The sequence below is a fragment of the Chaetodon trifascialis genome, chromosome 8 (genome assembly GCF_039877785.1).
Source record: "Chaetodon trifascialis isolate fChaTrf1 chromosome 8, fChaTrf1.hap1, whole genome shotgun sequence".
NCBI classification, from domain to species: domain Eukaryota; kingdom Metazoa; phylum Chordata; class Actinopteri; order Chaetodontiformes; family Chaetodontidae; genus Chaetodon; species Chaetodon trifascialis.
Window position 1 is genome coordinate 25,378,166 of NC_092063.1, and position 72,089 is coordinate 25,450,254.

Here is a 72,089-nt window from a genome sequence, read left to right on the forward strand (position 1 = left end):
CTCATCATCAAATGATTGCTGATTATTTATTAAATGTCTAATCCTTAAGATTTCACTTCAGACTTCACAGTAAAACAGCAACAGTAGGAAAAGTGCTGTTTGTATTAAAGGACCAGTGTGTCACATTGAGTGGCATCTAGTGGTGAAGTTGGAGATTGCAACCAAGCGTGTTAGATTAGTATTTTTGTACTCCGTCGACATTCTGCATTCTGTGTGTCATTTGCAGTGGGATGTTCTGTTGTATCACCAAGATATTTAAGGAGGAAGGATTTGCTGGATTCTACGTGTGAGTCATCCATAATTTTCACTGTTTGTTAGTGAAAGTCTTACAACATTTTGATGTTGACCTTTGACCTCCAGCGGTGTGAGCAGTGTTCTGTGTGTTTACAGGGGTCTCGTACCGCATGTGGTGGGAGAGGTTCTCTTCCTGTGGTGTTGTAACCTCCTGGCTCACTTTATTAACACCTACGCTGTCGACGAAAGTGTAAGTCCATTACTCTTTTGGCTAGTAGAGGAGAGAGTGGAAGGAAGAAATTCATTTTATATTAAAATAAATAGCTGCTATAGAATCGGTCACATTTAAAACACAATAGTTCTTCCTCTGGGTCATATCATCATTAGCAGTGTTCAGAGAATAAAGCTGAATAAATCTGTACTTTACAACTTGAATACAGTGATTTGATGGAGTGTGTACATTCATTTACATGCAGTTTTTCCTTTTCTCTAATGCATTACTTTGAACAGTCATCAGGCGAGCAAACTGTAACAGAGAGCTCTGCCTGTTTGATTTATGGTTCATGTAAACTCCACACGTGCTCCATCTTAACCTGCTGGCTTGATAAATTCAGTATAATGTACATTTCTGGTGCATTAAGTCACTCTTCTGCTGCCTCAGTCTGAAGTACAGTAAAAGCCATTTACAACTGATGGAACCGATCTCTGGTGCTTCATGTAGCCAATGAAATTCTGAAAACGAGGGTCTGCTGCTTCAGTGAGTGATTTACAGCCAAATTAAGGAATTCAGTCTGAAATGCAAAATATAGTAAATGGCCTGAATATAAAGATATATAGCCTACATACAGTATACCCAAAATATAAATATAGATTGCCTGAATATAAATATATTTATCTAGAAGTAGTCAGCTGACGCCCAGGCATGCTTTTAGAAAAGCATATGTATATAAATGACATGTGCCTTGACATCAGTTAAAATGTCCTTAACAGGTGGTTTGATCTCCCATTGTCATGGATGGGTAGAATAAGTTTAAGATGAATATACTTCCCAGGATTTTATAGCCCATGCAAATGCTACCACTTAAGATCAATAGGAGAGTCATTTTAGAAATTGAAGGTTTAATGTCAAAATTTATATGGTACAAAAAGAAATCTAGGTTAAAGATGAAGACTTTACAACTGCCAACAGATTGGGGGGGGGGGCATGCTCTTCCTAACTTTCTGTATTACAATTGGGCTCATCATGCCCAGATAAATCAAGCTGGCTTAAATATCTTCTGCATGGAGGGGAGCCCTCTACAGATGCATGGTGTGCTGCTCCTCTCTCTTTTCAGCCTCATTTCAACTGACACAAGGGAACTCCCAGCAGAGGTTAAAAACACTGTCATGCTAAGCATACTTAGGAGGCGTGATATCACTGAACACACTGGTCAGAGAGATTTTTCATCTGCATTGCAACCTTTCATTAATAATAAAGCTTTCCCTCCAGGCATAGAAAAGAGTATTTTCGATGCCTGTACTCAAAGGAATTAAGATTTGTTTCTGATTTATTTGAAAATGTTACCTTCATGTCATTCAAACAAATTCAAAATCAGTACAAAATTTGACGTAATCAGTTTTTTGGTTTTCTCCAAGTGAAACATTTCCATCCATCCATTATCTATACCGCCTATCCCTTTCGGGGTTGCGGGGGGCTGGAGCCTATCCCAGCTACAATGGGCGAGAGGCGGGGTACACCCTGAACCGGTCGCCAGCCGATTGCAGGGCCACATGCAAAGACAGACAAACATTCACACTCACACTCACACCTACGGACAATTTAGAGTCATCAATTAACCTAATGAGCATGTTTTTGGTCTGTGGGAGGAAGCCGGAGTACCCGGAGAGAACCCACGCATGCACGGGAAGAACATGCAAACTTCACACAGAAAGGCCCCGCCTGACCTGGGGATCGAACCGGCAACCTCCTTGCTGTGAGGCACGCGCACTACCTGCTGCGCCACCGTGCAGCCCCGTGAAACATTTCATTATATCATATTTTACATTCGCAAATAAGAAACCAATTTTAAGTTCTATTGAAAACTTCCTTCTTAATTTTAATATAATCCTTTAATGACAAGAAGTTTATTTCTCTTTTTTACGAAAAATGTATCTATTTCAATTCTGCTAATGCTGACAGGACTAGGGAGCTCTGGGAAAAGTGTTTGGAGGTTAAACTTATCACAGAGTATTGTTGTACCTACGAGGCAGCTCTCCTCATCCACTGGAAAGCCACTTTAATGTGGAAACTCCTGCTCTTAGCAAGGCAATGTGTTCTGTCCCAGTGGATTCAGGAGAAGCCTCCCTCAGTCTCACTGTGGTACAGAGAAACATCGAAGGTTTTTCCTCTGGAACATCTTAGTGCTACTTTAAAAGGTAACAACAATACCTCCTCAAACTTTTGGCAACCCCTTGTTGATTATCTTGGCAGTGATCTGGTTCAGTAATTGCAGAGAGGGCGTCCGCCCCTCGTCTTTACAAATAAAACAAGGACTGTTAAATCTCATCCTTTGACATGATCCAAATCAAATCGAATGTGTTTTGATGTAACCCATGTACATTATTACTTTTCTTTTTTAAATTTGCAAGAGCTGTGTTGTCTGCTTCTTTGTTTGTTTATTCATGAAAAATCAATAAAATATTATTTAATCTGTGGTATTGTTATCAGTTTTTATTGAACTTGGACGAAGGTAAGATGTCATGATGTGGTCCCTTTGTGCTTTCCAGCTAATAAGTCCCAGATATACTCATCTGCAGGCATCTGTCTACAGAAATAATCAGGCAGAAATAGAAAACATACTCCACGGTGTTCAAACATATTGACTCAATGCCAGTAGTACTTAGCGCGAGGTTAGTCATCTAGGCTAATTATACAGGAACTTACAGGGATGCTAAGGGGTTAATTGAACTAAAATGATCCGTTTTCTGTTCCATGCAAGCACACTTTCACCTCTGTCCTTGTATTTCTGTTGCAGTTCAGTCAGGCGTCAGCAGTAAGAAGCTACACTAAGTTTGTGATGTGGGTGAGTTCAACACTCAAACTGTTAAATGTGTCTGATATGTGACATTAGTGCATGTTAATGGAGTGTGGTCTTCTCTAGATTGCAGTGAGTGTTCTAACATATCCGTTCAGGCTGGTGACCGATCTTATGGCAGTCAACAACTGTGGGTGAGTCATTCTTTCAAACATTAGTACATTCACTGATTCATAATTGGCAGAGATGGACATTTTACTGTTGAAATACATGTTTGATTAAACCTGTAGTCACCATTCAGACTGGTAGCTCGTGCCTAAGAAGCATTTGTGAAATCCCAGCTACAGTCCTGGCGCTTCGGTCTGATTGCTTGTGCTTTGCTTGTCAGCCTGGCTGCAGGTCTTCCTCCTCACTCTCCCATCTTTAAGTCTTGGCTGCACTGCTGGAGTCACCTGAGCCACAAGGTACAGTCACTCTTTCACTTTCGTTCTGTTCATTCAACACCTAAAGGACACAAAGGGAAGAGCATTGTCCATTCATTCCCTCACTAAACCAGCTGCACGCTAGATCTACACATCTGATCCGGTGCATCGCACTGGGACTCCAGAAAAGCTTGGTATTTCACCCAGATGAGAGTGGTTTTGCAAAGCGTTTAAAGTGCGTATGTGTCCCCTCGTCTCAGGGCCACCTCTTCAGAGGATCCAGCTTCTTTTTCCGCCGGGTGCCTGTGATGTCCCCGCCCTCCACCGAGGACTGATATCATTGTTACCTGCTGGGATGATCTTCCTCCTCTGCCTCATAAACATTCTCCAAAGACATGGCCTCCACCCCACCCCCCCGCCTGTCGGACTTGGCTGCTGTCATCCAGGTGTAGCAGGAGCAGCAGACGCACAGTTCATGGAGGGCCAGTGAACTTTTCTTTACAGGAGCTTTAGTTCAGTTCAGTGAATGAGGACAGAGGTGATTCTGTTCACCACCGGCTGGATAAATCCAGCAGCTGGAGTCAGTTCAGAAACTATGGTGCAGTGTTTGTCCTTGACCGCGGTGCCCAAACGTGAATACGCCACAACTCTGACTTCACTGCTTCGTCTCGTGTGTGCTGAGACAAATATCCCAAACCAACTGATGGTCTTAACTTATATTCCCATAGAGTCATCCATTTTTCTGTGTGGAGGGACAACCAATTGAGCATTAAGTCTGACACTGGTGTTTGTCAGCGGGATGTTCCTGCTGGATCACACAGTGCAGTTTTTAAATTCATCTGCACTTTAACTGCATGACCGTGAAATAATGTCCAATGACAAAAGTGAAGCTTGAAATTCGCTTGGTTGGACACGGGAAGCAAGTCCCACTGAGTCTGTTACATTCACACTGTTACAGAAATGAATGGCTGCCTGAAATGGTAGAAAAACACATCAAAAACTCTTAAAATTTGATAGAATTTGCAGTTAAGGAGCAAAAATTTGTGTTTAACATAACCTTGTATTGTCCTTTTAAAGCCATGTAACTTGCTGAGTTGTGGCTGCTGTTGCCACAGATGCTAATTAAACATTGACAAAACACTGAAATTTGGTTACTATTTCAAGATCACGCTGCGTCAATTGCTGCAAGGACATCAGCACTAGACAGGCTGACCGAGAGCGAGGAGAATGAGGAAGTGTCCGACAGCAGACCCCAGGTCTGCGAGTCACGGCAAGAGTGTATGTTTGAAACTTACTGGTCCCGAGTCATTGGCTGCATCACTTCCTTTGCTTCCCAGCTCTATGAAGGAAAATAGGTTTACTTTATTGGCCTCTCGTGTATTAATGTCACTGAGATCTTACTGATCTTCCTAAACCCACAGTGCCATCGAAGCTCAAAACAAAATACAAACACTGAATATATGTGGAACTCCTTCCTGAGGACAAGAAGCTCACAGCACTGGAACATCTATGTAAAAAAAAAAACAACTGGAATGAAGTTTAATCCACACAGAGTTAAATGTTCAAGTCCTGTTAGAACTTCCTCCTCATTATTTTATGAAGACCTTAAGCATTTTAACATTAGCAAGGTAAGAAAAACTAAACTCAAATAAAACGCTGATTAGCTAATGTGCTGTTAAAGATTAGCATGTTGTATTTGGTGACTGTCTTTGGCCAACAGCCTTTCCCTGCTGTCACTCAGGCTCTCTGTTTAGCTCATCAGTATTTCTTTCACACAGACATTTCACTAACATTACTTTAAGTCCTGAATGCAGGAAAAAAAAAAAAAAAAAGATTTCCGGCAGAAATGGCGCACCTCACATCTGCCCACTGAACCCTCCTGGGACTGAGACCACAAAGCAGGAAACAATAAGCGTGTGTCTTATGAGGCACAGTGCGTTGACTTCCTGTTTTACATAACACAGATTGTCTGTGATATGCCAACACTAAAATGTAGTGTAACAGTAGCGCAGTCATTAAGTCACTGCACTCACTGTCATCAGATAACACTGGCAACCATAAACCACTGGTCGTAGCAGCTCCGGTCTATAGCAGCACAGCTGAGCATGGGTGTGTTTTCTTCCTGCCAAATTAAATGTAACATTTTGAAGTTGACAGTTGAAGAATATCTTCTTACAAAAGTCACATAGTCTGGCTCTAAACTGTCCTTTAAAGTACTGACTGGGCTCCAGTAGCTCACTGGTAGACTGCAGATCATGTATTGAGTCCTTACAGCAGCTTGGGCTCCATTTCTCTGCTGAGACCTCTGCTGCATGTCGTCCCCTATCTGTCTCTCTCCACCTGTCACTGTCTGAATAATGAAGCAGAAATACAGCAATAATAGTAATCATCTCAGGCAGTGATGACTGTCATTCACACTGCTGACTGTCCTCCATCAATAAGTGTCATTCATATGAAGCCAGTTTTGAAGCTGTATGACTACAGGACACACTGCACCTGAAGTTTCTTTGCTATTGAAAATCCTGTCTGTGTTTCTGTTTCTGGAAACGTATCCATAGACGTGGGTTTGCCGAGACTAACAAACAGTTGTTGTTTTTTTTTTTAAGAAAAATTATTTGAAGACATTTGAAAAAACTACATATAGACCATAGAAATGCATACAGAAATGCATGCAAAAACTCAATGTAAAATCTTACATATAGTAAATATGTAGATGTAGGAATTAAGTAGTAGTAGTAGTATGTGTCTTGAATTTTCATTTTATACTCCAAAGTTTTAAGAGTTTTGATTCTGCTTGTGTTTTTTAAACACATTTGTGCTGAAACTTTTTTCATTCCATTGTAGTGTGTACTACCTTAATTTGATGTTGCATTCGTTGATAAAATGTCGGGGCACCACCTTCCTCAGCTAAGAAGGACTGCAGAAATTAACTGCTATAACGCTGATAAATACTAACGAATGAACTAACGGTAAACCAGTCTGATAACCTGAAGTGTAAATTCTGGATACAGGGATCGTAAATATTCAGTTCAAAAGGACACCGTCTAACCAGGACTTAAATCAAAATATCATTTATTAAGCAGAATTGTGGATAATGGGTAATGTACCATGAACAATAAGACAGAAGATGGGAGGTGATATGACAGAACAAACAAGAAACTTATGGCAACACAAGGGTAAATAAATTGGCGATAGTGAGAGGCAGTCTAAAAGGAGTAATGGGGACGCGAACGCGGAGTTAAGGGAAAGAACGATTAATGGAGAGAATTTGGACGAATTGACCTAATCTTAACCTCACGGACCAACTCTTATTCAAACCCACTTAGCGTGCCTACTTGGTTGCTGGCGTCCCGTTGTGCTCTGCTCCGAACTGGCTCGAAGACGTTCCAGATGTTCGTCCGCGGCTCGATCTACTTGGTGGTCTAGTGGAAGGCCCAGACCTCCAAGATGACAAACTGGTGCGGAACGGGGCGTCTCTGGAACTGGTTCGGCGGTCGGTTACAGATGATGGACTGCTCCGGATGGTTGTGAACCGGACCAAGGATCAACAGCTGGCCGCAGGGTTTGGTTCGGTTGAGTCCGTGACGGATTATTTTAGACTGATAGTACAAATTAAGAGTCTCTTCGATGGCCGGTCGAAGAAGGCTACAAAATTAGTATTACTTGCCTAATTTCACTAATGAAAACAAAACAAAACGTTTGGCTAAAGAAGAAGTTAACTTTGAGGTTTACGGCAAATTATAAGAATACGTCTTCTGAAGATTATTTACGCTACTCGGAATGGCTTGGAGTAGCTCGAAGACGAAAACTTAAGGAGCAAAACGACTGTGCAAACTTAAGACAAAAGCAAAGAAAATAACTCAGCTGAGAGTAACTAGACGTGAAAAGAGAACAAAAGAACAGGACTAAAACCAACTAACAGAAACAAAAATCTACTGAAAATCTAAAAATCTACTACAAATCTACTCTACTATAAAATCTACTATAACTCTTACTCCACTGAAACGCGCACTACACGCAGTTTTTAAAGGTCGCTCCGGGGCGTGTCGAAAGGCAGGCCATCGAATCACGGGAGACTCTTTGTGACGCGCGGTGTAATCTCGCCTCATGGAGCTGAACTAATCAAAGAATCATACGAGGGGCTCATCTGCTTCTCACTATGGTCAATCACATATAATTTCAATGACCAATTTTCAATGGCACTTCAACATTGTTTACAGCATGCATTAGACACTTTCTATGGTTGGGTGAAAACATTAAATGATAATCATGGTACAGTTTTATCCCAACAGGTATAATAACTCAATGAATAACTAATACAAAAATAAAGGTAGGAATAAAGAGAGGCAGATTATATTTGTCAAAAATTGATTATCACGATAACGGTTACTTATCGATAAATGTACAAAGTCAAGCATATTCAATCTGACGGTTAGGAAACTCTGGATGGTAGTATAGTTTGTGGTGACAGTTCATACAACTTTTATAAAACCGTTAAAATCACAACTTAGTCATACTTTGGGTCAGAGATACGGGAAAAACATCAATGTTATGCGTACCCCGAGTCCTGTAGGTTGAAAACATGAAAAGTTAAGTTTGACATAAGATCTGGTTATCTTGGAGTGTTGAGGAAAACACACAAACGTGAGTCACTAGTTGCTTCAAGGGATGTCCGGTTTACGACCATCAGCATTTGCTGATGTCTGTGGATTCTTCTGAGGCCTGCTATTTGTCTCTTCAGGCAGTCTTGTTGTATGGAGTCCTCGGGCTATTGGGGAAGTAATTAGCATAGCGTGGGACATCCTGATTTAGAGATAGGCGTTGACCTTTTGGCTTTCTTTCTTCAGTGTGTGAGTAAAGTAGTTTACTGAACCAGACTTCCTGTCTCTCTTCGAAATCAGATTGCATTATAGGTAAACCAGGCGGTCTATAATTCAATCGGTTGGCGGGTTTACACCTCCATTTCCTTTGAGTATCACCAGAAAAGGAGGGAAAGAAGGGGTCAGTTAAAGGCCGGTTCTGCTACATATCCCCCACTCGATTCGATGGTCGCTGTCCAGGGAACTTCGGATCGCTGAAAGATCAAGCAGAACAGGTGGCACACAGCAGCATTTGAACAGAGTTTGGGTCCGTTTGAGGTATCCTAAGAGCCAATTACTCGTTATAGCGACTTGGAAGAATAACAAAATAAAAGGGAAACATGCAATAAAGGGGAGACTAAGGTTAGTATGCAAGCTCGAGGATTGCAGGGGCTATGTTGTCTCCTTTACATTATGAGCTTAGGATACACTTGAAGAAAAACGCGATTCTAAAAGTTTACAGGTGACCTAGGGATATGGGGGAATCCTACTTACAGCTAAACTGTTCACTGAGGATCCAATGTCACACAACACACCCAACATTAATACGTCAACTAATTGTGCGTGAGCGTCGTCAACCTGCACTACAGAAAAGGAAGAAAAGAAGAACAAAAATATATAGCTTTTTACAGATTGAGGTACATCTACAGATCAATTGACCATATTCAACCGACTGTGTTATCTGACGAGAGTCTGATGCTGAGAAGAGTGTCGAAGGCAACCAACTGCTGTTAACAAACCACCAATAAATTGTTTGTATCTCTTATTGTGTCCACTTGATTGTGACTGAGTGATAGTGAACTTTTGTAACTGCTGCAACGTGTGGATTGTATCTACTGTCGTACCTTTTAATTAGGATCACTGAAATCGTTATGGCATAAACTGTCCCCCACTTGATTCCTAGTCAAATGGTTGGATTGCAAGAATGGAGCAAGTATCACCGATAATTCAAATTTTTAGAGGTGTTCAGACCGGGATGTCTAATTCAGATTTCTTCTATACTACTGGTACCTTAAAATTGTTAATCCTCCTTCACAGTAGTTAACGTTATATAATGTAATTTAACTCTTAACTGAGACTCTGGCGTCCCCGTTCGTTCCCATGGGGGTTTTGTGAGGTTTTATCTGGTTCTGGTACATTACTGGAGGGAGTTTGTCAGTGATCAGATAAGGACCTGCCCAGTGGGGAAGGAGCTTACGGGTTAGCCTTCCGAGACCTTGATTGGTGGCTCCAGTAGCTGGAGCAAAGATGTAGTACCACACTTTGTCCCCCACTTGGAGCTCTACATGTGATACTTTTTGGTCATAACAGGTTTTGCATCTTTCAATACTTTCACTCAGGTTTTCCTGAGCAAAGGAAAACGTAGTTTCCAAGTGTTCATTCCAATCAGCCATGTACTGATGCGTAGTGTAGGCTGTTGAAATGTTAGCTCCACCTGGTTGATAGAGCAGGTGCATTGGCAAGGTCATTTGTTGACCTGTCGTCATCTCAACAGGAGAGAAGCCTATGGTGGTATGTGGCATTGCTCTAATAGCCATCAGAATCAAAGTCAGTTGCCAATCCCAGACTTTGTGTTTAGCGCGTGGAGAGTCATGGGCGTGCCTTAGCATCACCCCCCTGTGGCTCTGGTACACCGCGAGGGCAACAGAAGCGAGTGCATCAGAGACATAAACAAGAAAGCCCAGGACGGCGAAGAAGAACAGAAGGGCCCGAGAAAGAAGGCCATGAAGCACAGGATATGGCGTCTGGATGGATCCGAGGTCGTCAGAGAAAGCAGGTGTGTCACAAGCACTGGGACGTGGTCGAGCGAGAGCAGCAGAGAGAGGTGGAGTAACGATGTGGACATTAGGGGCGGGTGGGTGGGGAAAAAGGTTTGGTTTAAGGTTTTCAGTGTCAGGGGGAGTTTCTTCCTCAACCCCTGGCAGTGACCGAAGGACGTTGTGAACTGTATCTACCTGAGTGTTTAATCTGACCAGTACATCACTGCCGATATCATGTGGCAGATTTGGGGTAACCACAAAGGCATGAGTCAGCTTTCTATGACGCCGTTCCACCTTCCCTGAGTAGATACCATCGGCTGCCAAAATTGGTTGAGGCAGAGGATCTATAGGAAGGCAGGAGGTGGTTTTCACAAGCTGGCTGCTGGAGTGGTCTTGTACTACTGTCTCAGAGAATTGCCAGCTGATAGCTGACTTGTCAGCACAGAGGGCCAAGACCGTGTCATCAGCATGAACACCACTTATATCAGTGTTGTTGACCACTTTTGGACAGTGTTTACTGTCAGTGGCAGTGTCATCGAACTTACACAGAGAAGTGTTTTGTTCGGTCAACAGTTCTTGTTGTGGCCAAGGTGATGTTGGGGTGACATCTGGAGTCACGCCTGATGTCTCATCATCCCCAGTGGCCTCTGGCGGTTCTGGGAGAATGTTCTGACTCTCAGGTTCAGCGTCAAGGGCATAGCATTGAGCCGTGTCTTGCTGGAGAAGAGAAAGGGGCAAAGGTTCGCGGACCTGTGCCCAGAGCTTCAAGTGTTTAAGATCAATTAGAGGTTTGAAACGATCAAGGAGGTCATTACCGACAAGGAGCGGAATGGTGTCCAGCGGAGACACGTACACAGGGTGAACGCAGGTCATTGGGCCGATTGTTAGTTGTATCAAAGCCCGATTTGTCAAAGTGGTACTGGTAGGACCGTATGGTTGGACTCTCAGGGAGCAGGCTTGTAATTTCAAGTCCCTGTTCGATCGACGGGCAGCAGCCTGCAGTGTGTTGAACAGTGCTGCTGACATTACGGTGATGTCAGCCGCTGTGTCGAGGAGAGCTTCTTGCCTTAGTTCACCTTCAAGTATAGTTGACAGACACAATTTTCGTGCCGCCCCTTTTCGGGTCAAATTACACAAGAACTGGAGACAGGGTGATTCACCTTCGAGGACTGAAGGGTTTTCGTTGGTAGAGCTTTCTGTGGAATCGAGTTGAACCACCAGAACTGCGCTCGGGGGCGTAGTCTCTTCCTTGTCTGACCCTGCAATCTGCCTTGTAGGGAGAGTGGGTTCAAGTTCATCAGGACTCAGGTACAGCTCTGTAGCTACCTCAGCTTGATGGGTCTGATCCACTGAAGGAGGAGGTTTAGCGTTAGGGACGGAAATTGTGAACAAGTCAGCTTTTGCTTTTTCTTTTACTCGTTCGTTTTGAATCAACCGTTTGATGACCTCAAGATCTTCCTTGCTAAGGCTCTCTAAGTGAGGGTTGCTTTCAGTATTGTCATCTTTCTTTTCCCCTCTGGACGAGTTGTGTCCTGGGGGTCGGTTTTCCTGTTGTTCAGGATTTCGAAACTCGCGTCGGCCATTTTGCCGGTAGCCATGGGCTTGGTAATTTCCATGCCAGGTGGGTGGAAATTTGTTTTGCCCGAAACTGGACTGGTGGCGATTTGCCCCAAACACTGAACGGTTGGGTCTGAAACCGGATTGTGGTGGTTGAGAATAACCATATTCAGACTCCGTTCGTCGAGGTGGAGGTTCCTTGTGACCTCGCACATATCGGCTATTTTGGGGAGAGAACGTGTTGGATTTTTGTGTTTCACCAACAGAAGTTCCTTCAAGTTCCAGGGCTTCAATTCCCAGACTCAAGATAGTGCTGGGTTCTGGGTGTTTAAGGGTGCTTTGTCTCTGCTTTGCAAACCCCATTGCAGCTAGTTCGCGTAGGTGGCGACTAGTGCAGGTGCGCGGACAAGCTGCGACACCAAGATGATGGCTAGTGGTGGGATGGAGGTTTTGGACAAAGAGTGTTTTGAAGTTAAGATCTTCCTCCATCCCTGGCTCGTTTCTGGAGCCGAAGTAAGCCTGACGTAGGCGGTTGTAATACTGTTGAGGTGACTCTTGTCTTCCTTGTTTGACTGAGAGAGCAGCCGTTAAGCCCGTTTGGGAAAGAGGATCAGAGAACTCTTCCAGCAATGTTTCACAGAGCAAGTCATAATCATTTCGGACATAATCAGGCTGTCTCTCAATGAATCTGCTGACCTCTCGGTTAGAAGTCACCTTGATTAAATAGATTTTATCATCGACAGTAGCACCGGGAAACTTACGAAGATAGAACTCGATATCTTTGAGATACTGGCTGGTCTGATCGGAACCACCAAGATTTGGTTCAAACCGAGCTATGTTGCGAGCGATCTTATCTAAGTCTCTATCTGTAGGCCCTTGCGCCGTATAGTTAGAGGTGGCTGGATTAAGACGCTGACTGGGGCTCCCCCTTTCATGGTTAGGTGAGAGCCTCCTTGGAACATAGACTGGTTCCAGTGGAACTCGTGGGGAGGAAACATCCCGTCGGGTGTTTCCAAGGACCTTAGTATCTCCCTTCTCTTCTGGAAGGAAATCATCAAGAGATATTCGGCGTCTTCCCTTTTGTTCAAGGGGAAGCTCTCTTCTGGCGTTTGCCAGTTTTGCTTCCATCAGTTGTCGCTGATGGTGGGATTCACTAGCCTGCTCCTCAGCCTGCACCAGACGTGCATGCATGTCTTGGAGGTGCCTTTGGTCAGATTCGGCAGACTCAGCTTGGAGTTGAATCTGGTGCTCCAAGTGATCCACCTTATTCTCAGCTCCTTGGAGAAGTATTTTATTCAAGTCTCTTTCTTTACTCGTTTCACCCAAACATTCTTTCACTTGGGCTAATTCTGACTCCAGACGTTTAGTCTCCCTTTCTTGTGACTCTTCATTAGAGATCAACCTCTGAATTTGTCCCTCTGCCTCAAGCAGGGACTGTCTCTGGGTTTCATTCTTTTCGTGCAGGCCCTTGACCTCACGCTTGTAGGCCTTTATCCTCTCTTCTGCTTGTCTTAGCAGTTTGTATGAATGCCTAAGCTGAGCAGCCATCACTACTGCTATGCTTCCAAGCGCTTTAGGCTTTTCTTTGCTTTTAACTTCATCATTTACTACAGGAGTGGTCAACTGTAACATGATAGTGTCTAAATCCTTTGGATCAGTGTTATACATCTGATCCAAATAACCAGGCAGCAAATCTCCGGTCAGATCCATTAATGCTAGCTCCAGCCTATCAGGGCGGTCCCTCTCAATGGAGGGTCCAGACTGGTCTTTGTCTGTCATGTTTGAATCTAGCTTTATTTAGGTTACAGAGCAACTCGGTTAAAAGGGTTTAAACTTGTGTGTGTCTTCACGAAAACAAGATTAAAATTTGAACACAATAGCATGCAAGTAGATTAACAAATGGTTAAATTCAAGAAGCAAGTGTAAAATGATTTTAAATCTTTAAGTTCTTATTTATTTTATTTATTTTTTTGTTTTTATTTAAGCCTTAACCCAAATTTCAAATGTTTGTTAGCATACATACAAAACTATTGAAGTCGGTAAATACGCGAGCGTGTAGATTTAAAAGTTTATTTATTGTTAATATATTCATTTAGGGTGTTCCTTATAAGCATACAGCTGTACTTCTGACTTTATTTGAGAAATTGCCAATCCAGTTTACCATTCCAATTTAGAAAATTAATTTGATTCTTTGATCCAATCAATTAAACCAATGGAATGATGCTTTATTTGTTTTAAATTTAGGAGTAATTTAGAGTATTAGCAATTACTTAAATGTAAATGGGGAGTTAATCTGCAATGAAACTAGGATAATCGGTTCTGGTTGACAAGTACAGACTTGGTTAATCACACTGCTAGAATGACAATTCCAAAATTTTTGAGTTTAATGAAATGGTCAGACTATAAATGCCAATTAACCTGACAGGAATAAGAGAGTAAAGGATTAAATGAGTAACTGGATTTTTAGAGTAGGTTAAATAAGAAGGAAATAATACTTTGGGTAATACAGTTTAGCCTCTCACGAGTTGCACACACAAGTTGGAAGACACACGTCAAACCCAGTTAACCGAAGTGTCCACCAGAGGGAGGTATTATGTTTCTGTCTCTCCTAAAGGGTTAACCTCACATCGCCAGCAGGGGCGCTGTGGTTATTTTACGCACAGTAGAAGAAGATAGAGGGTTCAATACAATGGCATTACCAAGGGTGGCGCTAGAGAGTTGACAAAGGGGTCACTGCTCTTAAAAAGCAGCAAGCGAAGGAGGTGGGCGCGTTTGGCTCCACCCCCCTGAAAGGAGCTAGCTGTTCTGGCTAACCAGCGTCAGTCAAGCTCCAGCGATCACAAGCTTCGTATCGGCAGATACAACAAGCAGCAGCAGTCTCAAACACACAGTTTCACTATCAGAGACTTCAGACAGGACGTTGAATTCAATCGTCTATTCTCCAATTTCCACACACTCTCAAGTTAACTTTAGCTTCTTAGCTACGGGTTAACACCGAAGGAAGATCCGCTCCGACGGATTGTCTGGATAACGGACCTACGGCCGCCCGACAGGCGTCGTACAAGTTAAAATTCAACAAGACAAAATAAGCACGGTGGCTTTTCCTTCAATTCTCTTTTCAGCACAGGTTCTCTTCGAACACTCAGATCAGCACTTCGGCTCAGCCAGATTCACTGGACTGTAATCAGATCGCTACTACGATCAACCAATAAGATTCCACTCTCGTATCAGTGGTTCACTGAATTCACCAAACCAACAATCGTTTCTTTTAAAACGTTCACAAATGACCGGCGTGGGTCACAACTTTTATCAGCGGTTCACCGCATAAACGACTAGCAATCGCTTCTTTTAATTCTCACAAGGGACCTGCGTTGGTCACAACTTATTAAAGCAAATCAAGAGTCTGCGCTCTTTGTCACGGCGGATATCCGCTCTACTCCCCCACTGTCAAGCAGTTGTCCCTTATCAGGTAGCTAGTCTGATACAGAGACGCGAGGGTTCTGTACCGATCAAGTTTGCTGGAAACTCGCAGCCAAACTGACCTAATACAGGACACAATCATAACCCTGGAACATCGCAGCAGTTATAACGTGCCAACAGGCCTTTCAACATTAATAGCGTACGGCGACGCGGCATGCACAACGTAATTCAAACAGTTCAATATTCAATCAGAGCTCAAAATAAACAAATCATCAGGATCCAGTTAATTCACACTTAAAACAAGAACACATATATAGTTTGCACAGGTTGAAATGCTCACACACAAAGCCACAGTTTATCAAAACAGCGCACAAACGTAGTTGAGTCAAGCAGCGCGCATAAGCTCCTCAGTGGAAAGTCAGCACAGATGTGATGCGATGAAGCCTTAATTACTGAATAAAACAATTTGAATCCGCCTCACGCGGAGGGCACCATTATATAATGTAGTGTGTACTACCTTAATTTGATGTTGCATTCGTTGATAAAATGTCGGGGCACCACCTTCCTCAGCTAAGAAGGACTGCAGAAATTAACTGCTATAACGCTGATAAATACTAACGAATGAACTAACGGTAAACCAGTCTGATAACCTGAAGTGTAAATTCTGGATACAGGGATCGTAAATATTCAGTTCAAAAGGACACCGTCTAACCAGGACTTAAATCAAAATATCATTTATTAAGCAGAATTGTGGATAATGGGTAATGTACCATGAACAATAAGACAGAAGATGGGAGGTGATATGACAGAACAAACAAGAAACTTATGGCAACACAAGGGTAAATAAATTGGCGATAGTGAGAGGCAGTCTAAAAGGAGTAATGGGGACGCGAACGCGGAGTTAAGGGAAAGAACGATTAATGGAGAGAATTTGGACGAATTGACCTAATCTTAACCTCACGGACCAACTCTTATTCAAACCCACTTAGCGTGCCTACTTGGTTGCTGGCGTCCCGTTGTGCTCTGCTCCGAACTGGCTCGAAGACGTTCCAGATGTTCGTCCGCGGCTCGATCTACTTGGTGGTCTAGTGGAAGGCCCAGACCTCCAAGATGACAAACTGGTGCGGAACGGGGCGTCTCTGGAACTGGTTCGGCGGTCGGTTACAGATGATGGACTGCTCCGGATGGTTGTGAACCGGACCAAGGATCAACAGCTGGCCGCAGGGTTTGGTTCGGTTGAGTCCGTGACGGATTATTTTAGACTGATAGTACAAATTAAGAGTCTCTTCGATGGCCGGTCGAAGAAGGCTACAAAATTAGTATTACTTGCCTAATTTCACTAATGAAAACAAAACAAAACGTTTGGCTAAAGAAGAAGTTAACTTTGAGGTTTACGGCAAATTATAAGAATACGTCTTCTGAAGATTATTTACGCTACTCGGAATGGCTTGGAGTAGCTCGAAGACGAAAACTTAAGGAGCAAAACGACTGTGCAAACTTAAGACAAAAGCAAAGAAAATAACTCAGCTGAGAGTAACTAGACGTGAAAAGAGAACAAAAGAACAGGACTAAAACCAACTAACAGAAACAAAAATCTACTGAAAATCTAAAAATCTACTACAAATCTACTCTACTATAAAATCTACTATAACTCTTACTCCACTGAAACGCGCACTACACGCAGTTTTTAAAGGTCGCTCCGGGGCGTGTCGAAAGGCAGGCCATCGAATCACGGGAGACTCTTTGTGACGCGCGGTGTAATCTCGCCTCATGGAGCTGAACTAATCAAAGAATCATACGAGGGGCTCATCTGCTTCTCACTATGGTCAATCACATATAATTTCAATGACCAATTTTCAATGGCACTTCAACATTGTTTACAGCATGCATTAGACACTTTCTATGGTTGGGTGAAAACATTAAATGATAATCATGGTACAGTTTTATCCCAACAGGTATAATAACTCAATGAATAACTAATACAAAAATAAAGGTAGGAATAAAGAGAGGCAGATTATATTTGTCAAAAATTGATTATCACGATAACGGTTACTTATCGATAAATGTACAAAGTCAAGCATATTCAATCTGACGGTTAGGAAACTCTGGATGGTAGTATAGTTTGTGGTGACAGTTCATACAACTTTTATAAAACCGTTAAAATCACAACTTAGTCATACTTTGGGTCAGAGATACGGGAAAAACATCAATGTTATGCGTACCCCGAGTCCTGTAGGTTGAAAACATGAAAAGTTAAGTTTGACATAAGATCTGGTTATCTTGGAGTGTTGAGGAAAACACACAAACGTGAGTCACTAGTTGCTTCAAGGGATGTCCGGTTTACGACCATCAGCATTTGCTGATGTCTGTGGATTCTTCTGAGGCCTGCTATTTGTCTCTTCAGGCAGTCTTGTTGTATGGAGTCCTCGGGCTATTGGGGAAGTAATTAGCATAGCGTGGGACATCCTGATTTAGAGATAGGCGTTGACCTTTTGGCTTTCTTTCTTCAGTGTGTGAGTAAAGTAGTTTACTGAACCAGACTTCCTGTCTCTCTTCGAAATCAGATTGCATTATAGGTAAACCAGGCGGTCTATAATTCAATCGGTTGGCGGGTTTACACCTCCATTTCCTTTGAGTATCACCAGAAAAGGAGGGAAAGAAGGGGTCAGTTAAAGGCCGGTTCTGCTACACCATCATTTACAATCTGTGTTACAGTTAAATCTGTCCCCAGATCACTGATTAAAAGCCATACATGCGTCGTTGCTGGGTGATGTGTCACCTGAACCGAATGCCAACCGCACTCACTCATGTGTATGACGAATGACTGATATTCATATTTTGACTCCAGTGAAGTCCCATCTGCCACGTTTGTGTTTTGATTCATGTAAGTGTGTTGTGATGTTTCACTTGTTTGCTCTGCTCAGTGTTCAGTTCATGTCCAAAATCCGGGCACCACTTTCCAGTAAGGTACCATTTCTAAGGGCTTTCTATACTTTATTTATGTATTTATGTAAATAAATAATTTACTAATCAAACTCAAGGTTTTTATTTGTCATATGCACAACAATTACAGTGAAGCAGTTACAGGCAATGAAATTCTTAGTCCTCCCATTAACAATGCTCCAAAAATAAAAGTATATGCAAAAATAGTAAAAAAGTAAAATACTGAGAATGTATGACAATATATAGTGCATAAATAAGAACATAAAGTATATATATAGTTACATGAAGTAAAAGTAGTATACAGGTAAAGTGTAGCAGGGCTGTGCGGTAAAGTAAACGGCCTGCAGGACGAGGCTGCCTCTGAGCCTGGCGGTGCCAAACCGGACGCTGCTGTACCATCTGCAAGACAGCAGCATGCAACAGTTTGTGGCTGAGGTCCTTGTTGATCCTGTTGGCCTTCTTCCTGCACTGCTGGGTGTAGAAGTCCTCCATGGGTGGCAGCTCCATCCTGGTGATGTGCTGTGCAGTTTCCACCACCCTCTGTAAAGCCTTATGGTTGAAGACGGTGCAACTGCCATACCAGGCACTGATGCAGCCAGTCTGGATACTCTTAGTGGTGCACTTGAAGTTGCAGAGTGTCCTGAAGTCAATGTTGAGCCTCCTCACCCTGCGAAGGAAGAAGAGCCATGGTGTTGGTGCTGGTGTGGTGAATCCAGGTCAGGTCCTCCCTGGTGCGAACCCAGAGTAACCTGAAGCTGCTGACTGACTCAAGCGTACTTCCAGTGATGGTGATGGGGGTGTGTCCTTCTCTCTGTCACTTCCTGTGGTCCACAATCATCCTTTGTTTTGATGATGTTGAGATGGAAGTTGTCCTGGCACCAACATGTCAGGGTTCTGACCTCCTCTCTGTGGGCCATCTCATCATGCTGATGACTTTTGTGTGTCAGCAATCTTGATGGTGTTGAAGCTGTGGGTGGCTGGTGGGCGACCCAATCACACAGAGCAGTGTTGAGCCCTAAATCTCTGAGCTTGGTCACAGACAGACAGTCACTGAACAGCATTCTCACATGTTCCTCTGGTCCAGGTGGGAGAGGACAGCGTGGAGGGCCATCGTCTGTTGATCTGTTTGGTCTGCACACAGACTGAAGTGGGTCCAGTGACTCATGGAGAGAGGACGCGGTGAAAGTTTTGACTAACCGCTCAAAGCACTTCAATGGTGGACTTTTTGAAACACGTTTGGACTACAGACTGTGGCAGCGACGGGTTGAGTACGTCTGTGAAGACAGTTAGACACATCCCTCTTCTGCGCAGCAGTGTGCTGGGCAGGCAGCATCAGGAAGAGGGACGCTTCACATCTGGACGAACTGGTGAGGAAGGCGGGCTCTGTTGTGGGCTGGACAGTCTGACATCTGTGGCAGGCTCCTGTCAATCATGGACAATCCACTGCAACCGCTGCACAGCGTCATCTCCAGGCAGAGGAACAGCAGTGACTGGCTGCTGTCACTGTCCTGCTCCACTGACAGACTGAGGAAGTCGTTCCTCCCCACGCCATGCAGCTCTTAACTCCACTCAGGGGGAAATGTTAAACATTAATGTCAATATTCCTTTAAGTCCTGAATGGAATCTGTACAACACTCTGTTCAACGTGCACCTTAACTTGCATTCTGTTCGCACTGGACATTTAAACTTTTAACTTTTAATTCTTTGCTTGCTGTGCTTTTGGATTATTTATTGCATGTCTTCTACTTTAAATTTGTGGAATATGCTGGAATTTGTGAATTTCCCTTGGGGATGAATAAAGTATCTATCTATCTATAAGCCAGTTAATGTGCACACACCATGGCCAGGGATGTCGTCACATCCAGCTGCCTTGTGTGGATGAATCTGAAGGATCCAGCTTGGAGCCTTGCAAGTCTTGTTTGGGAGATTTTGGCGAAACAGCAGATGTTTTACTACCAAATGTTCTCATTATGGGTATGAACAGTGCTGGTCAGCACTACCAGTGAATGTCAATCATATGTCAGTGTTACTTTGTAGCTGATGGCTTTAATAACAGTTAATGAATAATTTACTAATGGTGGTCAGACCACTGAAGAACAGCTTTTGAGCTGCTCTGTCACTGTGTATTTTACAGCAGCCTGACACTGAATTACCATTCTGCTTTGAAGAAATCTGGGACGATCTCAACTCAAGTGTTTGACAAACTGCAGTTTACAGTTAGGTTTTTCAAGTGTAGGAATTTTAACCATGACTCAGAGTTTATTACACCTTTTTTACTATTAAAAGGCCATGTAGGGCCTGCCTGTCACTTTCATTTTTTTCTTGTCCCAGAAATTTAACAGGTGGTCAAAACTTGAGAATATTTTTGCTTGTAAGTTTCAAATCAAGTCAAGTTTGTCTAAGTCCTCATTGTGACCCAAGTCCGAGTTAAGATCAAGTCACAAGTAGACAGTTCTACCTTGGACCGCTACTGTCTACCATCTTAAGACACCAACGTGCTGCAGGCCAAGCACCTTTCTCTAAGGGACAACCCCTAAACACTGAAGACACTCAGCTCCCACTCATTCAAATGTGAAGGAGGACACAAGGCAGGAAGTGCAGAGTAATTCATTGTCAAATAGCAGAAAACAATACAACAGCCACACGCGACAAAGAGAACAGTGGTTTAAATATTGTACACCCACCTTCCCCGTACCCCTCACTCCTGACTGTCAGGTCACATGTGGGACATGATGACATGAGCAGAGCATACACACACATCTGAGCCTCCCTTGTGGAAAACAACATACAGGTCTCCAAGCATTCCAGCACTGCATCATGTTTACTGATGCCTGTCTTAACTCTCTCTCACACACACACACACACACACACACACACACACACACACACACACACACACACACACACACACACACACACACACACACACACAGTGGCATCATCAGCAAGTCATTCCATGTGCTCTATTGCTTTAGGCTGACTGGTAAAAGCATGCGGAGCAGAAGCATTTCAATAACAGACTGTTTACAATAGTGACCCCTGCAATAGAGAAAAAGCTCCACTGCGTGCTTTTCTAAAATGCTTTACTTCATCTACACACTACCTGAATGCACTAAGTCTTATGTTACACACAATAAGAAAAACCTTAAGACTGAACTGTTTTATATATATATATATGTGGAAGCCCATTTCTGCTAGGAAAAGGGAAAAAAAGATGAAATGTTGGGAATGACAAAAAGTTAGAATTATGAGATAAGAGATCGGATTTTTGTAAAATACCAAGTCAGATTTTGACCTTGAAAATCTCAACATAGTCATAAAGTTTGAGTTGGCTAGTCAAAATAAATGACATCATACCATACATTTGACACAAACAGAATTTTAAGTCAAAATTATGAGATGCATTCAACGTCAACGTTATGACATACTGAATTCAATTGACTGATAGATCCAAATTCTGAGCCAAGACTAGAACGAAAACTGACACACTTTGACACAGGATGTCAATTCTGACTCAGTCAACTAATGAGGTCATAATTTGAGTAAAAAAACAATGTTTTCACTCAAACAAACAGTACGTAACGTCTGCCACGAGGGCCCTCTTAATTTAAAACCATGAAAAACAGTAGTTTGATGACACTGAAGAGTAAGGGATCATGGGAGTTGAAAGCAGACATGTCCACAGAGCAGGTTCTGTATTAAAGTTTAACTCTCACTGCGGACTTCCTCCTCGCTCTCTGAAGTTTCATCTGGTGTTTACTGCGTTGTCACTGGAGGTAACCAAATGAAACGCACCGTTACCGTGAATAAAATGACTGATTTCTCTGGGTTTCAACACTGCTGGAAACAACTGAGAGTCTTTAAGCATGAAACTCAACAACATATACAACATAGATGGAGTCAGTTTTAGACCATTTAAGGCAGAAATGTTACATACTGTGAGTTTAAGAACTCTGAAAAATATATATTTTCACCATTCCTAACTTTCCTTTCTAACTTTTGGGGAATATGGGCTTCCATAGTTACACCTCATGTGCCAGAACAACCATTAAAAAAAAATGACAGGAAAAAACAACCAAAAAAAAAAAAAACCTGTATGGTCCAGCTACATTCACACAAACAGCATTTTGGAATTACTGTGGCAAAAAATTATTTTCTCCATGATGCCATAAAACATTTACATTCATTTTAAATGACAGCATTTTGGATATTGTGTTCAGTGGAAAATATTTAGCCCTGTGCTTCTAAACTGAAAACGTAACACTGGATCAGCTTCAGAGGACAAGCACTGCTGCACTGTGGATTTACTCTTTAGAATGTTGAGTGTCTCTTAAACACACACGCACGCACGCACGCACGCACGCACGCACGCACGCACGCACGCACGCACACACGCACACACACACACACACACACACACTCTCTTGTTAGGACATTGCATTGGCTTCCATGAACAGAAAATCACTTGTCACTAGTTCATCAACCGACCCAATCCAATGTGTTGTGAATGCCATACCTGAAACAGAGGTGGGGATCGGATCTACACATGAAACATTACTTATTTCCACAAGGCTGTATGTGTCTGAGTCTCAGTCAACTGCAACAGATCTGTCCAGAAACGGTGTCCCTGTTACTGTTGAGATTTCATGGGTTTTAATGGGAACAGCAATATATAGAGTGGGCACTGTCTACCCTGCTTTTGGCCACTGCTCTCTCTACAAGAACTACATTGGTTTTACTTTGAGTGGGAAGATCTTTCGTTCCATGACGATCACAGGGCGGCTGTAGCTCAGGAGGTGGAGCGGGTCGTCCACTCATCACAGGACTAGTGGTCCGCATGTCAAAGTGTCTTTGGCCAAGACATTGAATGCCAAATTACTCCCAATGGCCAGGCCAGCACCCTGCATGTTAGCTTGGAGCCACTGGTGTGTATGTGTGTGTGTGTGTGTGTGCGTGTGCGTGAATGAGCAGCAAACATCTTAAAGCGCTTTGGATAAAAGCACTATATAAATGCAGTGATTTCCCATTTGTATCTAGGCTTTCCCATGCTGGTGACACTAAAACCTAAGTCTGCAACAGGTTCATGGCATTAAAATAGTAAAATGTAGACATTTGTAGGGTACCGGATAATTTCATTTTGGAGACACCGCCTTCAGTCCCTGTCAAACTCATGTGTGGCCAAAAGGATACTTTTCCAGTCCAGTAAAAACAACCAATCTAAACACAAAACCAATGAGCTGTAGGCCTGACAGCACTGGAGTTGGATAAAACATCATATAAGGTGCTGAAGGTATTTGAACATAAGTGGGTCATTGTGAAAATGTAACAAGACTCAACAAAATGCACCATTCTCATATATTCACTCTTTGCAACATGCAATCTTGCAAATATCAATCTATAAAACTACAATTTTAAGTTCCAAGAAGTGACATGAGAGAGATCAGGCAGAAACATCATTCAGCTCAGTCTTTGGTTGGGTAATCTTAAGAAGCCAGCAGCACTTTAGAGAAGCCTCAAAGTGAGCTCTTGTAGAAAACAACAAGAAACATTAGAACAGAATCCCTGAAGAGCACCTGATTCACATCAAGTGGTGACTTAATGCAATGTTTCAGCTGGCAAGTCAACATAAACGGGTAAGTGGAGTGGATGTCCTGTTTGGAAGGAGAAGAGCCCTTGGTATGTCCAACAGACTGATGCTGGTTTACAGAGGGAATGTAAATGATGCTGGTGTCAGGTGTAAAGACATCCCACTGCATCCACTGGTGCAAAAGGCAAGTGGAAAGAATCACAATCACTTTAATCCCAATTCGGAAGCGTCAGAGAATGTAAAAACCTGCAGAAATGAAGGCAGCAGTTCCTATGGTGGAAAGCAACAGACAAAATTTAGCCCCTTTATTATTTGCAGGGTCCTGTGTGACGAGAATCCTCATCACTCAGGCACCAGTGAACGAACAGAGTTCGTCTTTCAGGGCTGAAGTTCCTCAGACAAAGGGTTTGGACGACTCATTCAGGTTTCATGGTGGTGTTGGTTAAGCCTGTCTGAAAGGGTTCATCTCTTGCCTGACTTCATGTAGGACGGTATGGCTCCTCGAGCAGTCAAGCCTTCGAAGCGTTTGTAGGTGTAGTTGATGAAGACCCAGTCCTTGTTCTTCAGGTCGGCCTCGGTCTGATTAGATACTGGGGTGACTGGAGAGGGAGGAGGAGGAGATGGAGAAGAAAAGCAATGGGGAAAAAGAACAAACATTTAGATATGACGACGACACTGGCACAAAATGTGAAACATGTCACACAGACACAGACAGCATACCTGTTGGTGTGAGGATATCTGAATCAGGGAATTCATCAAAGTTCGAGGTGTCGTCGATGCTTTTGATCTCTATGGGAATGGCAGCAGGTCTCTCTCTGGACAACAGAAGTCAGAGAAAAGAGTTGGACAATTCACCAAAGCTGCCAATGGCTTCCCTTATCCAGATCTTCACATTTCTATGATGAATTCATCACTCATGACAAACAGTTAGGATATCTCTGAGGTGACTTGATGAATACTTGTCTCATCACCAAAACAATCACACAATCCTCACCAATGTACATCAGAGGGGTTTTCCATGAAGTTGGTCTTACTGCGAAGAGTCTGCAACAGCTCCTTTACTACTCTGCACTGCATCTCATCTTGAATGACTATATTTTCAGGTGATTACACTCTAATGAAAACATAATAATAAATATTATATTCCATTTCTGCCATATTCTGCCACTCGAGCCCCCCTCCCCTCTCTCTGGAGCAGCAGAGAATTGAGGGCATGGCTCGAGGGCACTTGAGTGGTGGTTACATTTACACACTATGACTAAATGTATTATTGCACTCTGAGCACATTCACTAATAGATGACAGAACCACAAAACTATGGAGATTTCTCATTCTATAATGTTAATCCTTTTCAATGGATTTAGAACACACATTTGGACATTCACCACCCTAAGGACACTGTGCCCAGTTACAGCTCAGTCCTGGCTCAAAGCGAAAAAAACAAACAAAAAAAATCTGTTCATAGTTGTTTACATAGTCTACAGTATCAATCATCTAAGACCAGGGAAAGATTTCAAATGTCTCACTGTAATACCTGTCCTGTAACATGAACGTGTGATAATGGAGCCCACCTGATATGGTCGTAGTCCACCCCCTCAAAGAACGGATTGGACTTAATCTCCTCCACACCTGCAGCACCAATCCTGTGTTCCTCCTCACAGCAGAACCTGCTCACAACATGTGTTCACTTAATATCACACACATTTAACAAACTCAAAAAACATTTTAGGTGTTATTAGATATTAGATACAGAGGACATGCTCAAAATAAAACAATGCACTCTATATGGAAAACAAGTACAATCACAGATGTTGGTGACTGACAAGTTGTTGCATCTATCATCATTGTAGAAGTGAGAGTGGTGAGAGATGAACGGAGGTGTATTCCTGCCTGAGGATGAGGTCTTTGGCCTTCTCTGATATAGGCACTTCTGGAGGAAAGGTCAGTGTCTCACGCCAGTTCATCACTTTCCTGTATGTCTCCTGAGGTGTCTCTGAGCAGAATGGAGGGTAGCCTGCAGACAGTGAGGACAGCAAAAAGACCAACCATCATTTCCATCACATCTGGTCTTGCCTGGACTGAAAGCCCTGAATATAAATAAGGTGGACACTGATCCTTCATGAGTGAGTCATTACCTATCAGCATCTCATACATGATGACACCCAGGCTCCACCAATCGCAGAGCTTGTTGTATCCATTTTGCATGAAGACCTCTGGAGCAATGTAGTCTGGGGTTCCTACTGTGGAGAAAGCCTGGCATGGGCGAGGAAGAGTAATGAAGAACAGAAAGCAAGTTAGAGGCTATTTTCAATGTCACTGTCAATATGATGAGCAGTGGCAATGAAACCAAAACTGTACTTTTTAGATTGAGAAATAATCATGTGCATTTACAGGCCTCTTTTCCTCTGAAAAAACGTGAACTTGCCAAATGTTAAAGGTTGTCAAAACACAGTAAGATCTAAATACAGTTCAACACTGGCAAAATTTGGATTTAAGTCAGCAACTATCTGATCGGAGAAAAAGTAAACAAGATTAAGAATCTGACCAGACATCCAATGCCAAGTTTGTGTGATATCCAGTCAGGATAATTAGCTGATTTATTGCATAAGAAAAACATGCAATATTGACTCATTTTCCTTTTAACTGTGCTGCACACACCCATATGTTACCTTCATAATCTCTGCAATCGTGGATGAAAAGCCAACCTGAGTAATCACATCTCTTTTCAGACCTACCAGCTGCCTCCTGTTCCTCTTCCAGGTCTCTGCTTTCCTCTTGGAGTTCATGTTCTGGAAGGCTGTGGAGACAAGACAACTCAGTATCCAAAGAAAGCTGAAAGATTGGTGTTTCAATGAAATGAGCCATAAAAAAATGAACAAATTCAAGTGGCTGATGTTGCATGCAAGCTATAATTGAAAGAAATAGAGGGGGTTGCCTGACTTTGCTTGCTGAGGTCACTGGGCAGACTGTGGTTCAGGTTCTTGTAGAACTCAGTACGATGTGCCCTCTTCAGCCCCGTGCAAAGGCCGAAGTCAGACAGCTTCACGTGACCCTGGAAACGCAAAACACAATATTACACTGTAAATACTGAACTGACAGAATTCAAGTGCAGGAAGTAACCTCTCCAATGCCATCGGTCTCCAGCTGAGCACAGAGGTACCTCCAAACTAAGTTGACATAATAATTTCTAATTATTTGTAAATGAAGTATTCCCACTTGGAGTCACAACACCAAAGGCTGAGAAAAAACATGTAAGTTACATTAAAATTGACACAATAATGATGGACAAGGTAGTTAACCATGACTCACCCTGGAGTCCAGCAGCAAGTTGTCTGGTTTGATGTCTCTGTGAATGAAGCCCAGCTGATGGATGGAGTCAATGGCCAGCACCGTCTCTGCTATGTAGAACTGAGTAGCCTCTTCTGTCAGAGTGTCTTTCTTCATCAGCAAGGTCATCATGTCTCCTATGTCACAACAGCAAATACCACAGTCACTCTGGCCCTCGTCATGTTATACTGTTGGACAAAAGCCTTCCCTAACAGTCCCTGCTCCAGTGGTAGAACTGCCTCATGGGTCAGGAACTTAGGGGGTGCGGTTTGCAGGGTTGACCATCACTGATTGTTCAAATATAGAAAAAACAGCTGCTTTGTGTACTACATTTATTCATAAAACAATTAAATCCTCAGGAGCACCATCAATAATAGGACGAGGACATTTCTCATTGTTTAAGAATGTTTTAAAACCATGTTAGTCTTTGCTGTCAGATCCGTGACTCCTTTTGCTAAAAGGAGCAGTGGTCGAGCGAGCTAGAGAGTGAATGAGAGAAGGATGAGAGAGAGAGAGAAAGAGACTAAGGGAGAGAAATCAAATTTAATGTTTCCAAAAAATTTTTTGAATCCATGATCTGTTTAATTTCACTAATATTCTTGGTTCCTCGGATGTAGTGGAAATGCACACAGGAATGGACAAACTGGACTTTAATCTTAGTTTTGTTCCTGAAATTATATTCTCTGGTTCCATAGTTCTTAGAACTTCATTAGCCAAAATCATGAAGATCTTTCCTGGTTAGAAGGTGCAGTGCCAGAACACCTGTGTTACACCAAAGGTTAGCTGGTTTGTTCTGAGTTAGAGGGTCATACCTCCAGGCAGGAACTCCATGATGAGGTAGAGGTTCATCTTATCCTGGAAGCTGTAGAACATTTTGACCACCCACAGGCTATCAGCCTCTACCAGAATGTCCCTCTCAGCACGGATATGACCAACCTAACAAAAAGAGAGGGGCACACAAACCAACACACATTAAGCTCGAAGATGGCAAATGGATGCAAAGCAACATTCAAGTGTATGTGTTTTGCTGCCTCACCTGCTCTTTCTCCAGCATGTCAGCTTTGCGGAGGATCTTCATGGCATAGACATGACCGGTGTCTTTCTTTTGCACCAGACGAACCTGGAAGCAAACACAACAAAGCTCATGCCAACCTGACAGAGGCTTGAACAGTGGGACAAATAACACTTTATAATATAATAGTACTGAAAGAAAGTCATGTAAAATATACGCATGGAGCATTTTGCCTGATTGTTGACTTGCTCTGATTTTGGGGATTTGGTCATTCTTTGTACTATGGGTAAGTAGGCTACGTGTCACACTGCGGTGAGGTCGTCCTGTCTTGGGTTATTGTCTTGTCATTTCCTGTTTTATTTTGAAAGTCTAACTCTCCTCTCGTTTCAGATCACTTGCCCTTCCTCTTGTGTCACCTGTTCGTCATCCCTGATTCCTGATTGTGTCCACCTGTTCCCCATTACCCTCATGTGTTTAAATAGTCTGCGTCTCCCTTTGTCCTGTGCCGAAGTGTTTCGTCTTATGTCCGATCACCAAAGCCTGCATCATAGCTCACAGCCACAGTCTGTATTTGTAAGTCTTGTTTCCTCGTCAGAGTGATTTTTTGTTGTAACTTCTGTAGTTTAGTTTAGCATTTATAGTCTTTTGAGTAATTTGCTTTCTTGGTTTGCCTCCCTTTGGAGTGATTTTCAGTTCATATAGTTCATAGTTGAAGTGAGTCTAGCCTCCATCTTTTAGGAGAGTTTTTTGTTTCTGTCCTGTTCTTTCTGTTTCTTTGTTAGCTCTTTCTCCATTCGGAGAGACTTTAGTTTAAAGTTTTGTAGCCTCTTGATTTTCCTCTCTGTGAGTGATTTTGATTTTGATAATTTTTATAGATCCGTGATTGAGATATTTTCCTCCTTTGGAGTGTTTTTTGTTTTCTCTAGAGTAGTTGAGTATTTTCATAGATCAGGTTTCATAGCCCCTTTGTTTGCTCTGCATAGAGGTTGTCTTGACTCAAATAAAGTCTGCTCACTGTCATTCTCTGCTCCTGAGTCCTGTTTTGAGTTCGGGCCTGACAGTACACTTCGGCCAGTATGGACTCAGCAGAGGCTGGCCGGTGGGCGGCCACGTTACAGGCTCAGGAAGCCCGCATCTCTCGTCAGGAGGAGTTCCAGACGGCGATGGTGGGTCAGCTTGGCCAGCTTTCGGCCCAGGTGAGGGAGCTGACGGACCACCTGCGGCAGACAGCCCCACCATCAGCGGCGCCGGAACCCCCAGCTCCTGCTGCGGCCGCGTCCCAGGGCGTGGCCGGGATGGGAATCAAGTTGGCTTCCCCGGAGCGATACTCGGGGGAACCAGGACAATGCAGGGCTTTCCTTATTGATTGTTCCATACATTTTGAACAGCTCCCGCACGCATTCATCACAGACAAGTCTAAAATTGCATTCATGATTTCCTACCTGACAGGGAGAGCCAAAGCTTGGGCCGCCGCTGAGTGGGCTCGAGACTCTCCGCTTTGCTCCTCTTTTACAGACTTCAAAACTGCTCTCATGATGACTTTCGATCCTGTGTCGACTGACAGGGAAAAGGCCAGGGAGTTGAGCAGAGTGACACAGGGCCGGGGCTCGGTGTGCGACTATGCTATTCGCTTTCGCACCCTGGCGGCGGAGAGTGGGTGGAATAACACCGCCCTGTACGATGTCTTCCTGAAGGGGCTGGCGACTCATATCCAGGAGCTGCTGTTGCCCCTGGATTTGCCTGCGGACCTGGATTCACTCATCTCGCTTGCCATCCGGACTGACAACCGGGTTCGTGAGCTCCGGCAACCGCGGAGCAGTGGTTCGAGGTCGGAGAGGGCTCCGTGTTTTCCTGCCCCGGGGGGGCAAGTTCTCCGTGATTCACCGCCTGAGCACCGTTTTCCCTCCTTCCCCACCAGGGAAGAGGAGCCCATGCAGCTTGGCAGGACACGGCTGACACCGGAGGAGCGACGACGACGCCAGCAGGAAGGCAGCTGCTTTTACTGCGGCAAATCTAATCACCTCGTCGCTACCTGTCCGGCCAAAAAGATCCAGGAGGTGAGTCAACCCCCAGCCACGGACCGCGCTCCGCGCAGCCTGACGCCTGTTAAGGTAACGCACCATGCCATCACTATGAACATTGAGGCACTCATAGACTCTGGGGCCGATGAGAGCTTAATTGACTGGGGGCTGGCGGAGACATTGGGGTTAAAATCGAACCCCCTGGCCAGCCCCATCAAAGCCAGGGCTCTCAACGGAAAAAAACTGTTTTTGATCACTCACGCCACGGAACCACTGGATCTGCAGATCCAGGGGCATTGGGAACTCCTGACCTTTTACTTGGTTACTTCACCCTCTCAGTCTCTGGTTTTAGGCTACCCTTGGTTATGTCAACACAACCCCCACGTGAACTGGATAACAGGGGCTATTATGGGATGGGGGGAGGATTGTGTGGACCACCGCAAACCGGTTCCGGTCCAGGGGAATAACATGACTGCTATTAATCACTTCTCTGTCACCTCTGCCACAGACTCTGAAACCTCCGACCTGAGCTCCGTGCCTTCCTGCTACCACCACCTCCGAGAGGTTTTTAACAAAAGCAAGGCCTTGTCACTTCCCCCACACCGGCCCTACGACTGCGCCATAGACTTGATTCCTGGCTCCCCCATACCCAAGGGCCGGTTGTACTCCATCTCCGGGCCAGAGAAAGCAGCCATGAAAGATTACATAGAGTCATCATTGAGGGCGGGGCTTATTCGTCCTTCCTCGTCAGCAGCTGGGGCCGGATTCTTTTTTGTGGGGAAAAAGGACGGATCTCTCAGGCCCTGCATCGACTACAGCCCCCTAAACGCCATCACCGTCAAAAATCGCTATCCCCTGCCCCTGATGACGTCTGTTTTCGACCAGCTGCAGCAGGCTAAGGTATTTACCAAGCTAGATTTACGCAATGCCTATCATTTAATCAGGATCAGAGAGGGGGATGAATGGAAAACAGGATTTAATACTCCTAGCGGTCACTACGAGTACTTAGTCATGCCTTTCGGTCTCACTAATGCCCCAGCTGTATTCCAGACTATGATAAATGAGGTGCTCCGGGATTTTTTAGACCGGTTTGTGTATGTTTATTTGGATGACATTCTCATTTACTCACCAGATCTAGAAACTCACAGAAACCATGTATCCCAGGTCCTCCAACGGTTGTTGGAGAATAAGCTCTATGTGAAAGCAGAAAAAAGTGAGTTTCATGCCGACACCGTCTCCTTCCTGGGCTTCATTGTAGCCCCTGGAAGGGTGCAGATGGATCCGGCTAAAGTGAGCGCTGTGGCCAAGTGGCCCACGCCTGATAGCCGCAAAAAAGTCCAGCAGTTCCTCGGCTTTGCTAACTTTTACAGGCGGTTTATCAGACACTTCAGTGCTATAGCGGCTCCGCTCCATGCACTCACCTCCACGAAGCAGCCATTCCTCTGGACTCCGGAGGCAGAGGCAGCCTTTCAGCACCTCAAGACCCGCTTCACCACGGCTCCCATTCTCACGATGCCTGATCCTCTGCGGCAGTTTGTGGTCGAGGTGGACGCCTCCAATGAAGGGGTTGGGGCAGTCCTGTCCCAGCGGTCGGAACAGGACGGGAAGGTGCATCCCTGCGCCTTCTTTTCGCGGCGCCTGTCCAGGGCGGAGCGGAACTATGACGTCGGCGACCGGGAGCTGCTGGCGGTCAAGCTGGCCTTGGAAGAGTGGAGACACTGGCTTGAGGGGGCGGAACATCCGTTTATTGTCTGGACCGACCATAAGAACTTGGAATACATACGTAAAGCCAAGAGACTGAATTCTCGCCAGGCCAGGTGGGGACTCTTTTTTAACCGCTTCTCCTTCTCTCTTTCTTACAGGCCGGGGTCCCAGAATGTCAAGCCCGATGCCCTGTCACGAATCTACGACCCCGAGCCTGTTGCCAAAGAACCAGAGCCAATCCTTCCACGGACCTGTGTGGTTGGAGCGGTGACTTGGCAGATAGAAAATGAGGTTAAGCATGCAAACGGTGAGAGCCTGCCACCTAGTGGGTGTCCCGAGAATCGATTGTTTGTCCCGGCTGAGCTGCGCCCACAGGTGATCCACTGGGCTCACACCTCGCTGCTTTCCTGTCATCCGGGGGTACGGCGCACCATGTATGCCATCTCCCGGAGGTTCTGGTGGTCATCCATGGAACGGGAGGTCCGGGAGTACGTCGAGGCTTGTTCGGTCTGTGCCAGAAATAAGACGTCCTCCAGGCCACGTATGGGACTTCTTCAGCCGCTGCCCATCCCCTCCAGACCATGGGCCGAAATCTCCATGGACTTCGTCACGGGGCTCCCGGTCTCCCAAGGTAACACCACGGTTCTTACGGTGGTAGACAGATTTTCCAAAATGACTAGATTCATAGCCTTGCCCAAATTGCCCACAGCCAAAGAAACGGCTGAGATTATGATTAACCATGTCTTCAGAGTCCACGGATTTCCTAGGGACATTGTTTCTGACCGGGGGCCCCAGTTTGTGTCACGTTTCTGGAAGGAGTTTTGTCGTCTCATCGGGGCCACGGCTAGTCTCACCTCAGGCTATCACCCGGAGGCCAACGGCCAGACCGAACGCATCAACCAGCAGTTGGAAACCGGCCTCCGATGTTTGGTGTCCCAGAACCCCTCAACATGGAGCAAACACCTGGTCTGGGTCGAGTATGCCCACAACTCCCTCCCCACCTCAGCCACAGGTTTTTCACCCTTCAAATGTGCGTATGGTTACGAGCCTCCTGTCTTCGCGGACCAGGAACCTGAAGTGTCGGTGCCCTCCGCCCATGCCATGATCCGCCGTTGCCGACGAATCTGGGCGGCCGCCCGGCAGCTCCTTATCCGCCAGGGAGACCGGGTCAAAAAGGCCGCAGACCGGAGAAGACGGCCCGCTCCTGCATACCAGCCAGGCCAGAGAGTGTGGCTCTCAGCCAAGAACCTTCACCTCCGAACCACCTCGAGGAAATTGGCACCACGCTTCGTGGGGCCATTCCCCATCACTAAGGTTATTGGTCCTGCAGCAGTTCGCCTGCGTCTGCCCCGGTCTCTCCGTGTCCACCCCACGTTCCACGTAAGCCAGGTCAAACCAGTCAAGGACAGTTCCATGGTCCCGGCCACCCCGCCCCCTCCTCCTCCGGAAGTTATAGACGGGGGTCCTGTCTACAAGGTCAAGAGGTTGCTGGCAGTGCGCACCCGGGGTCGGGGCAAGCAGTACCTGGTTGACTGGGAGGGTTATGGCCCAGAGGAGCGTCAGTGGGTCCCGTCCCGCTTCATACTGGACCGGTCCCTCATAGACGACTTTGTCAGGGACCATCCTGAACTTCCTGGGCCGTCAGGAGTCGGCCCTTAGGGGGGGGGTACTGTCACACTGCGGTGAGGTCGTCCTGTCTTGGGTTATTGTCTTGTCATTTCCTGTTTTATTTTGAAAGTCTAACTCTCCTCTCGTTTCAGATCACTTGCCCTTCCTCTTGTGTCACCTGTTCGTCATCCCTGATTCCTGATTGTGTCCACCTGTTCCCCATTACCCTCATGTGTTTAAATAGTCTGCGTCTCCCTTTGTCCTGTGCCGAAGTGTTTCGTCTTATGTCCGATCACCAAAGCCTGCATCATAGCTCACAGCCACAGTCTGTATTTGTAAGTCTTGTTTCCTCGTCAGAGTGATTTTTTGTTGTAACTTCTGTAGTTTAGTTTAGCATTTATAGTCTTTTGAGTAATTTGCTTTCTTGGTTTGCCTCCCTTTGGAGTGATTTTCAGTTCATATAGTTCATAGTTGAAGTGAGTCTAGCCTCCATCTTTTAGGAGAGTTTTTTGTTTCTGTCCTGTTCTTTCTGTTTCTTTGTTAGCTCTTTCTCCATTCGGAGAGACTTTAGTTTAAAGTTTTGTAGCCTCTTGATTTTCCTCTCTGTGAGTGATTTTGATTTTGATAATTTTTATAGATCCGTGATTGAGATATTTTCCTCCTTTGGAGTGTTTTTTGTTTTCTCTAGAGTAGTTGAGTATTTTCATAGATCAGGTTTCATAGCCCCTTTGTTTGCTCTGCATAGAGGTTGTCTTGACTCAAATAAAGTCTGCTCACTGTCATTCTCTGCTCCTGAGTCCTGTTTTGAGTTCGGGCCTGACACTACGTAGTTAAAAGGTTTCCTTTTATGTGTGTTTTAACAGTTTTTTTTGTTGATATACAATCGGGAGTTTGCACAGGGTGTTTTATTTTGAAAATTTACCAGATTCTCTATGCCGTTCTCGTGTCTAGCATCATGTCTGGCTAAATTTGCTCTGTGCAGCCTGACACACTATCTGTCAAGAATAGACGAGTTGTGTATTCTCCACAGAGCTTCACGGAAAGCCACATGTAGGCTGTGTCTGAAACACGGCGGGCGTGCCTGGTAATATTGTAAACATTGTCTTGAATGGCTGCAGTCACAGCTGGAACGTGGTGCTGCCATGCCCTGTGGAATTTATGGATGAGAGTGCGTGTTGGGCAACCACACCGTTATATATGATACAGTACGTTCTCCCCTGAGTGAATTGTGATCAAAACTCTGAAGATTTTTGAAGGTGTGTTGGTCTTTACTATAGTATTATATAAGTGCTGTGACCTGTGTTTGAAAACTGATCACAATAGCACAAGGGAATCATGTTTCAAGTAATATGTAAAAGTTTTTTACCTCTCCAAAAGCTCCTCGGCCAATCACCTTGAGAGATTCAAAGTCCTCCAGCCCCAGTCGAGTGCGCTTCAGGCGCAGAAACTCGGTCTCTTTCCGTGCATGCTGCGAACGCCGCATACGTTTCTGCAGAGCAGACACTACTTTTAAAAACACCATTCTGTGTGATGCACACTAACAACTGCATTCATTAATAAATATAATATGTTTCTAAAGCAATGACTGAAATTCACTTTTATACAATTCCTCCAAGAATTTAAGATCTTATGATGACAGTGTAGTAAGAGTGCTGTCACATGTGCACATGACATCAGCTAAAAAAGCTTGTGAGGACAATCCTTATAAATGCTTACTATTCATTCACAGGAAATAAATATTGAGCATATTATAGCATTATAGTTATAGTTCGAGCAGACTGACAAACACTGTAGGCACATCCCAAGTCTTTTAAACTGTATCCACATTTCTCTCACTTAGTCTCTTCTTTGTGTCTTAGTTCTTCCCTGTGAGACGAATAGATAGACACAAGGAAACCATGTGAGAAGAAAAGAAATGAGGAAATATATTTTGAAAGAAATAAGACGTCCTTTCCTCGTGAGTCTCGTGAAGACGTCCGTTTCTGAGGATGGCAACAGCTGATCACAGCTGGATCAGCTGTTTGTCAGCTTTAACAGCTGTACAGTTTGGATGAATGTGTCTGTGCTAATGCTAACAAAGACTCACAGTTATCAGAGCCAGAGCAGCAGTGCTCTCTCTCTGTAGCCTGTAACCTGTTTAACAAACACCTGCACAACAACCTTCATTCTGCATTTACACTGTGAACTGAGTCCTGCTCAGAGGCACAGGAACCATTTCTACTGACAGAGTGCATTTAGAATATTTATTCATTACCTGCATCTGTATTTGTTGATATTCTGAATGTGGAATCATTATTTTATAACCCATAATATGATTATGGTGTCTTTTGAACACTAGAAATCATTTAGTTGGCTGAATGTTTCAGTGAAATTGAAATGATGTAACCCATATCCCGAGGCTCATCAGCCTCACATGTGACAGCCTTCAAGATGGCAGACAACAACAACAACAACTTTCCATTCAAGCAAGGAAAAATCAAATAAGAGACTTGGGATGTACCCTGTGAGTGCATTCTCCTATACTGCCACAAAGCATGCTGGGAAAACACTGCACTCCCTCACCTCTTCATCAGCCAAGCCTTCCTGATCCATCACTTTCTCCAGCTTCTGCTGCCTGAAAAGACAATGTACCAGACACAAAGTAGTACACACCACAATATCAGTGATGATCGCGAGAAGGCAAGAAAAAGGTGCCGGCACACTTTGCATTACGTTTTCATAAGGGATATTTAGCATGTACCCAAAAAGGCCCATATATAGACTGTTAAATCCCAGGTTGGTCCTAACATCAATTACAGCAGCTGTCAAAAGTTTGGATACATCTTTTTATTCAATGGTTTCTCTTAATCCCACAGTGAACTTAGACTTAGAATGGATGGAGGAGGAGGTGTGATGGTCGGTGTGGGGGTACTTTTACTGGTGACACTGTTCGTGATTTACTAAAATTCAAAGCACTCTGAACCAGCATGGCTACCAGAGCATGCTGCATCCACATATTATGTCATCTGAACACACGTCCAGGCTATGAAAGACGTGGGCATAAAACAAGATGTCTGGACGCTGTTAGTGTCAGAGCAGAGTTTTGGCTGAATGGAGTGATCATCTCCCAAGAGAAAGAGTGATGGAGTGCTGCATCAGATGACCTGCCTCCACAATCACCCAAAGTAAACTTAGTTGAGATGCTTTGGGATGAGCTGGACTGCAGAGTGAAGAAACGCAGCCAGGCGCTGTATGGGAGCTCCTTCAAGACTGTTGGAAAGTATTCCAGTGACGACTTTGTGAAGCTAAGAGAATGCCAACAGTGTGCAAAGCGGACAAAGTAAAAGGTGGCTACATTGAAAAATATAAAATACAACATATTTTGTTTTGTTTACACTTTTTTCTGTACCCCTTAATTCCATATGTGTTGTTTAATTGTTTTGATGTCTGCAGTATCAATATACAATGTAGAAAAAAAAAACAAACAAACAAAAAAAATGAATGAGCAAGTGTGTCCAAATTTTTGACTGGTACTGTACATCAAAATGTGTCAATCAAATTATTTCCAGTGTTGACAGCACAAGACTTATATATAGACATACAAAACAATCAAAAGGATGAAATCAAATACTTCAATGCTTTGACTTAGTATATTACTACACCCTACACTTGGGCTTGGATACTGGAAATTCATGACAGAAACACAGTGTTATAAGCTCGAGGTTTGGAGTTTGAAAGATGCAAGTAGTACAAATTCCCACCAGTGAATGATGACGTTATCTTTTGTGTTTTCCTACTGTGACCCTCAAACCAACATATGTACTGAACCACGCATTTTGTGTACCCTTACACTGTTAACATCATCATCATCATCATCATCATCATCATCATCATCATCATGTGATTGAAATCTGCACTGAAAAAATGTCAAGGAAAAAATAAATCATCCAGCCACCACACTAAACAAATCAGGAGTATACTCTGATGACAACTCTAACAACAGGAAGTGGCCTAGCCGCAACTTAACTGTGACATAACACACCTCCTTATGAAACACACACACACACAAAAATAAAATGTGAATAGAGTTTATTTATGTGTGTTTGTGTATCAAAACATAAGCAGAAGCAGTAATCACTTTTTAGTTTCAGTGAGAATTAAATTGTCAGAATGTTTATAGCACCATGGTCATCAAAATTCAGTGTGCAGTGCAGAGTGCTACAAAAAGCCAGTGTGCAGACTAGGGTTGGGCGGTAACCCGGTAATAAGGTATCCCGCGGTATCTAAAAATAGCAACAGTATCAGTTTCATTACCGTCATTAAAAACAAATGCTGCGCATATAGGTCTATAGGGGTCTAACATAATTGTAGCATCGTCGTAACAAAAATGACGTCCACTCCGTTCAATGTATCTGGTTGAATTTTTACTTGAGAAAAAGGTGACTGTGCAAGAGTACATGCTAAAAAAATGAACCTGAGCAGTTTTACAGATGTTTTAGCACAGGTATGTCCAGGCGCTCATTTAGGCAGAGTACCGTTATCTCGTCCAAGTGTATGGAGAAAACATTTTTTCAGCCTTTTTTCTGCTTTCTGCTTTTCTGCTATTGCTTGTTCTTAGCTCTAGTAAAAGGACGAAATGCAAATGAAACAGTAAAATAACACTTCGGGCTGCTCAGCAGAGTCCTCTGTGAGCGCTCTGCTCATTCATGAGAGGGAGCGGTGAAACTAACTGCGTGGTTACGCCGTTCAATAGCTCAGCAACCCGCCCACATTCACCATAGAAACACCAATGACGATCCAGAAGGAATCAACCCCAGAGATAGGTTATCGCATGAAGAGCGCTCCCTCCACTAGAAACCCCCTCCTCTTTATGTAAACAACCAGGACCTTCGTGATTGATCTCAAACTATCACAGAGTCATAGGAGGAGACATTAGCAGCGTTTTTTCGGGCTGGAATATAACTTTTGACCCCAAAAACAGCAAAGATAAAACATACTTTATGATTTAGCAAAGTTTTTTTTCTGCTACTCTTCGGCTGCTAGCTCACAGAGTTTTCGTCACACAGTGAGGAGGCAGACATCTTCGTGATCATCACGCTCTCTGCTTTCATATGATACCAGGCTTTTGCGGCTTGCGTGAAGTGGTGAAATCAGCAGGTGCGGTACCTTTGATGTGCGTTATTTTCATGTTTTTGTTGAATGCGCATATAATTTCTTGGGGTATGAATTATGTTTCGTTTAGGTGGCAGTGCTTGGTAGAGGCTTTTAGCTGAGTTTCTCCCTGTCAGTCTGATATGCTACAAGTTAGGATTGGTGCTTCTTCGCGTGAGCATTGACCGTCTGAACTGCGCGCATGTCATGCTGCCCTGCAAAGTAATTTTTGATTAGTCACGGTAATACTGTATACCCCGGGAAAATGTGGGGAAAGTTTAACGGTATCAAAATTTGGATACCGCCCAACTCTAGTGCAGACACTCAAACTTTTGGATGTTACCTCATCTCTCTCTCCTCGTGCTGGGCAATGAGGTTACTATAAAAGTTCTCCAGGGTCACTTTGGCCATGGTGACCCGCTCCTTGGTGTGGTTACTCATGGAGGAGCACGAGCTCTGGCCAGTCATTGCCATGCTTTACCTGGAATGACACGCAGTCAATGATGTGAGCAGAGAGTAAGTCCACAGTACAATACATGGCATCAGCTGTATGTCCAATCAGATGGCTGCCACACAGCAGAGGAAAAACACTGGACCACTGAGGAGCAAGAGATAAGATGGGCTAATGGAGGGCTGAAGCAAAGTGTACTCTATTAAAACGTACTTGTTATGATAAGGTCGTATGTTACACTATTGAGACGAGCACACAAAAAATTCATACTATGAAAGGAGATGACTGCTGGCTGAGAAAAAGAGGAAGGAAAGGAGCTGGCTCTGCTGTCTGAGCAAGAGCAATGTTGACAACATTGTGACAGAGCAGCTATGAAGAAATGATGAGGAAATATAATTTGTGCAAGCACAAACTCGTCAGTGAGATAGATTGGGTTTTGAGGCCAGCTGGATCCCAATCGGCTTCTAGACTTAATGCTTACTCTATAAACAGGTACTAACAGGTAATATTACAGGTAGTGACGCAATATAATCATGACACAAAATCCTTCAGATAAGTGTATTTTCTCACTTCATTAATTAGTATACTCAATAGTATCACAGTCAATACTGTGAATTCTGCTGTGGTGGACTCAATGATTTGAAAATAAAGAAGAATTGCACAGTAGGTAAATACATACATGCAGTTTGTACTGTTTACATGACATTATGTTGGTGGGAGGAGTATGAAGTCTATACAACAATAGTAGTAAATTAATTATTAGACTATCAGCCATTTCACTAACCAAGACATAGTGTGTTGAAATTCATTGTGGCACACTTCACAACCCAATGCATTGCAACCAAAGTTGTAGGAAATACTAAACCAATTTTGACATGTTCTGCTCTAAAGGTTGGAAAAAGGAAGAACTGAAACTCCATAACTCGCTGTAACATAATTTTCAAATTAACCTTTATACAAGACTCACATACCTACATTGAAACCTACTGGATGCTCTAATACTTCCACTGAACCTATCATTTAACGTTGACCTGTAGTCTTTATGTTGATCTGACAGCGATCCTTTCAATCTAATACAGACGACTTCACTTCATGGAAAACATGTTCAATGTTCAAATTATGGATCGTTAAATTAATTACACTTCAATTAATATTCGCCACCGTTTGTATTACAACATGAATTGTCATATAAGCGCTTTATATGTTAGAACACGGAACTATACAGCCCACAACCGCAGCTTTTGTAAGTCTAGCAACAGTCTGGGAAGAACAGTAAAATGTACTGTCAAAATTGCAATTTTATGCCACAGGAATCCGGGATGTTGGCGAAAACGGAACCTGATACTGGTCATAATGTAAAGAGTTTGCCGTAAACGTTATGTATTATTGTGGCCGAAAGTTACACTCGTACAGAACTTCACCGAGAGCTCATTATCACCTCCTCCATTAACACACAAAGCAAACACAGTTATGGTGGCTATTCAGAAAACCTGAGTGGTGTCATGTAGCTACTTTAGTTCAGCTCTTGGCAAAACTAGACTGACCCAGCTAGTGTCAACAACACGTATCACTAGCTACTAAAGTTGTTTGTGTCGGTTGCAACGTAGCCATACGTTCAATAAACTACGCAAACATTGAAATGAACAGTGTATTTTACCCCAAGACTTAATATAATTTGTCGTAACCTTAGCTCAATTATAGTTTCGAATTTCAAGTTGACGGAGCTTCCGTTAATCTACAGCTCCATAACCAAATGCTTTAACCTGCTAACATTAGTTAGCTAGCAACTTAGCTATTAAAGTTCTTGGCTGCGTCAAGTCGAGTAGTACAAAGTATGAATAACAATGAATACGTCCCTCAAAATAAAACGGCCATGTTTATACACAGGCAGTTTCGGCGCCTCGTTGTCACTCTGAATTTTATTTTGATATCTCTCACCGGAATTCTAAACTTCCACTTCCAGACACTTGACAACTTGAAGTTCCCATCTGTCCAAAGCGAATAGCTAAAGGAAAGTTAGCTGGTAAACGTTAGCTACTTATCTGCTAAAATGGCTTGAGTCGTTTGTCCTGAAACAGACGACCTTAAGACAGAGAACGTTCACAGTTCATTTTGTAGGATAATTGGCAAGCTAAACCGTGAAACATTTTGTCTTCTACTTCTGTCATTTTGTATTTTTATAGTTGGTCTTTGTTCGCTTACCTTAGTCGAAGGTGCGGTATCTGCCGTCTCTTCCTCTACTTTGCTGAGTGTTGCGTCAGCAACAACGTGAACTCATCACGACACCTAGTGGCCTTCGCGCCGTCGTCTATTTCTTGGGGTCTGCCACAGATCATGAGAAATCTATCCAGACAATAACTGTATGTGAACAACTTGTACAGTAAATAAGAATTCATATTTAATATTTGAGCAAGGACTATATTCTTAGAAAATGACAAATATTGGATCAATAAACAGATTTCGAAACGATAACAGTACTTCCTGAAAAGTGAGTGTTTTGATCAGTTCAGTTCAGATTAATAACATGTCTGGTGTGAGTGTAAGGTATACAGTGTGAATAAAATCTTCATTGCTGGAGTGCTGCAAGGTTTCAGTGTACTGTTGCATTTAATTTACTACAAATTTTGATAAAAGTTTTCTGGTAGAACTTGGCTTTCTTAACAAAATACACTTTTGTGGGCATAAATTCTTTATGAGAGCATTCAAATATTAATTAGATGTTTTTCCTCTTATCTTGCAAACATCATAAAAAGGAAAGAGTCTCAATACTAATTACTATTTATGCAGTTTTTTTTTTTCTGCTACTGGTAACATACACTGTAAACAAATACAGACAGTAACCAAAATGTCTTCAAGCACTGCTTACACATCCTTAATATGGTGCTCTTGCACAACTGTAATCACCTACTGGGCTTCCACACCAGGTTTGGCCACAGTTCCTCAGAATTGCAGATCTCAGGTAAAGAACAAATAACAGCTTCAGTTTGTAAAAGTGACATCTGTAAATGGTGCACCTGATGTTGAAGAAGTCATTTGGTAGGTAAAGTACAGGCCACCTGCAACAATTTGAAATTTAGATTAGTTTACCATTTCAGCCTGAGTGGAGATCTAACATCTGTTGAACAACACTGTCCCCTGTGTAAATGAATGATTTCGCAGGGCTATGGAATGAGTGCTCAATGAAACATTACTGCAGTCAGTGAACAAACTTTATTTTTCACATCAACAGAGGTACAGATTAGAATTCAATACAATGGAATGCATGCCTGTTCAATACTCCTCTTCTTCATCATCATCCTCTCCCAGACTATCAGTACCAACCTCCTCACGATCCTTCTCCAGAACACAATCAACAATTTCATTTTGATGTATTAGTGCAGGCTAAGATACAATAAAATACACCTTTACTGATCACTGGAGGTAAATCACGAGCCATCCAGCAATAAATAAAGTAATTTAAATGAACCTTTTTATAACAATCTCACTCTGAACTCATTTGACAACTTGAGAGGGCAGAAGTGCTGTTGGAGAGCATGTTTGATAGAGCAGTGCAGATTGTTCTGTCTGTCTTTCAATGCAGAGAGCATGCTGCTGTTGTGAGCACTTCAGGCGGTACGGTTCTTAGTGATATTATTCTGCTCACACTACACTCAGCCACTGTTAAACATCTTAAATAACCTAAAGTTTCTTCTATCACTGAAAAAATTTTAAATGTTCTGTCTGTAGATGGTCTTGCTGCTCTGCTCACTTTCGTCACTTGGGGGCAGTGTTGTTCAACAGATGTTTGAACTCCACTCAGGCTGAAACTACAAACTACTGTAAATTTCAAATTGTTGTAGGTGGCCTGCAGTGTTGTGCCTGATAGCATTCATTGAACGATAGTTCATGAACTCGTTCATATTTTGGGCGTACGTGAACTGAACGTACTGTATTACTGCCTGATGAACGGAATGTGAACTCATTCATTCTGGTGTCTGTGAACGGCACGCTCTCTCAGTTTAACTTCGTTCAATCGGGTGCCAGATTTCTACAGAGCCTTCAAGGCGAAAACCCGGCTAAAACACACCGTAAACAGGCCTTAATATGTAGCGGAAAAAATACCCAACCTGGCAACACCAGCCACCGGAGTCGCACCGCCGCATGCGTCATCAAAACAAAAACCAGCAGGGAGGCGACAAAGCAGCAAGGCGGTGTCGTATGATAATTTAAACGAGTTTTATGACAAGGTCGGTGAGGATGGGAAAAATCTTACATTTCTGTCCAAACTTAGGCTTTCAAAAAGAAAATCCGCACTTCAGTCACATCCACAGCAACCCTGAAACGGCACATTGAACTGAAGCACCCTAGTCTTTCAAGGTATGTTCTGACGCATAGTTACAGTGTTAAAACTGCTAAAATAATTGCTGTCTGTGGTTCTCTGTGGGCTGTGGCAGTAATTTTGAAAAATAATAGCTCGCAGCAACATATGGAAAAAAAGAACTATGAATTAGTTCATTTTTGGAATGGTGAACTTAGTTCAAAATTTTGAATTATGAACTATGGACTGAACTAGTTCATTTTAAAATTTGTGAACTGAACTTTGAACTAGTTCATGTGGAAAGTGAAGCGACACTGGTGGCCTGTACTTCCTACCTGCCAAATGACTTCAACATCAGGTGCTCCCTTGCACCCTTTACAGATCTCACATCTGTTTTAAGGTGTGATTTGTTCTTTACCTGCACAGTCTGAGAATAACTGAGGCCTAACCTGGTCAGGTTTGGTGTTGACTGTGAGCTGTTATTGGCCTGTAAAAAAAAACTATGATTGCAAGTTAAATTCAGTAATTCAATTGATGTCAGAGTCCCAAGTTTTTTGGAATCGTGGTTGTACAAACTGCACACTGATCGATTATACTTCAGTTTAACATGACCTGTACAGTAAGTTTGAGTGACTTCATGCATTCACCTGAAGACTGTGTTGAACATAAGGAAATGCTGCCACCTGCCGGCTACATTCTGTTCCTGCTGTTTGTCTCCGGTCCAGTCTGAACCCCAACAACAAACAAAACGTAAAATTCACACAAGACCAGAGAGGAAAGACATGTCGGTTCATCACACAACAACACGTTCAGGTGGTCATAGACGACGCTTCAAAATTGGACGCCATCAACTCCCTCCTCTTCTTCCCGTGAGAGGTGTGTGAGTGGAAGAGGCAGAGAGTGATCTCAAGTGAGAGACTTTTTTTCTTTCTTAACTTCCTTTTTTTATGTTGATGTTCTTTGATATATTGTTAGTTGTGTGGGTTTAGTGTTGTTTTCTGTCAGTTCTAGTTTGTTTTTGTGTGTTTTGTGTGGGTGGTTGCCAGCCAGACTTTGACTGGTCGGCAGGCTGCTCAGACGCCGTCATGGCTTCTGGTGGCTTCACCTCTAGGAAGCATGGCATCAGGGTTGGTGCCGGCTCTCCATGCAGTGAAGAGGAGGTTGCACTGGCGGTGGGGGAGATTATCAGGCACAGCGCTGTTAAGTTTACTGCCCGGATGAACAGGGCTGTGGTATTGTTTGTGGAGAATCACCGATTAAAAAAGTTTTGTCAGGATGCAAATCACCGCCGGCAGCTCTTCAGTCATGGAGAAAATTATGAGACCACCCCTGTTTTCTCAAATTTCTTATTCATTTTAATGCCTGATACCATCCATCCATCCATCCATCCATTGTCTTCTGCTTATCCGGGGCCGGGTCGCGGGGGGAGCAGTCTGAGCAGGGACGCCCAGACTTCCCTCTCCCCGGACACTTCCCCCAGCTCTTCCGGGGGGATCCCAAGACGTTCCCAGGTCAGCCGAGTGACATAGTCACCCCAGTGTGTCCTGGGTCTTCCCCGGGGCCTCCTCCCGGTGGGACATGCCTGGAACACCTCCCTAGGGAGGCGTCCAGGGGTCATCCGATAGAGATGCCCGAGCCACCTCAGCTGACTCCTCTCGATGTGGAGGAGCAGCGACTCTACTCTGAGCTCCTCTCGGGTGGCAGAGCTCCTCACCCTATCTCTAAGGGAGTGCCCCGCCACCCTGCGAAGGAAACTCATTTCAGCTGCTTGGATCCGGGACCTCGTTTTTTCGGTCATGACCCAAAGTTCATGACCATAGGTGAGGGTAGGAACGTAGATTGACCGGTAAATCGAGAGCTTTGCCTTTCGGCTCAGCTCCTTCTTCACCACGACAGACCAGTACAGTGACCGCATTACTGCAGCCGCTGCACCGATCCGCCTGTCAATCTCACGCTCCATCCTTCCCTCACTCGTGAACAGGATCCCAAGATACTTAAACTCCTCCACTTGAGGCAGGAACTCTCCCCCAACCTGAAGGGAGCAAGCCACCTTTTTCCGGTCGAGAACCATGGCCTCGGACTTGGAGGTGCTGACTCTCATCCCAGCTGCTTCACACTAGGCTGCGAACGCCCCAGTGCATGCTGAAGGTCCTGGCTCAAGGGAGCCAACAAGACAACATCATCCACAAAAAGCAGAGACGAAATCTGGCGGCTCCCGAACCAAACCCCCTCCGGCCCCTGGCTGCGCCTAGAAATTCTGTCCATAAAAATGATGAACAGAACCGGTGACAAAGGGCAGCCCTGCTGGAGTCCAACATGCACCGGGAACAGGTCTGACTTACTGCTGGCAATGTGGACCAAGCTCCTGCTCCGGTTGTACAGGGACTGTACAGCCCTCAACAGAGGGCCTCCAACCCCATACTCCCAGAGCACCTCCCACAGAATGACGCGAGGGACACAGTCGAATGCCTTTTCCAAGTCCACAAAGTACATGTGGACTGGTTGGGCAAACTCCCATGAACCCTCAAGCACCCTGTGCAGGGTATAGAGCTGATCCAGTGTTCCGCGGCCAGGACGAAAACCGCATTGTTCCTCCTGAATCCGAGGTTCGACTATCGGCCGGATTCCCCTCTCCAGTACCCTGGAATAGACTTTCCCAGGGAAGCTGAGGAGTGTAATCCCCCGATAGTTGGAACACACCCTCCGGTCCCCCTTTTTAAAAAGAGGGACCACCACCCCAGTCTGCCAGTCCAGAGGCATTGTCCCCGTCTGCCACGCGATGTTGCAGAGGTGTGTCAACCAAGACAAACCTACAACATCCAGAGACTTGAGGTACTCAGGGCAGATCTCACCCACCCCCGGTGCTTTGCCACCGAGGAGTTTGCGAACTACCTCAGTGACTTCAGCCCCGGTGATGGATGAATCGACCTCCAAGTCCCCAGTCTCTGCTTCCTCTACGGAAGACATGACAGTGGGATTGAGGAGATCCTCGAAGTATTCCTTCCACCGCCTGACAATATACCCAGTCGAGGTCAACAGCTCCCCATCTCCACTGTAAACAGTGTTGACAGAAAGCTGCTTCCCCTTCCTGAGGCGCTGAATGGTTTGCCAGAATTTCCTCGAGGCCGACCGGTAGTCCTCCTCCATGGCCTCCCTGAACTCCTCCCAGACCCGAGTTTTTGCTTCTACAACCACCCGAGCTGCCGCGCGCTTGGCCTGCCGGTACCCGTCAGCTGCCTCAGGAGTCCTATGAGCCAGCCAGGCCCGACAGGACTCCCTCTTCAGCTTGACGGCATCCCTCAATTCCGGTGTCCACCACTGGGTTCGGGGGTTGCCACCACGACAGGCACCGCCGACTTTATGGCCACAGCTATGGACGGCTGCATCAACAATGGAAATGGAGAACATGGTCCATTCGGACTCAATGTCTCCAACCTCACCCGGAATCTGGTCGAAGCTTTCCTGAAGGTGGGAGTTGAAAACCTCCCTGACAGCGGGTTCCACCAGACGTTCCCAACAGACCCTCACAGTATACTTGGGTCTGCCAAGTCTGTCCCGCTTCCTCCCCTGCCAGCGAATCCAACTCACCACCAGGTGGTGATCAGTTGACAGCTCAGCCCCTCTCTTTACCCGAGTGTCCAAGACATACCGCCGAAGGTCAGATGATACTACTACAAAGTCGATCATTGACCTCTGGCCTAGGGTGTCCTGGTGCCACGTGCACTGATGGACACCCTTATGCTTGAACGTGGTGTTCGTTATGGATAAACTGTGACTAGCACAGAAATCCAATAACAGAACACCACTCAGGTTCAGATCGGGGAGGCCGTTCTTCCCAATCACACCCCTCCAGGTATCACTGTCGCTACCCACGTGAGCATTGAAGTCCCCCAGCAGAACAATGGAGTCCCCAGTTGGAGCACTTTCCAGTACCCCTCCCAGGGACTCCAAGAAGGCCGGGTCCTCTGCACTGCTGTTCGGCCCATAGGCCGAAACAACAGTGAGAGACCTACCCCCGACCCGAGGGCACAGGGAAGTGACCCTCTCACTCAGCGGGGAGAACTTCAACACATGGCAGCTGAGCTGGGGGGCTATAAGCAAGCCCACACCAGCTCGCCCCCTCTCACCATGGGCAACTCCAGAGTAGAAAAGAGTCCAGCCTCTCTCAAGGAGTTGGGTTCCAGAGGCCAAACTGTGCAGGGAAGTGAGCCCGACTATCTCTAGCCGGTACCGCTCAACCTCCCGCACTAGCTCAGGCTCTTTCCCCCACAGTGAGGTGACATTCCATGTCCCCATAGCCAGAGTCGTTGTCCAGGGTTTGGGTCATTGGGGCCCACGACTGCCACCCATATCACATAGCACCAGCCCCTTCTGATCCTTCCTGGGGGTGGTGGGCCTACAAGAAGGCGGGCCCACGTCGCTCCTTCAGGCTGTGCCCGGCCGGATCCCGTGGGCAAAGACCCGGCCACCAGGCACTCGCCTGCGAGCCCCAACCCCAGGCCTGGCTCCAGGGTGGGGCCCTGGTGACGCCAATCCGGGCGACGTACGCTTACTTGATTTTTTCTCTTTCATAAATGCCTGATACCACTAAAGGTATATTACCTGAAGAATACAATGAACACGACAAAAATGCAGCTGATTCCTTAATACTTTATGTCCTATTTTATATGCTTAAGCTTAATTGTATTCCCAGGATATGAGACAATTTCATGCCATAAGCAGCACTGCACATGCAAAGGCCTAGAGTGGTTTCCTGCTTACATTCAAGCTGTAGCACAACTCAGAAGTTGTCAGCTCTCACATAATGCCTAAAACAAAAGAATGATGTTAAGCCACAAAGGCAGCCATCTTGGCATTGCTGGAAATTGGCATGAGTGAGAGACAGGTAGCCAAAACCTGAAGATCTCCAAGACAGCCGTCGAGGCAGGAGGCAGGATACGTCTTTCTACCCCACGAGAGGACCGTGCACTCATCCGTTCCTGTGTCAGGAATCGTCGTCAGACCTCCAGGGACCTTAAAAATGAGTGGGCACTGTTGAGAAATGACACTTGTTCAGCAAGGACAGTTCGAAACCGACTTCTTGAAGCTGTTCTGAAATCAGACTGGGCACGGAAGAAGCGCTTCATCAATGAAAGGCAGAGGAAGGCCTGGTTACTCTTTGCTAGGGATCGCAAGGATTGGATGGTTGATGATTGGGCTATTTTGAGTTGATGCCCACTCCAGCCAAGTTACTGGTTAGGAGGAAGCCTGGAGAAGCCTACAAACCAGACTGTCTTGCCCCTACAGTAAAACATGGGGGTGGATCGGTGATGATCTGGGGTTGTTTCAGTATGGGTGGAACAGGGCAAATGCAATTGTATGAAGGGCGAACGAACCAGGTCACGTACAGGGCTACTCTAGAAAACAGTCTTCTTCCATCAGCCGATAAACTCTTTCCTGCCTCAAATGACTGACTGGATCCAACAAGAAAATGCCCCTTGCCACACGGCAAGGTCAGTTAAAGCTTGGATGGAGAACCAGAACATTCGAACCATGCCTTGGCCTGCTCAATCACCAGATCTAAATCCAACTGAAAACCTGTGGAACATCATCAAACTCAAAAAATGGAGAACCACAAGCCCAAAAACAAAGCAAATTTGTTTGAATTTTTTCAACAGGAATGGGCTGCTGTGACAGCAGAACGATGTCAGAAGCAGGTGGAGAGCATGCCAAGATGCATGGCTGCAGTCATCAAAAACAATGGTTATGCAGTACTAGCACTATCAGTACAATGCCATAGCTATTGATGTAAGAACTTGTGATTTTGTGATTTTGGTTCTTATCAAGAAAACCATGGAAATGGCTAGATATCAGTTCTTAAATTAAATTCTTATGAGCTATTTTTGCTGTTATCCAAACAAATGTACCTTTACTTGTACCAGGCATTAAAATGAACAAGAAATTGAAGAAAACAAGGGTGGCCTAATAATTTTTTCCATGACTGTACATGTTAACAAAAGATCAGTTCAATTATAGGCTTATTGTTAAGGTAGATGACTTCAGCTAACGCTGTTTGCCACCTCTTCTCCAGTGAAATGTTTCGGCTGTGGAGAGGAGGGCCATATCATAAAAGCCTGTCCTAACCGCAACAGCGGGGCTCCGCAGGGCTCTACCAGCAATAGCCGGGCGGCCCGTTCCGGCTGCACGGCAGCAAAGCCCCGGTGCTGCGGAGCAGGGAGACGATGGGGAGAGCTCTGGCTTGACCGGAGTTGTGTCTGAGCGTCAGGTGGAGGGACAGAGGATCAGTGATCGCACTGAGGTGAGTATTGAGATGGAAAGTGAAACAGGTAAGAATAGTGACAAGGTAGCTGAGGTAACAGGTGAGGTTAAACAGGGGCGGACTGGAACAAAAAATTGCCCTGGCATTTTGGACCAAACCGGCCAACTACCTTCGATAACGCACACCTTTTCGGTCTTTTCGGTCTCTTGAATGTGTATACCCACTGTGCAACTCTTTAAAGCCACGTACCTTAAGCCATGCAATGAGTTAATAGGAATCAGTGAGAGGGGACACATTAAATACTTCCAAAAAGTCTAATTTATTAACACTACAAAAAAGTATACTCCACCACTCCATCACAGTAATGGATCTTTAAGCAGAATTCATCCTATTGGGTGTACCTATGTGTTTCAGGGAGGAAGAAAAGAGAAAGAATAGAAATGATGGATCAGATGCTAACTCATCCAAGAGTAGTACTCAACAAACAGTGACCCAATCCAAAAGAATGAGTGTATACTGAACTCCTGAATAAACTCTGAACTCTGTGTATGTATGTTTGAGAGAGAAAGAGAGAGAGATTTAATTATTGGTCAATCTTCAAGATAAAAATAGCCGTGTAGAAACTGAAATTTAAGAGGGATGATGACACATGAATGAGGGAGAGAGAAAGAGAAATAATAGACATGGTTGATTGATCTGATTATTACTGTTTTCCAGACAAAGCAGTGCTAAATAAAGAAGGCCTGTGAACTTGGGCAAAACCTTAAAAAAGAAGACATCATCCTGTATGTGTGTGACAGATAGAAAGAGAATGAGAGGATCATCTGTGTCTTTTGCATTGCATTTACTGTGAACTTACCAAGGAAAAGGGATGCAAGTGAAGTCATCCCCTAAAGGACTCCTCCTATAACAAACAAGTGAAGGCATCCTATGTGTGTGTGTGTGTGTGTGTGTGTGTGTGTGTGTGTGTGTGTGTGTGTGTGTGTGTGTGTGTGTGTGTGTGAGAGAGAGAGAGACAATAGTCAGTGTCGGAGTGTTGGAATCCTGTCCGAGAGGAGGAGAAGTTCAGGCTTGTAGGATTCATAAGACAACTGTTACATTGCAATGAATATTTTCAAAATCAATGATAATCTATTCAAGTTCCTCTCACTGTATTACCACTCTTCTCAGCCACCTTATCTATGACTGTGTCTGTGTCCAATGCCATGAGGATGTCTTTCTCAGTGGCCATCAACATAAACGCCTCCAGTTTGCTTGCTGACAGCTGAATGTTCTTTCATAGGCCACCTCAGGAAAGGGTGAGCATATCTGTTTCCTCTTCTTGTCCTTCAGCTCCATCTTCCACTGTTCTGGTCATGTAATTCTCAAGATGGGATGCTTTCAGTCTGTTCCACTGTCCTGCTAAACCTTTCAGCTCTGATTGAAGATTGTCTATTGTTGCACTGCTGTCGAATTTCACCAGGCATCGGCTCAAGACTTCTAAAGCATTGTTGGCAAGAGTTGTGGTCCGGATCTGTTCAAAGCTCTTTGGGTCCAGCCATGCCAAATCGGCAAAAAGTGTGTCACACCGTGTGTCACAAACCCTCTATGAATGGCCTCAAAGAGCAGTGTCCAGAATTCTATTGTGAATATTAACTTCAAATGCTCTGTCAGCATCCATTAGAGGCTCATCTTGAACCATATCTCCTGCTCTGTTTTTTTTCTTTCCTCTTTTCTGAGGCAATGCACTCTCAACTTCAACATCCGTTTCTTCCTCTCTTTTCTCAATATTCTCATTTGTCATTGCGCAAAAGTGTCTGCAGCTGCTTTCACACTTTTAAAATCTCTGGTAATGCTTTTCAGGCCCTCTTGCGTGGCAATCACCATACGATGGGCCGAAAGGATATCCATGCCTTCTGTCTGGAGGTATTTAGACAGGGGTGTTGTTAGCTCACATACTCTCAGGAATATCTGAGCTGTTAATATGGTCTCATATTTCAAGAGACCCTCTTTAAAACCACATGCTTTGGCACGTGCAGTTGCTTTTTCACGTTCTTTGTCTTCTATGGCTGCCAGTGTCAGGACTACATCTGTGAACAAACCATTTTGTGGTTTCCCAAAATGTCCAAACACTTTTTTAAGAGCATCATGTTTGGACCACCACCTTGTCTCACCAATTGGAGAGAGGCACCTGCTGTGCTTTTATCTTGTGCTTGATTCTCCAAACAGATTGACCCTTTGATAGGAGTCCTTGATGAAGACGGCAATGTCGTTCCGTAGACTGATCAGTGATCCACTTTCATTTACAATTTGTGTTGTGTCCGACAGCACAAGATTTGGAACATGTGCATAGCACTAGACATGGACATGAGTGGGTGACGGAGAGGTCATCAGTGCTGAAAGTCCTTTATAATGGCCTTGCATATTTGCCGCCCCATCTGTGGCATTTCCTATGCGCATGTCTTTGTTTAGCTTCAGATGGTCCGAGACATCTGTGACTAAGTTCAAAAAGTATTGCCCAGTAGATGCCTCACACCTCACTAAGGCAACAAGCCTCTCGTGCACAGTGTCAGTAACATATCTTAAAATGATTGAAGACTGATCATGAAAGGTTATGTCCTGTGTTGTGTCTAGCTGAATGGAGAACATTCCAGCTTTCTGTATTTCACTTCATGCAGTCTTGAGTGAGGTGCCCAATAGAGTTGGGCGGTATCCAAATTTTGATACCGTCAAACTTTCCCCACATTTTCCCGGGGTATACGGTATTACCGTGACTAATTAAAAATCACTTTGCAGGGCAGCGTGACATGCGCGCAGTTCAGACGGTCAATGCTCACGTGAAGAAGCACCAGTCCTAACTTGTAGCATACCAGAATGACGGAGAGAAACTCTCCTCCAACAAGCATTGCCACCCAAACGAAACATGATTCATACCCCACGAAATTATGTGCGCATGTAACGAAAACACGAAAATAGCGCACGTCAAAGGTACGGCATCTGCTGATTTCACCACTTCAAGCAAACCTCAAAAGCCCGGTTTCATATGAAAACAGAGAGTCTGGTGATCATGAAGATGTCTGCCTCCTCACTGTGCGATGAAAACTCGGCGAGCTAACAGCCAAAGAGTAACAAAAACAACTTCGCTAAATCATAAAGTATGTTTTATCTTTGCTGTTTTGTGGTCAAAAGTTATATCCCAGCCCAAGACGCTGCTAATGTCTCCTCCTATGACTCTGTGTTAGTTTGAGATCAATCACGAAGGTCCTGCTTGTTTACATAAAGAGGAGGTGGTATCTAGAGTGGAGGGAGTGCTCTTCATGCAATAACCTATCTCTGGGGTTATTTCCTTCTGGATCGTCATTGGTGTTTCTATGGTGAATTTGGGCGGGTTGCTGAGCTATTGACCAGCGTAACCACGCAGTTAGTTTCACCGCTCCATCTCATGAAAGAGCAGAGTGCTCACAGAGGACTCTGCTGAGCAGCCTGAAGTGTTATTTTACTGTTTTATTTGCATTTAGTCCTTTTATGAGAGCTAAGAACAATAGCAAGCAGAAAAGGGCTGAAAAACTGTTTTCAACAGAGGAGTTTCTCTGTATGCTTGGACGAGATAACGGTGCTCTGCTCAGATGCGCCTAAATGAGCGCCTGGATATACCTGTGTTAAAACATCTGTACGACTGGTAGGGTTCATTCTTAACATGTACTTTTGCACTTTTGTCACCTTTTCCTCGAGTAAAAATTCAACCAGATACGTTGAACAGAGTGGACTTCATTTTTCTTATCACAATGCTACAATTATGTTAGACCCCTATAGACCTATATGCACAGCATTTTTTTAATGACTGTAATGAAACTGATACTGCTGCTATTTTTAGATACCGCGGGATACCTTATTACCAGATTACCGCCCAACCCTAGTGCCCAATTGTATCAGTAACTGTATTAACTGTAGTTTTGGAGAGAAGGGTGATAAGAGATCCTTGACCTCTTGTTCCACTGGATTCATGTCTTTTCATTACAATTGTCAAGGTGTTCTTTTAGGCAGACATCATATTTACCTAATAAAAGAATGAGTTCCAAAAAGTTCCCATGGTCAATTGTGTCATCATTCATTGTGTAGGCTGCCTCATTTTCTGTATGCCTGTATCTCAGCCCCCTCTTCCCTATCAAGACAAAACAAGGATGAAGCTCAGACGAGATGCTGTTGCTCCCAAGCTCTGGAATGAGTTGCCTTTTAACATTAGACAGGCCTCGTCGCTTCCTGTTTTTAAATCTCTTTTAAAAACACACTTTTATTCCTTGGCTTTTTATAAACTTTAACTTATTTCCACTCCATTTGGCGTCCTCTAAGAAAGCACTTGCTGTAAGCTTGTTTGTTTGTTTGCTTCCTTTTATGCTTGTAACATTTAATTCAATTATTTATTTATTTTTTTTTACCAATGTACAGCACTTTGACTACCCCTGTGGTTTTTTTAAAAATGTGCTATATAAAAAAAGTTGATTGATTGATTGATTGATTGATTGATTGATTTTTTTTTAACATAAGGATGCAGTAAGGTCCAGAATTATTGGATTCTCTGATTAACAGACACACAGCTGCATTGGCATAACATGACAATGAACAAAATGATGTAATTTTAAAAAGTTTGATTTTCTTTCACTGTAGCCTATATTGTCTTTAGCCAGCCTAACCTTAGGCTACATAAAAACTTCCCCAAACTAATTTTTTTTCCAGGCCTAAAAAGTAGCTTAGCCTAGGCCTACTACTAGTTGAACAATTAATAGCTTAATAACAAAATCAGAATGCTGCCTGTTGACTCATACCATACCAGAAATTTTTGCACATTTTGCAGTGTTGGCTTGAAGAGCCAACTTCTTGTCTTGCAGTTTCTCTCCACTTCCAAAGATCCTAACAGATTACGTTACCGATGCAAAAGAGGGGAAGTGTTTCATGATATGATTGGGCGAGATGAGCCCCGTCAAGTGTCAGTGATGAAAATAACCTATGCGCCATGGGCCAGTGTGTGTCGAGGGCTGGTGGGGGTTATGGACAAATTCTTGCGCTGACTTTTTTTGCCGAATGCATTACGCTGGCAGGACCAAAGCGAAAGGGGTTGGTGTGTTTGGGCCGATGTGATTGGGCCAGCCCAGTGTCAACCGGGCTGCTGATCAACTGTCTGCTATTATGGGCCGGTCAGACCAATTTTTAAGATTAAAAAAAAGTGGCCAACTGTTGGCCCAAATAGCACGTCGGCCCACCGGGAAAATGCCCGCTATGCTAGATGGTCAGTCCGTCCCTGAGGTTAAGAGTGAAATGGTGAGGCAGGCGGAGTGACAGGTGAGATGGGTGAGAGTGGGGAGGTGGTCATTGAGTTGGGTGAGCCTGGTGAGGTGATAGGTGAACTGGGTGAGACTAGGGAGATGACAGGTGAGTTAATTGAGAACAGAGAGGCAGGTAAAATGACAGGTGTTTTGTGTGAGGGGCATGCAGCTGCAGAAGACTGTGCGTCTGGATGGTCTCCTGCTCCTGCAAAGCGGCTTAGTAAACGCAAAAATGTCTTAAATGTTGGAGTTGGATGCAAAGCTGGTCAGCTGGTGACCAGACCAGTGAGGAGTGTATGTCTGACTGCAGTGAACTGTCTCACACTACATCTTACTAGAAACAGAGCTACATCTGAACTCACTGATCAGGAAATATTCCAACTGAAAAAACAGATGATCAAAGTGAGAAAAGAACTCAGTTTTTAATGATGATGAGGCTGTCAGTTTTATTACTTACTTTTATTATTTAAGGTTCTTGCTTTTAACCTCTCCCTCACCATGAATTCTTTTAGAGTGGGGACGTTAAAACGTAAATGGAGCCAAAGAGGAAAAGAAAAGGGCGCTGGTGTTTGACTCAGGAAGAAGGAAAAATATTGATGTATTGTTTTTGCAAGAAACACAGTAATGAGAGTAAGGAGGTGGACTGGATCAAGGAGTGGGAAGGACAAGTAGTCCTGAGCCATAACACCATGCTCAGTGGTGGAGTGGGCTTCCTGTTCTCCAGAACTTTTATTCCAACATCTCTGGAGGTCGAGCAGGTGGTATAGGGGAGGTGTCTTTTAATCAAAGCACAATGTGATGAGCACACCCTGATTTTTATTTATATTTATGCTCCCACAAACAGTGCAGAGGAAGAGCTTTCTAGGAAAAGTCAAAACTAGACTGAATTGCTGTGGCTCGGAAGATTTTTTTATTCTTGGATGTGCTCTCACATCCAAGAAAGCACTCACACATCTTTCATCGTGTTCTCTGCAGCCCTGCAGACACAGCCTTCTTTTTTGGCCAGCTGGATGTTTTCCTATGACTAAAAATTGAATAATTCAAGTAACTTTGACCAGTTCTTAATCTACTCATAATTACTTGCACTTTTCTGAGGGATCCACTACTTCTAACACCTCATATTTTATTTTAAATTTCATGTAATGTCTTTTTTTGTCACACTACTCACACTTTTCATTATTCCCCTCCAAACTATGCCTTTTCCCCCTCTGATTTAGAAAATTTATCATAATTTCCACATATTCTCTCCTGAACACTTGTGATTTCCTGGGATTTCTGACTGGCTTGCCCTGAGTTAATAAACCGTATTTTATATCATAAGTCTTGATTATTTCTGGTTAATCCTGGTTACATGAACTGAATCAGCACAGTTGAGCATTTTACTTGCTATCACATTTTCTGCAGACTCTAATGCTAACATTATGGCACATAACTTGACAGCATATACAGTGATGTGGTCCTGATGACCCTCTTAGCTGGGTGACTTTCATCGTGTCCCCTTACATTCATCCAATACTTGGCCATCAGCTGTTTCCTCATTTCTCCTGAACACACAGGTGCTGTTTTCACTGCCACTGAATAACATCCAGGTCTGACAGCACAGACTTGGCTGCTGATTCATACATCACAAAACCAGAGTCTACTCTTGCCTGGATTAGTATTACATATTCTTCAATAATACAATATCCACTCCCCATTCTAACCCTGCCAGACATCTCATGACATGAATGACATCACTTTTCCTCACAATAGTTCTCATCTGTTCTTGTCATGTTAATCTGGGATCAAAACTCCCAAAAAAACAAAAGCATTCCACTCTCTCTTGATTGTTTTCATACAACAACAGGTTCATACCTTCCCCGATTTTCTTATTTGACGAGAACACAACTTTAGTTTTTTCCACGCTTTCCTATTTTGAAAAATGACAGCAATTTACTTAATCCTCTTTCTTTTAGATATATTTTGCCTTTCTCTGGTGCACCATTTCCTCCTTTTGTTCAGGCATTTGTTCAGGCTTTTCTTTATTGGTTATTGCCTCTTCATGTCTAATATGGTCTTTATTGTTGCTATATTTACTTAACTAAATGTTGGATGATGGTCACTGCCAGTGGTCCCTTCTTAATCCAAATGCCAGTCACACAGTGGTGCTATGGTATTGGTCAGTGGCATCAGAGCTAGAGCAGATTAGCGAGAGTAGCCTACAGGTCATTAGTGGAATGGAGTTTGAAAGACATGGGCAGGATGATATTAGCCATTGAATGACGTGTCTGTTGTGTATGTGGGTCTGTCAAGGCATTAAATCCTGGTTTGTCCCTCTGCGTGTCTGAAAAATGTCTGGAAGGCTATGATGAAAAATTACAAAGTCTGTGTTATGGTGTCTCAATCCTCTCAATCCTTTTCATGAGCTCTCCAGGTTCCTCCTAAGAAAATTCTGCAAAAAGAGTTTCTATTCTTGACTTATTGCACAGTTGGCATCCCATAAGTGCAGGCCCCTATGTGTCACAGTCAGCTCAGTTGATGTAAGTATATGTTAGCTCCATAGTACTATAATTATGGCAGTCTTGACACTCAGTTATGCTTGCAGGCATACATGTGCAGCTCTCACAGACATAATCGAGACTGTGGTCCAGTATGAGGGGTAGACACACAGTGGGGCACAAGCCACAAGATAGGCCTGAGATGTTGTGGGATTTTAAACCATTTTTGGTGTGGTGATTCACTTCATGGCCCAGTTTCCTGCAGCAACAGAAAGGTACCAAGAAGCAAATAGGGGTACAGCTTTGATTGTCAACAAAGCAAACAAAGGGGGCTGCAGGAGTATCGGGTACTGGGACCTAAACTCCACCAGGGTTGTCCCTTCTCTCCGATTCTGTTTCTGATCTATACAGAATCTCGAAGTGCAGCCAGGGGGGTTTCTACTCTTTGCAGATGATGTGGTTCTGTTGGCTTCATCAGAACGTGATGTTCAGCAGACACTGTGGCAGTTTTCAGTCGACTGTGATGCAGTCAGAATGAGAGTCAGCACCTCTACGTCTGAGGCCATGGTTCTCTGGAAGGTAGTTAACTCCCTCCGGATTGGGAGTGAGTTATTCCACGCAATGGTCTTCAGGTATCTCTGGGTCTTGTTCACTCGTCAGGGTAAACTGGAGCATGAGATAGACAAGCAGTGCAGTGTCAGCAGTAATTCTGGCATTGTATTAGGCCATTGTGGTGAAGAGGGAGCTGAGCCAGATAGCAAAACTTTGAGTTCACCTATTGATCTACACTCCAACCCTCACCTGTGGTTATGACCAAAGAATGAGGACACAGTGGCAAAAATGATTTTTCTCCATTGGGTGGCTGGGCTTACCCTTACAGAAAGGATAAGGAGCTCAGCTGGATGGATGGATGGATAGATAATTCACTTTTTCACTTACTCTCTGTATTTCTATTCAAAATTTGAAATATTGTCAGAAGCATAGAAATTTTGCAATTTATATAAAATAGTTTCAAATGTCTGTAGCTAATGTATAATACACATCTTACAAGTCTGCCTCATCCAAAGCATATTTGTAATCATATGTCCTGTCATGCGTTGACAATCTATAGAGGGACAAATAGAATAATGCTTCAGGTGTTGTCAAACTGTTCAGGTTCTCCTGTGATTTAAGGAATCACTAAAAAGAAATTTCCTAAACTGAATGTGTTGGATGGATGAACTTGAGGAAGGAAGAAAAGGGCGCAGGCTCTTCCTACTAGCTCACACATTGCTCCCGAGTCTATGTCGCCAAAAAGTTGGTCAGTGTTTTACAAACACAACTGACTAATATAACTAACGTGTAATGGCCATAGGGAGAAATATATTTAGGTCAGGATGTCATTTTTGGGTTTTCTTTTTGCAGTCATGTGTGTTCCTGTGATGAATTGTAATGATGTTGGTGATCTTCCACCGGGTAAAAATGTTAGTCTAAGTCTTTGGTTTACAACCAAATATCTGCAAAACCCCCATCAGCCTCAGCTGTACCATGTGTTTAGTACAAAATAAATGTTAGCATGCTAACACACAAAATGAAGATGGTGATTATATGTAATATGATAACTGGTAAACATCAGAATGATTGCCACTGCGAGCATGTTAGCATGTTGATGTTAGCATTTAGCTGAAGTCAGAAGGCTGCAGGCTTTTAGTTTTGTGAATATTGTGCCTGACAAAGAGCCAATCTGGGCTTGAAACACTGTACTTTTACAAAAGCGATAAATTTTAAAGGGAGCATTTCATAGTGTTACAAGTCTTTGGCTGACAGAAATCCCAATAAATGAACTACTCTCTGCAGGAGATATCCTTGGATTTGTCTGGAAATTAGAGACTAATACAATAAAGTGCTGCCATTTTATTTCCAACAAAGGACTTAGGTGTAAAAGTCATTGTCGGTTGAAGGTCTAAATGTTCCTCCTCCCCATCCTACTAAGAGTAAAATTCCAATGGGCCTCTAGAATGCTCGAATCAACCTAAAGAAATGTTGTTGTTTTTTTACTTTGTAAAATTATACCCACATTTCTAAAGCCCTCAAATTCCAAGAAAACAACCCAGAGGACCTGACCACAGTGTCAGCCATGATAGTCACAGTGCTGTTTAAAGCTTAAGCCATGATATAGAATAATGACTTTTATATTGATGCAATTCTTTTCTAGTGGATTTCAAGTAGAGTAGAAACTCAAAATTAAAAAAGAGAGATGCAACTAGGGTATGAAACCACTGGTTTGTCTTTTAATCATTTCAACATAACACATGACAACTCAAAGATACACTGTACTGTACAATAAGTCAATAGTTCTGTTGTTGTGTTCATCATCTCTTTGGATCAACCAATATACAAATCTGTCACTTTTACATTGCAGCAACTAATTGCATGTGAGATATGTAACAAAAAAGCAAGACTTCTCGTTTAGTTTCTTTCTCCAAAGCACATCATTTATATAATTCTCCCTGTAGTTGATAAACTCCATGCTATATAAAATAGTAAGTGAAAAGAATGCAAATGTTCTATTTTCTTTCACCTTTTTTCACCCTTTTTGTTCCAGAGGTGGCTGTAATAGCAAGTGATAAAAATAAAATGGGCTATGTCCCTAAACAAGATACACAAAGAGGTTGGAATGCAAGACTTACATTAAGCTAGAAATATATAAAACTACATGTGGATGTTGCCTGCATTAGACAGTTTCCTACTAAAAGCAAAAACAAAGAGAGGGAGAGAAAGAGACAGCATTATTAAATCAAATCAGTTTTTCTAAGGCCTAAACTGATGAACAAATTCCCTTAAAATGTTGTGTTCTGCACCTAGTAGTAAAGAGGAAAAGGTGAGGATAAGTGCATCCCTAGTAGGTGCAGGTCGAGGTAATGGAGCTACAGCCAAGCCAAGGAACAGAACAACACTGTCAGAGGTGAGGAGAGGATCCATTTTACATCTCTCTGCATATAAGAGCTGAAGAGTTGTTATTAGTCAGCTGTGTCAGCTTGACTACAGAAGCCCATTTTTACCAGAAAAGGTTGAATGACAGCATGCAAAAATAAATCAAATTATGTGATAATGTAGTAACTAAAAAATTTAATTTGATACTTCTGATCTTATAAGTCAAAATTAAGATGTTATAAATCAGAATTAAGAGATCCATCCATCCATCCATCCATTTTCTATGCCGCTTATCCCTTTCGGGGTGTGGGGGGCCGGAGCCTATCTCGGCTGTCAACGGGCGAGAGGCAGGGTACACCCTGGACCGGTCGCCAGCCGATCGCAGGGCAAGAATTAAGAGATATTAAATCAAATTTTCAACGTATTATTTTGTAGTACACACTAGTAGTAATAAAGTGGTCTACTTTGACTTCACAACTCAAAATTATAAAACAGTAAATCAGTTTGATTTCATAAGTCAGAATTATTAGATAGAAGGTCAAATTCTAACCTCATAGCATCTAATTTTGACTTTTGTGATTAACCATGAGTATTTTTATTTTACAGAAATTTCTGTGGGTTTTCATTGGTTTTCTTTTCTACATAGAAATGGGCCTCCATACAGATGGAGGTTTAAGTCCAGCAACAGGATGATACCTCTATGATGAATGAGTGACACAGTTCTGTGTGAATCACTCTGAAAACACCTCTGAAAAACCACCAGTGAGAGCTAAGGGGTTACAACGGGCGTGAGATCTGTTGTTGTCAGTGTTTCACAGCAACAAGTTCCACATTGAGCAACCAACACTTTTTCACTTCTGTCTTAAAATATCAAAACAAAATCCTTTTTTCACGAACTTTAATGTTTAGCATCATTGACAGGTTATGGGAAAATGACATTTGAGTCAATTACCAACTCTGCAATGGAAAACAGAAGCTGTCATTCTTGTAGCACTATGGCAGAATTCACATGAGTCATTATCAGTATGAAGCTGCTCCTTTTGGGCAGGGACAGCCTGTTCAGTGACCACGGCTGAAAGCTCTAAGTGCTATATTTTGGGGTCACCCCTGGCTTAATTTCTGTTAGCTACATGATCTAAAAATGGCCTGTGAAAATGAGTCTGTTGCAACAGCCTTCACTGGCAGGTTGTGGTCAGGTTGTGGCTTTGACGCTTCACTGACAACAGTTTTGTTTCTCACTGCCTCAGAGTAACAGATACTCTATGTTGTTGCTGTTCGCTTCAAGCACTTGGCTATAGAGTTTGATGCGATAAATTTGAGAGAGAGGGCAAAGCTTACCCCAAAACAAAATGTTTCGAAGAAGATGGGGCAGGGGGTTCTTATGTAGAAGGATATTAGTGAAAGTCTATCAAGAATACTGTTATTTTTTGGAGAAGAGAAAAACACAAAGGTTGATAAAGTCTACACATCAAACTAATGGCACATACATATACAGGATCAATACAAAATTAAAAACATATGAACATATAAGCTGAAATTTTAAAAGAAAAATACTCTTTTTTTTTTTTTTTCAAAGGTTGAAAGTGCTAGAATTCAGATTAGCTCACAGAAACCCAGGGAGGACAAACTTAATACCTGCCAAAAGCTTTTCCATAACTTTTTTTTAGGACTTAATGGATATTTGTTACAAAAATATAGATGTTCAATTTGATTGCTACAAATTTGGCTCAAGCCAAAAGGGTTTTTCTTAAAAACCACCTTTTTCAGCTCATAATAAAGATCAAATTTGAATCTTGCCTTTTGTAAATATACGTATCACGTAAATTCTCAGAAAGGTGCTGACAGCTAATTTATTTAGGATCAGTAAAAAGTTTGATCATGTTTAAAGAGTCATTATCATAATAATGAGCTTCCAGGGGGGAGACTAATAATAATAAGAGGAGTAATAATAATAAGTGTAAAACAAATTGCAAATTAGTTCAGAACTTGGATTATAAAATCTAGGATTTTGGCTGTGAATTTGTAATCAAACAGCAGACTGTGGTGAAGCTTTTCCTGCATCAGAGCTTTCTGATTCTGAATTTTCAGATGCTTCTACCTTCCTAGGGGAATAATTACCTGTCTACCACCCAGGGGCAATCAGGTGCTCATCGTTGGGATTTCATATCCTACAGTATCAAAAACTGGATAACACTTATAGTATTTTGTAACAAGCAATTGTGCAAAAATGTAGTTTCTTCTCCCCAGGTTTTGGTAAGAAAAATAAAACAAATAAAAATGAGGTGATGTGTTGTGTTGTTTCTCGAGGTCCTGTTTTATACAAACAGAAAATAATATATCATATGATAACAAACAAAACAAATACATGACTATGAGCAATACCCCAAGTTATGCAGTCAGTCATGTGTCCCCCTGTGCTTTGAATGTCAAAGCCAGGAATTCGGTGACTGTGTTCTTCTGGATATTGCTGTATTTTCAGACCCTTTTCCTTTGACTCTACAAAGCAGCAGAAAGAGGAGGAGGAGGGGCACAGAGGGGATGGGGCCCGGGGATGATGAACACTAAGTTGGTTCGGTTTGTGCATGTTTTCAGCTCACTGTCCATCTTGCAAAAAAATTGAAATGTTCTAGTGGTCTACAGTTGTCGTCCATCTGCAACTGTAGCTAAAAGCAGCAATATGTATTTTATTTTCTATGTGCTATGATTTTCCTGTTGTTTTTCTGTGTGTGTGTTCATTTTCACTCAACATTTATTGGTGTTAGGGATCACCTGTGGCAGGTCTTCTTTTATGACAGGGGCCACATTTACGGACAAAGTTATGGATAGTTATGGACATGGCACTTGTGGTGGTCATGCCATTAACAGAACACTAGATTAAGAGCACCTATTTCACTTTGAGGCTTAGGTTAACTTTGGGCTCAGGTTTTTATAGGCTGGTGGTGACAGGTTTGAAACGATGTAAACTCCAAGACATCAAAAACCACTGAGCTCGGAGGAGATTGGCTGGGATTTCATCACAGCGCAGGGGTTACATATTCGACTGGATACAGACCTAAAGATCATACAGTAGATTCAAAGGCCATCCATTTCAGCATCCCTATGACACAGTCTATCTAGTTCAAATCTTAATTGATTATTAAGCCACTAACAGCCTTCTATAGATATTTCCCATCCACAGTTATGATTCTGCTATACTAACTCAAGTACATGTAAAGGTAAAGATTGGATATGACAGAGAAAGCTTAAGGGAAAAAGCTAATACTTCATCCATTTGTTTGATCAATAATGCAAGATACACACAAATGTAAACCTGCCAGACATCAAAAACATCATCACTTAATTTTAATACGTCTACCTAAAATACACCTTACTGAGATAAAAGCAATAATAATATTCATTTTTGAGATATTTCGTACACTGCAATAACATTCTTTAACACATTTTTCCTCATCTGTCACTGAAATTCTTTTGTGTTTTGCCATTCACATATGTCAGGGTTCATCATTACCATGATGATGCATCTTTTTAAAAGACTGCCTTAAGATGTGTTGGTACTTTACTCCAAAAATATATATTTTAGGTATGTTGAGAAGCCAAGACACAGCTGCAATTATACTTATCACTGGAACTTTTAACTGTTAGAAGGAAGATACGTGAAGGAAGGAAAGTGAGGAGAAAGTCTACTCAAGACAAGAGGTTTCCCAAGGAGATTCCTAGAGATGAAGTGCGTTCTGCTAAAAAAAAAAAGAAAAAAAAAGTGCTTCTCTTGAAGAATAGTGAAAATATTACATCATTTTTAACCAACTCACACACTTTCACATTTCTTTCTTTTTTCTTTTAAAAATATGTGGCCATGTGGGTCTTTGTGTTTGGCAGCTTACACTTATCTATCATATGATAACAGTCTGTTTTTCATTTAGTGAGACTCACATCAGGAGCACATCAGTTACAGTTAAAAGGAAATAATGGGGACATTTAGCGAATTGTTTTTTCTTGTTTGAAGAGCACTTGTTTTTAGAGACAGGGCTGCTTTTGTGGCTCTAGCCTAGCCATCTAGAGGAAGCTCAGGTTCAATCATTGACTCACTGTCTATGTCTACATGTCTTCTTTCCTTCACTGATCTCTCTCCTCTTCATACTGATCATGACAGTTTAGGTTATTAGGTGGTTCAAAACTCAAGATGAGACACATTCTACCATGTTCTTACATTTGGAAAAGAAAAATATAGTAAAACAAAATATCCACTTCAAACTATATTTTTTCTGGGTCACAACAAGACAGATAATCACTAAAAATAATCTTTGATTTTTTTTTTTTAATATTATTACTTTAGAAAGTAAGCAGTACCACGCCTTTTAGCCTACTGATCCTGCCCTCTATACTACTAAATAAGGGATGGAAGGGGGATAAAAGGGGAAGTAACTGGAAATAAAAAGAAGAAGGGTTAATACATTGTTATAGCTATAGGACAGGCGAAAAAGGCCTAAATAAAAAGCCGCTTCAACTTCTTTTCTCACCTTTTCCTTTTTGTTCAAAGGGGTTTAACTTCCTTTTAAGGCTCAATCAAAAGCTTTTGTGCGCTTTCATTTAAGGCTTCTAAGTGTTCATTTGTGTTTTTATTGATTTTTTCTAATTCTCCAACATTTTGATCACGCCCAGTAAACCACAGCCAGAAATATCCATGCAGAGCTAAACTGAGCTGAGGATGGTGCGGAGGCCATCTTGGCTGGGCAGGGATGGACCAAGGGCTGGCTCTCTCACTGGAAGGCCTGGTGGAAGCGAGGCAGTGTGGTGGTACTAAGGCTGGAGCTGAACACTGATGGGAGGGGGTGCAGGGGTCCGAGGCCCAGACCCCCACTGGAGCTCTGCTGCTCCTGAGGTTGCGGTTGCAAAGAGGTAAGAGGTGCTGTGGCAACGGCAGCTGCTGCCGCGGCGACTGCTGCAGCATGGGGCTCGGCAGCGTGCAGAGATGAGGAAGAGGAGATGGAAGAAGAAGAGGAGGTTGCAGATGAGGTGTAGCCCATTACCAGCCCTCCTGTACTCATGGGAGTGCTGTAGGGAGGCAGGTTGAGGGGCAAAAACCCCAGCAGGTGGGAGAAGTCCATGTTAGCAGCACACAGAGACTCAGCGATCACCGCAGGGCTCTTGGACAGGAGGGGATCCCCACAAAGCTCCTCCTCCAGGCCCGAGGTGGACTCCAGTCCATCCTTAGGGGGTGAGGCAGCAATGTGGGGCTCTGCAGAGGGAACCGGGCCTGGCGAACCACTCTGCAGATCCATGAGGAAGCTCTCCATCTCCACTTTCAAGGGCTTATCCAGCAGGTATGAGGTAGATCCCAGCTGGTATTTGGGGGCTGGCTGGGGCTGGTGCTGCTGCTGGGGAGCCGGAGGTTGGTGGTGTGGGGGCAGCGGAGGGGAATGGTGGTGGTGGTGATGGTGGTGGTGATGGTGGTGGTGATGGGAGTGTGGGTGAAGAGGTCCAGGTGATTCCATGTGACAACCCATGCCCATAGCTGCAGACAAGGAACTGGGCATCAGGGACGGGTGTGGGTGTCCCACCCCAGAATTAGACATGGCCTGGAGATGGTGGGGGTTGTACATTCCCATCTGAAAAGGGGGCCCACTGGGGAACGGCTTGCCCATCATGGGGTCTTTGTTGGGACCCATGCCACACATCATGGGGCTGAGCTCCTCCTTCACAGCGCAAGGTGGTGACCCGGAAGCTAAAAGACCTAGCATATCAGGAGGCTCCGTCTTGATTTTCAGCAGCTCCTGTGAGTGGCTCTTCTTCACATGGCGTGTCAGATGGTCTTTTCTACCAAAGCGCTGGGCACAATACTGGCACAGGAAGTCCTTTCGGCCCGTGTGGACCACCATGTGACGTCTCACATCCTTCCGTGTATAGAAACGACGGTCACAGTGGTCACATGGGTGCTTTTTCTCCTTGGTGCCACCTGAAGACTTCCCGGAGTGGCTCTTGAGGTGCTCCAAAAGCACAGGCGTGCTCTCGTAGGTCTGCATGCACACTTTACAGGTGAGATCCCCTGCCGTGGCAGAGTGCATGGCCACATGGCGCTTATATCCCAGCTTGGTGTTGTAGTGCTTCCCACACTCCTCACACTTAAAGGCCTCCTTGTTGGGGTCATGGGTCTGCAGGTGGTTCTTCAGGTGGTCTTTTCGGTGAAACATTTTCTCACAGAATGAGCACTGATGGGTCTTCTGTGGAGAGTGTGTGGCCATATGCCTGCAAAGGAACACAAGAAAAAGGGAGATTGTAAATGGTAGGGGTGTTTCAGGAGGAGTTACACATTTATTGTCTTATTGTCATGTTATGCAGGCTGCCAGTAGTGTGAATGCTAAAGTGAGACATGAATTCCTTTCAGTCAAATCACTTGTGTCCATATATACATAAATGAGTCACAGCGGTTTGCAGTCAGGGCCTAAAATGGGTTTTGGAACCACTTCCTGTGATTCACCAGATTCCAAACATCTTAGTAGGTTGATGAATTTGAGACATTAAAATCTGTACTGTTTTGGGGGTTTTTTGGCCACTAAGGCCAAACAAGCTGGAAACACTACATAGAAATTTTATAGAAGGTGCTAGCAAACAGTTGCTTATTCACACATCCAGCAATTACAGAAACACATTAACATTGAGTCGCGGTCTTGGCTGGCTGACCACATGAATGTAAGTCTAATATTTACTCTTCTTTTAATTCTGTTCTTCATTTCTAACAACTGCCTGCTAATGAGAGTGGTGTTCCAAAGCAGAAATGTTGCAGACCGTAAAATCAAAACAATAAGTTAAAGATGCTAAAACTCTATCGTAGAGCTAGGTGGAACTGCAGCGTCCAGTGATTATGCTTTGGAAGTTTATTATTATCAGTGAAGCCTTTGACATACACGTACTCATGTGATTTATTGTTATCATAATAATATTGTTTATAGCTTCTTTATGTATCAGGTTCATACATAGTTAATAAAAGTAACACCTCTATCCTTTCTGAGGTGGTTCACTGGGGATTCTGAGAAAACGAAAGAAGCCATGCCGCATACTGTCATTAAAAGGATGTGAACTGAGTGATGAAATTAATGTGCAGTACCTGAAGAGTTTGTATTTAGAGCTGAAGGCCTTGGGACAGTGTGGCTGTGAGCAATGGAAGGGTTTCTCTCCTGTGTGACTCAAGGCGTGGAGCCGGAGCTTCTCCTGTGAGGTGAACAGGTCTCCGCACACCAAACACTCGTTCCCACTTGCTCTCCCTACCTCCTCTTCTTCTTCCCTCTCCCTCTCTTTCTCTTTCCCCCTCTCTTGCTCTCTCTCTCTCTCTGTCCGTGGCAGTGGGGCGGCGCTACCAAACAGCTTGGTGGCAGTCCGTCGTCCCTCTTCCTCCGGCGTCAGTGCGGTAATACGGTGTGAGGCATCGGCGGCAGCAGCTGCCATGGCAGCCCTAAAGTGCCGCTGCCATGAAAATTCACTTATGGCTCTCCTGCCTTGCAGGCTCACCGTGGAAGTTGTGGGGGGGGTTATCGAAAATGAAGCTCACAGGAAGGGCCAATGATCCGGTGGAAACATCAAAGTAATCCAAAATCTGTGGTGAGATAAAGGGTACATGCTTTGAAGCTGTTTCCAAGCTTTTGGCAACATTGAACATATTTTTCTCATAAAGTCTCCTTTTTACCTGTTAAAATCCTATTCGTTCTTCTTTTGTCTCTGCACTTTCCTTTTCTCACTCTGCTTCATTCGCTCCTCTCCTTTACTCTCTTGTTCTCTCCTCCTCACCCAGTCCCAACAGCTATGGTTGGCGGTGAGTGGGAAACACTGCTTTGCATTTTTACTGTTCTGCAAGAAGTGAGCAAACATGAGAAACATAAAGGTGAGTAGACAAAAAGTGACTGCATTGGTTTTATTTTTAAGATTTGACAAAAATTGTAACAAAAAGCATTAATGTAGACAATATTCAAACTGTCAAAACCCAAGCAAATCAAAAATGAAACCTTTCAAGCCTTTAATTCAACAGGCTTGACTTGAAACACGTCTATATTCCACTTCAAAATCAGGTTTCCTTTGTGCTCACTAGGGGGAGCTGAATGACAAGGCTATCTAACATGGCAGGAACTGCAAAGGATTAGCAAAAAACTGTTCTGTGAACAATAATTCTCAATTAGTCACACCACAATACCTTTATTTGTACAACCATATGTGAAGACTGAATGTAATTACACAGCCTCATCCCTCATCGTGTGTCTTCAGATGACAGCATAGTGCACAAAGACAGCTTTGTGTGTGTCTTAATGTGTGTACATGTATGTACTTGTTATGAAACTGGATAAGACTCCTGTAATCCTTAGGAAAACACACACACACACACACACACACACACACACACACACACACACACACACACACACACACACACACACACACACACACACACACACACACACACACACACACACACACACACACACACACACACACATTCAACCCCCAGGGTAAAAAAGTGGCGGGTGGAGGAGGATTGGGGAGGGGGAGTGTTTACGCCACACACAATCAGGCTTCTTCCTAGAACCAGGATTACCTGAACTCAACAAAATCTTGACAACAGTTGAAAATGGTTGAAAACTCTGAAGTGAAAAAGGATACCATAATTAAAAACTGCAAAGCAGCTACTGACCTGCACTTGTTAATCAAAATAAACCACACACTATAGTAACTTTTGTTCCTATGAGATCGCTGAACTCGCTCTCTCCCCTTCATCTCTGCATTCCCTTATTTACGCTTACTGACCTCTGTGACCCCTGCTAGCGAACACACCAGCTAAGTCCAAGGTTGAGCAGACAGATCTCAATGTTAGCCGTCAGTCACATGAACTGAGAGTGCATAAACGTACTGTAAACACATGTGGCCATACGTATGTGACAGGAGCAAACATGCGTGAGGTCTGCACATACATACACAACTCCAAATGTAACGGCATCCTTTCTGTGTAAGAGGTCAATGGGTTAAGAAAGACAACTTGGATTGTTTTTGCAGATGTTTATATCTACAGTTTTACGTAGAAATACACAAACATTTATCCACAGGTTGGTAGATGTGGCTAAAAACATGTACATATGAGAGTTTTGAGTGTTTTCATGTCATTTCTTCTACACAAGATACACTTTAGGACATGTGAGCCTGTGTGCTCACATATGTCTCAGTGTGTACATGTGCATACATGTGTGTTTGTTCTCATAATGTATGTGGTTAAGAGGACCTGACAGCTGTAGCGTTGTGTGGTGGTCATCACCCAGTGGGGAGGGTGCAGGGGCTGACACCCGTCCCATTGACCACCCTCAGGGAGCCCAGCTCTATTGTACAGCCTACCCACGTCGCACATTCCTGGCCTGAACCATGCCGTGTCGCACTGCCTCTCTCCTCTGCACACAACAGCACATACAACACACAGAGTTCTGGTCACGCCGAATGCAACATCATGTACACACCCTCCCCCCAAGCCAGCAGGCTCAAATACACTCACAATGGCTCGCACACAGACAGGCAGATACAATACACTGAAGTGAATCCACACCATCAAGTTATAGAAATAAACCAAATAGAGCCTGAAAACAAAGGACACACCATGATAGACCATCTGGAGCAGTAACTTAACATGTGGATGCACTCAGGTCCAAAAAAGCTCAAATGACTCATACTGACCTGTGAAATAATATTATGCTTGCATTATGTATACATGATATTATAACTCTATTTCCAATTAAAATGTTTCGGTCACTCTACACCCACACCATACTCAAAAATTTCACCATATATTGTGCAGTACATTTCTTCAGTTTCAATATATATACAGTATATAGCCGACATCAGTGTTAGTAATCATTTAGTTTGACCACCTACATCACCTCAAGCAGTGATGTTATGTTTGACACACCAACTCTTGTAATGTAATTTATGTCTTATGATGTAAATAATGTTTATTACTGAAATACTCCACACAAGTACAAAGCAAATTTTGTACTGGGACAGTAACATATATCATATATCTATCAACTTAATTTTATTGTGGTGCAATACTGTTATTTAGTTATAGAATTATAATTTCAGGAGAAAAGTCTACCATGAACTAATTAAAGAACTATTAGAATCAATTTAGTAAACATTATTAAATACGAGAACATTTCCTACACACCAGATGGTTTATTACACAGAGCCATCTGGGAAGTCATCCATGGAAACTCGAAAAGAGCAGGCACTTTCAAAAAAATACTAAGCAGGTGATTGGATGAGCCATATAACACCGTCGATCACAGGCTAACTTCAACCAATCAGATGAACTGATAACTGATGCTATCGCAGAATCTACATGAACTTCTTTGTTGTTTTCAAACAATAGCTTCTCTCGTTCTTGACACACCTAAACTATGCCCACCCATAGCTGCCAGGAGTTCTTCAAAGGATGCTGATTGATCTGAACTACTGTGGTTCAGCCAAAAGCACGAAACTTTTTCAAGTGCTCCTGACAGTATGACAGTGAGACAGCAGGCACAACACCAAGACCTTGATGCTGCACACTTTAAAGCAACTAAATGGAGTAGTCGTTAACCTTAAGAATTAAAATATATAGATGTGTGTGTGTGTGTGTGTGTGTGTGTGTGTGTGTGTGTGTGTGTGTGTGTGTGTGTGTGTGTGTGTGTGTGTGTGTGTAACAACAATAATGCTGCTGACTCCTGAGAGGGCCTAATTCCTGGATGGGTGGGCCTATCCTAAAAACTTCAAACCTTTTTTCTCAACTTCACCCTCTCTGTAGTTACTGTTCTCTCCTTTGAAGGGCTGTGTACATTAATACAATTAGTAAGTTAGTACTCAGAGGAGGTATGTGGACTAAACTATCATTTGAGGCAACAAATCTCTTCAATTCCCTGAATCTTCTACAGTACTTCATCAAGTGGGTTCCCTATCTTTTCTCAGCCAATGAGTATGGTTAGTGACTTTCCACCAGCCAATTAATCAACATCTCACATGTTTCTGTTTATGTCAAAGGAGCAACCAGCATGTGCATTAGGATCTTCCTTGCATGTCTCTATGCAGCACTTCACACGCTACTGCATGTTCCTCATTATGTGTAAATCAGGCTGAGGTTTCTGTGCTCCCACTCCACATGTATATAACACTTCTGTTCATTTACTTCTGTTGTGTTTGTACAGTAAATCCATCACCATCAGACTACAGCTATGATCAACTGATGTATGAGCTACATGTGCACTTATGCTCAAACACTGGTCTTACAGGAACAATACTAACACTTGTATCAACACATGACAAACAAGGAACATCTAAATGCAGAATACTAACTGATGTCCATTTTTTTTCAATATATATATATATACACACACACACACACACACACACACACACACACACACACACATACTTGCATACATACATAGATACATATGTTTCATTCACAATGATTCATCATTTTGTCAACTTTTATGCAGGGTTTATAAGCATCAGTGCACTCACTAGCATTCGTGTTTAAGAACTTGTGAAAGTGAAAATGGACTGGAGTGTCTAAATCAGGTGATATCAGACAAATACCTGCAATTTGTTTCAGTAATAGTTTGCTCATTTGCAACAGACAAAATAATAAGTTTAAGTTCCCATGAAATCCTAATAGATCTTTTTTATGACATATTCTATGGTGATAGTCGCCTATGTGCCTGTATCTGACCCAAAAATGACAAAAAATACATTTCATAGGTATTCTTAATGGTATTTTAGAGTTTGTCACCTCC

General features: G+C 43.5%; 3 protein-coding genes across 5 annotated transcripts in view; 1 reads left to right on the plus strand and 2 right to left on the minus strand.

Annotated features, from left to right (window-relative positions):
* LOC139335502 (mitochondrial carrier homolog 1-like) overlaps window positions 1-6,498 on the plus strand; it is a 10,271-nt gene extending 3,773 nt beyond the window's left edge. For all 3 annotated transcript variants that reach the window (XM_070969129.1, XM_070969130.1, XM_070969131.1), the window contains exons 7-12: window positions 227-286; window positions 391-484; window positions 3,249-3,296; window positions 3,375-3,442; window positions 3,637-3,712; window positions 3,931-6,498. In XM_070969129.1, coding sequence (XP_070825230.1) covers window positions 227-286; window positions 391-484; window positions 3,249-3,296; window positions 3,375-3,442; window positions 3,637-3,712; window positions 3,931-4,005 — 421 coding nt within the window. In that variant the 3' untranslated portion in view covers window positions 4,006-6,498. The remainder of the gene's footprint in view (window positions 1-226; window positions 287-390; window positions 485-3,248; window positions 3,297-3,374; window positions 3,443-3,636; window positions 3,713-3,930) is intronic.
* Window positions 6,499-23,425: 16,927 nt separating this feature from the next.
* On the minus strand, window positions 23,426-41,283 carry stk38a (serine/threonine kinase 38a). The gene is made up of 14 exons (XM_070968425.1): window positions 41,251-41,283; window positions 38,941-39,078; window positions 36,030-36,081; window positions 34,834-34,956; window positions 28,159-28,242; window positions 27,935-28,058; window positions 27,105-27,259; window positions 26,736-26,847; window positions 26,531-26,592; window positions 25,931-26,048; window positions 25,686-25,809; window positions 25,367-25,462; window positions 24,517-24,611; window positions 23,426-24,395 (listed from the first exon to the last, which is right to left on the minus strand). Exons 2-14 carry the CDS (start codon window positions 39,069-39,071, stop codon window positions 24,259-24,261), a joined length of 1,413 nt encoding a protein of 470 aa, XP_070824526.1. The 5' UTR covers window positions 39,072-39,078; window positions 41,251-41,283; the 3' UTR covers window positions 23,426-24,258.
* Window positions 41,284-64,611: 23,328 nt separating this feature from the next.
* The window catches only part of plagl2 (pleiomorphic adenoma gene-like 2), a 41,712-nt gene continuing 34,234 nt past the window's right edge, over window positions 64,612-72,089 (minus strand). Inside the window, exons 2-4 of the mRNA XM_070969118.1 lie at window positions 67,973-68,133; window positions 67,397-67,882; window positions 64,612-66,537 (exon numbers count right to left, since the gene is read on the minus strand). Of these exons, the coding sequence (XP_070825219.1) occupies window positions 65,052-66,537; window positions 67,397-67,734 (1,824 nt within the window). The 5' untranslated portion in view covers window positions 67,735-67,882; window positions 67,973-68,133 and the 3' untranslated portion in view covers window positions 64,612-65,051. The remainder of the gene's footprint in view (window positions 66,538-67,396; window positions 67,883-67,972; window positions 68,134-72,089) is intronic.

What these genes read in the sequence shown, in the direction of transcription:
- stk38a (XM_070968425.1), bottom strand. Translation starts at nt 39,071, where the DNA reads ATGGCAATGACTGGCCAGAGCTCGTGCTCCTCCATGAGTAACCACACC. An exon ending in CACGAGGAGAGAGAGATGAG is followed by an intron (nt 36,082 to 38,940) that starts GTAACATCCAAA and finishes TTGTCTTTTCAG; the next exon opens with GCAGCAGAAGCTGGAGAAAG. An exon ending in ACTTGCTGCTGGACTCCAGG is followed by an intron (nt 26,848 to 27,104) that starts GTGAGTCATGGT and finishes TTGCGTTTCCAG; the next exon opens with GGTCACGTGAAGCTGTCTGA.